The sequence below is a fragment of the Pinus tabuliformis genome, chromosome 2_2 (assembly GCF_031772625.1).
Source record: "Pinus tabuliformis cultivar Carrire ecotype Pingquan chromosome 2_2, CPIR1, whole genome shotgun sequence".
Taxonomy (NCBI): Eukaryota; Viridiplantae; Streptophyta; class Pinopsida; order Pinales; family Pinaceae; genus Pinus; species Pinus tabuliformis.
Window position 1 is genome coordinate 391,684,695 of NC_142300.1, and position 72,089 is coordinate 391,756,783.

Genomic DNA, 72,089 nt, shown 5'->3' on the forward strand with positions numbered 1-72,089 from the left:
GGTGGGCCATTATGCAACAAATTGTCCACAGAAGAAATCCAAGAAGGGATCCTCGAAAGGATCAGATGGTGAGGCACTGGCCTCACAGTTCGAATTGGATTTTACCCTCATCACATGCATGGTTTCATCGATGGTGGGTTTTGTTTGGTACCTGGATAGTGGAGCCTCATTCCACATGACCGACGACAAGAGTTTATTCAGTACCTTGGAGAAGAAGGACCTCTAGATGCGCATAGAGATGGGCAATGATGGAAAGTACCGTGTTTCAGGTGAAGGCACAGTTGTGTTTCAGAGGGAGCATGGAGCTCCTCTCACCCTGACTGATGTAAAGTATGTGCCTGGACTAAAGAAGAACCTGGTATCCATCGCAATGTTGGAAGACAAAGGCTATGATGTAGTCTTCAGTAAAGGAAAGGCGTTCCTGAGACACATCGCCACGGGTCAAACCAAGAGGATTGGGATTCGAGTGAATAATCTCTACAAGCTGGAGGTAGATGATTGTGTTGCATTGAGTTCCAAAGCAGAGTTGGTGCGAAGCCAATATATTGGTGAGTTATGGCATAGAAGTTGGGCCACTTACATCATGGGGCCTTGAAGATCATGCAGCAAATCTCTACCAGACTTCCCAAAGGTAAACTTGAGCAAATAGATACATGCAAAGGTTGTACCTTGGGTAAGTACGCAAAATCTTCCTTTCATGATCGAGATAGTCAAGCTGAAGCAATCTTGGAGTGAGTTCATACAGATGTGTGTGGACCATTCTCAACAGCCTCCACCGCTAAACAAAGGTACTATGTTATTTTCATTGATGATTTTTCTCGTAGATGTTGAATCTTATTTCATGTAGAAGAAGGATCAAACCTTCTCAAGGTTTTGTGAGTTCAAAGCCTTGGTTGAGAAAGAATCAGGAAAGAAGATCAGGCCCTGCAAAGTGACAATGGTGGAGAGTATGTCTCTCAAGAGTTTAAGGAATTCTGTGCAGTAGAAGGAATTAAACGAGAGTTGACGGCACCCTATAACCCACAGCAGAATGGGGTGGTTGAGAGGAAGAACAGAACGATTGTGGGAGCAGCTCAGGCAATGCTGCATGACCAAGGCCTACCACTTCACTTGTGGGCTGAGGCATGCAATACAGCAGTATACTTGCAGAATAGAATCCCGCATCGCATACTTGGGATGAAGACACCAGAGGAATCTTTCTCCGGTAAGAGACCAGATGTGAGTCACTTCAGGATCTTTGGCTCATCAGTTTATTGCCATGTGACCAAGGATGCCTGGAAGAAGCTAGAGCCAACAGCAGAGTTGGGGATACTTGTGGGGTACATTGATACTCCCCACAACTATCGGGTGTATTTGCCTACCAGTCAGAGGACAGTGGTTCGCAGAGATCTTAAGTTCGATGAGTTGAAGGCCATGCGAGTTTCCCTTGAGAGGGAGCTCAAGATGCATGCAGAGGAGGAAATTTTGGTTCCTAATGAGGAGGAGACTCAAACTAATGTGGAGCAGCCGCATGCAGAAGTTCTAGGAGTGGAGACATCCACTCATGCAGAGTCTTCTAGAGAGGGGCGGAAATGCACAAGGGAAGCTGACTGTTGATGGATGTGAAAGAAAATGTGGGAGAGCCATCTTCTCAGTGCAGATAGAGGAGGTCACCTGATCGTACACTGGGTACATGGCCCTTGTTGGGGAGTGTGTATATACCAAACCATCTTCCTTTGAGGAAGCAGTGCAACAGCTAATTTGGGTTGATGTTATGGTGGAGGAGTATGACTCCATAGTTCGGAACAGTGTTTGGGATGTGGTTCCAAGATGGAGAACAAGTCAGTTGTGAGTTCTCGTTGGCTTTACAAGGTAAAGCAAGCTGCTGATGGTAGTGTGGAGAAACATAAGGCAAGATTTGTCATCCGCGTTTTCTCACAGGTCGAGGAGATCAACTATGATGAGGCTTTTGCTCCAGTAGCAAGATACTCATCTATCATATTGATGTTGGCACTATCAGCACAGATGGGTTGGAAGATCCATCAGATGGATGTGAAGACTGCATTCCTCAATGGCAAGATTGAGGAAGAGGTGTACATAGAGCAGCCGGAAGGATTTGAGACCTTTGATCGTGAGTCGCATGTGTGCCGACTCAAGAGAGCTTTGTACGGGCTAAAGCAAGCACCTCGTGCTTGGTACACCAGGATCGACAGCTATTTCACCGGGTTAGGCTTCACAAAGAGTGAAGAGGATGCGAACCTGTACCACATCATGGTAGAAAGTAAGCCATTGATCATTGTTCTTTATGTTGATGATCTAATATTAACAGGTGATGATCAGTTGATCAAGTCTTGCAAGGAGGATCTTGCAAGAGAGTTTGAGATGAAAAACATGGGTCTCATGCACTACTTTCTAGGCATGGAAGTGTGGCAGAATGATGGGGAAGTGTTTGTGTCTCAAGGAAAGTATGCCAATGAGATACTCAGGAGATTCCACATGGAGAAGTGCAAGCCCATGCAGACTCCTCTAGTAGGTAACTGGAGGAAGGAGGATGCTACTTCAGGTGAAGTAGTAGTCGCTACTGTGTATCGGCAGCTTGCGCATTCATTGATGTATTTAGTGAACACACGACGAGATTTGTGCTTTGCGGTGAACCAGCTGAGTCAAGCTATGGTTCAGCCTACCAAGCTATTTTGGAAGGAAGCTAAGCATGTGCTGAGATACCTCAGAGGCACATCTCAGTATGGATTATGGTACAGACAGATAGAGGGAGTGAAGCTTCAGGGCTTCACAGATGCGGATTGGGCAGGGATTCCATCAGATCGGAAGAGCACTTCAGGAGAAATTTTAAACCTTGGTTCAGTTGCAATTTCTTGGTACAATAGGAAATAGAGGTCAGTTGCACTTAGCTCAACAGAGGCTGAATACATGGCTGCAAGCCAGGCAGCATGTGAGGCCATTTGGATGCGGAAAATTCTAGTTGGGTTGTTTGATCAGAGGATGGATCCAACTGTGATCTATTGCGATAATCAGAGTTGTATCAAACTCTCTGAGAATCTAGTATTTCAAGACAGGTCCAAGCACATCGATATCCAGTAACATCATCTTCGAGACAATGTGGTGAAGAGGATCATGTTGTTGCAGTATGTTTCGACTGAGGAGCAGGATGCACACATTTTCACTAAGGCATTGTCAAAATGAAAATTCAAGTTCCACAGAGACAGGATCGAGGTGACAGATAATCCCTTTCTTGTTGAGAAGGAGTGTTGAAAATAGCAACAAGAAATGCTAAAAATAGCATTGCTATAGATAGCATTTCAGGATACATTCAACTTTTAATTAGTCCTTAAATTAAAATTGAGAATTAAAATTCGAATTTGATTTCAGCAGTTGTTTTTAAAATAATTAATTAATTCATCTTGAGTTAATTAGTTGGAGAAAATCAAACATGAAGTCTATGTGAAGACACACAACAGTTATCCCTTTGATTGAGGAAGTTATCGCTTAATTGAGGAGATCAGGATGAGTTGTGCTTTGAGTTGTAATTAGTTAGCTCAGTTAACTGAGTTAAGTCCAGTTAGATTAGTTCCAACAGTTTGTGGAATTGATTGTGAGTTCAGTTAGTCAATGCATGCATGCATGAAACTAGTGTACTTCAGATAACTGAATATTCTCTCATAAATAACTCATGCATGTCAGTTCAGACAAAGACCCAGTTGAGATCAAAGGATGGGACAGTGTATTATCAGTTGCAAGAATATTCCCATGAGGATATCTCTTGCATTCAGAAGGAATTCTTTTCTTGAGGATTGCACAGTTATTTCAGAGGTTAGTGAGCAGTGTGTGAGGTAATTAAACATAGGTGGCAGCTTGAGGACCCAGGAGAAACTGCGCAAGGAAATAGCAGGCTTGGAGGACTGAAGGAAGGCATATGTGTTGTCTATTTTGTCTATGAGTAGCAGTGAGGGATTGTACTGAGAGCTGGATAGCTTGTGAGCTAAAGCTTTGTGTAATCCTGAGATATTTCCACTTGTATGATAATATAGAGATCGAGGTTTTTAGCTGAGGCTTTCCCCAGAGTATTCTTCTGTGTTCATGTGTGATTGATTTCTTCTTCATATGTTATATGTGTTCTAATTGATCTTGCTCAAAATCGATTAAGCTTCCGCAAGTTTGTTTGTAGAAGTAGATCAAGTATTTTGCTTTAGTTACATTGCATTATTAGGTGATCTACAGTGAGAATTTCTACACAGCGAGATCCAAAAGTTTATCATCATCTTCTTCAGATAACTCCTTAATGTGAGGTATATGCAGTGTGATCATGTACTTCTTTATCTCTTTGCTTGAGATGCATTGTGTTGTATAGATAATTGTTTGATGTTTGATGTGGGATCTTTTTTTGTTCTTGATGTGAGATGTACTTATTGTCATGTTTAGATTGAGATCCATTTGTCATCATGTCGACGAAATACTCATGTGTTTCCATGTATGTTTCAATTAATATCCCTTTGATGCCATGTTGGCGGGATGCTCATTATTCACATACATGAAATTATGTCATGCTGATAGGAGTCCTTTTTTTGAATGAGAGTTCTTGCAACGGAACATCTCTTGGAGCCACTCCTGCATGAGGGCATATTCCTTGTATGATAGAGAAAACACATGCATGTACATCATTACTCTTTCCATCACTTAATGCAGCGTCCTACACCATCTTGACACCAAGGCCCGGAGACGTAGTCCCTCCTAGACGAACTCCGTTTTCAACGTCTTGTGTTTTATGTTGTTGATTCTTGTCATGTTCCTTCTTCTTTACAGCATGCATTTATGTTCCCTTATGCTATTTTAAATGCAATTCTAATCACATCACGAAAGCAAAAGATCTTGGTTAAATCCGGGAGTTGAGTCAACTCGAATCAAGTTTGGTATCAGTGCGGTCTTTGTGTGGATGTGAATTGCGAGCATGAACAATGGAATGTGCAACGATGGAGGATGACAAAACGATGTACGAGACTATGCTCAGAATTTCCCAAAAGGTGGAAATAATTTATGAAGCTCTACAAAAAGAGACAGAGGAAAAGTAGCGAGTGCAGCTTCATTTGTGAGCCACGAAAAAGGCCCTGGAAGAACTGAAGCACAACAACCAAAGTCTTCAAGAAGATAATGATGAATTGAAGATGCTCCTACAAGAAGAGAAAAAGGAGAAACAAAGTTTTCTACGACAACTGCAAGCTAAGGACGAGGCCTTGGAAAAGCTGCAGCGTGACCCTGAGGTAAAAATAAATTCTCCAAGTTCATGTATGTTTCTTGACGATGATTTCCCTATTTTTGAAAATCATACCACAGGATATGGCTCCAAACTGTTGAATAAAATGGGGTATGAAGGAAAAGTCTTGGGCATTAATGGCCAAGGCATTATCAACCCCATCAAAGTAGAGGAATTACCCCGTCAGGTAGGACTTGGGTATGTCAGAAAGGAAGTTGGGGAATGTGCCGAGACAGCCAACGAACCACCAACAACAGATGATGAGAGGTCGTCATCAGTTCTTTCCAACTCAACAGTGGAGGTACAAGATGTTGATTTCCTTTCAGTTTCTTCTTCACATAGTATGATTTCTGATGGAGCTTTGGAGATCCCAATTATAGGGACAAACATGAGGCTCCTTACTAGGATGAGGTACAAGGAGGAAGAACTTGGTGTTAATAACCAAGGCATAACTCAACCATTGGAGGTTGTGTAGAGACCTCGATTTGCAGCTTGGGATACACAGAAGGAGAACTCTCGAAGGTGTCAAATTCTTTCGAGACATCGTCAAAATCGTCGAGGAAAGAGAATGATGGGAACACATCCCCATCATCCCATGGCAGTTTCCATTGCAAGGAAAGAGTTGAGACAAGCTCTTATCGCCATAATGACACCAGAGATGGCAAGGAAAGTTATAACCAGTCTGGATATTCGAATGTTCATTTCGATTATAATCATGTTGTTAATGATGAACGTACCTTTTGTGGATTACATAACCATACATTTTCTAAGTTTTGGAAAAGAATAGCAGCACAAAAAAGGAGGAGGCATGAAATACCCTCTCAACAGCAGGTAAAGAAACATGTTAAGCAGATCTGGAGGAAGAAGATGTATTGCAGTCATTGCGACAGAGGTGTCCATCAAAGAGCCACTTGTTGGAGGCTCCATCCAAAGCAATGCCTTAAAGACAAAGCATCAGTGCATGAACGAGATGAAAATGTTGTTCGACCAGCGAACGCGCCACAAGGAGGCGACCCATTCACCTTGATGAGTGAAAAATGTCTTCTAAATATGTTAGCTTGTCATGGTTGTGCTTTTGTAAATCATTTGTTGCATTTTAAAATGTAAAAATGATGATGTGTTTTCCATCACTTGTTAGGCAACAATGATGTCTGGTCTTATTTTGAGTTGCATGATAAACTGTGAAAGTGATGTCGTGTTTCCATCACTTGTCAAAGAAAAAATAGTGTTTGGCCTTATTTTTGTAAATCATGTGTTGCAGTGATGATGTGTTTTCCATCACTTGTTGAAGCAACAATGATATGTTGGCCTTGTTTTCATAGCTAGGGCATTGATTCCATTTTGATGTAATCTTGACCAGCGAGTATGTGTTATAAACTCATGGAAAGTATGGAATGCTTGGGTCATTAGTCGGTCATGTAAGTTAAGCATGTAATTTGCAGAATTGTACAACAGGTTTGCAGAGGGTGGCAGGTGTCGGCTCATCGCTTATGGCTCCGAAGGACAAAGGTGAAGGAGAAGGAAGGGTGACTTATCAGACATTTGTAAGTGCAAACAAGGTACAAACAAGTGGCAGATTAGCTTCTTGCTTTTGGAGGACCAAAAGCTCCTCAGTGGGGAGGATTGATCCAAGTGGCTCCAGACACATGCAGAAATCCCATAGGGCTCAGAAAGGGGAAAAATTCAAAGTGGTTATATTTCTCCCAAACCAGCACCAGATCGAAGTGCTCGTCACCCTGATTCTAACAGTTTGAACGGGAACTCAAATCCGAGCTCGTATGAGGGAGAAAGAGCCAGTCAAAGTTTTGGTCAAAGTTGGGCAGTAGGCCAGGTTTAAGTGTTCTACAATTTGACCGACCCCGGGGCATGAAACCTAGCTCCCGAGAGAGGGCGAATTTGTTGGATACTTAATTGGTCTAATAACCCTTATATTAGACAAATTCAAAAAAATGTGGTTATTGTTATAAAAAAAAAAAAAAAAATTATGAAACAAGTGGCAGGCCATGACCCCCGCCACCCCCACTGAAACCGCATACATTATGAAACAAAATTTTTATTAAAAAAGTGGCCGATGGGCCATGACCCCCGTCGTCCCCCCCAACCAACCACCATATTACATTAACCAACATCAAAAAATGGAACGTGGTGGGTGGGCCACCTCCAGTGGACCCCGCCCACACCCCAACGATTATGTATCACATTAAACATACAGAGCCAGCGGGAATTGAACCCACCCGACCCACGTGGGCTGGCCTCCACCGAGCAGCCCCATGTACCAACACTCTGCCATTTAATGCACCCCACCAACACCGCATGCCACCATTACCAAACCGCACTCCAAACTTAACGCACCTTTCCAAAACAAAAAATGTAACTGTTGTAAAACGCGCCAAACGTTATCACACTATTTTGGAGGGGCGGGGGTTTGAAACCGCAACCTACGCCCTCCTAAATGCCTCCACCACTGTTGGACCACGTGGCTCAACTTTGATAGCTCCACCCAGATTTAATACATAAGCCCTCAATTCATTTGCACAAGAGAGGCGGATTTGAGAACGAAGGTGTGGAACGGAGAACGGAACCATGACGCAGTTCCAGGAGGTAGAATGTGGCATGGAAATTGAGACAAAATTTTTTAATTAATTTTTGCAGGTGGAACCATGATCCTGGAAAAGAGCAGGCGGAACCTTAATTGAGCCAAATTTTCAGGAGAGCGAAATTTTTCCAATGTCCAAATTGGACAAACTTTATGTCTATCCTACACCTCTCAGCGACACAAACCTAATGGCGTAGACAGAAGTTTGATCTGAGTAGCAGATCTTCAGATGACCCAGAGGAGGGAATCCTTAAGGAATCTAGGGGGAATCTAAAAGATTCCTATAGCCCCAGATTTTCACTTTGTGAGAATTCAGAAATTTGACAGACAATTTTACACTATTCGATGCCATGAATCTGATGGTGCAATCATATTTTCCATTTGATCATTCCATTTTTCAGCCCCTTTTAAAAGTGGAGTGCAGATGTCAACATTCAACATGCGAACAGTCATTTCCATGAGATTCGACGCCGCGATATTGATGGTGCAGCCAGATCTAGAAGTTTATCATCCTCTTCTTCAAATAACTCTTTGATGTGAGGTATATGCAGTGTGATCATGTAATTCTTTATCTCTTTTCTTGAGATGCATTATGTTTTATAGATCCCTGTTTGATGTTTGATGTGGGATCTTGTTTTGTTCTTGATCTGAGATGTACTTATTGTCATGTTTAGATTGAGATCCCTTTGTCATCATGTCTATGGGATACTCATGTATCACCATGTATGTTTGAATTGAGATCCCTTTCATTCCATGTTGGCAAGATGCTCATTATTCACATACATGAAATTATGTCATGCTGATAGGAGTCCTTTTTTTGAATGAGAGTTCCTGCAGTGGAACATCTCTTGGAGCCACTCCCGTGTAAGGGCATATTCCTTGTATGATAGAGAAAACACATGCATGTACATCATCACTCTTTCCAGCACTTAATGCATCAGCCTACACCAACTTGACACCGGGGCTCGGAGACGTAATCCCTCCTGGACGACCTCCCTTATCAATGTCTTGTGTTTTATTTTGTTGATTCATGTCATGTTCCTTCTTCTTTACAACATGTATTTATGTTCCTTTATGCTATTTTAAATGCAATTCTAATCACATTTGGAAAGCAAAAGATCTTGGTTAAATGTGAGAGTTGAGTCAACTCGGATCATGGATGGTATTGCATGTGGTTCTTTTTTGTCATGGCATCGTATTTTCCAGGTGTGACAATGTTTTCAGCCTAGCCTTTCCATTTCTGGATAGCCTTGATGAGATGGGTTCTCATACTTCGATCGAGCCAGATTGTCGGATGGATTTGAAGCCGAGTGAGGTGGATCTCTGAAATGACAAACACATTACCTACTGGTCCTTGAACTAGAATGTGGATCACAGTAAAGTCACTAGTCTAGTAACCCCTGAGCCAGACTGTGAGTTGCGGTAAATCTAGGATCGTGTGCATTGGTGGGCCTAGGAATCCTTTCTGGTGAATGGCGAGATATACGGTAAAGCCAAGAGGTGGATTTCTCTCTGTTGGATCTAGTAGTCCCGAGATGGGATGTACAGTAATTCCTATAGAATGGGTCTTGGTCTAGGGCCTATTGATCCCTGGATCAGACTCTGGATTATGGTAAATCCTGAGAGACTAGGAGGCACTAAAATTCCTCACGATGAAGGTGGAGAACTTCAGTAGCATCTATGCTTGCTTGGTTCTTTTTGGTTGGTTATGAATCCCACATTCATGCTTGGAATATGGCATGGGGGTGATTAGCTGAAGAGATATTTGGCTCAGCCAATCTATGGTCGGGTGGAATGCGGTAGTCCCATCCCTTGTTGGGTTTGCATTCATTAATGAGAAATTTATTCCCTTGGTTTTTCATGTGTAAATGTACTGCCTTATATGTGGATTATATGGCTAATGTATTCATGGTATTTCTGTTTTTATTATGCTGGTTATGTATATGTTTTATGACAACAGTTATGTATGGATCTCATCATGTTTTTACTTGTAAATGAATGAAAAATGTTTCTATGACTTAATAGATGATTATGTAGAAAATGATATAAGGAAACAATGCTTCATAGTGATTCTCAGATAAGTATGAGACCCCTACGCTTAAATATGTTGTTTACACCTATAAATTACATATTTGCGATATGTTTGACGAAATGTCTTTCATGGCTAGTAGATGTTTGGTTAAGGGCGTGTTCAAGTGTGTGCATTTGCATCATTGTTTTCTTGTTATCTTTTTGTTCTGAAGGTGTCATCCAATTCTAAACAGTGACCTAGGCTTTGGGCCATAAAAAGTGGCTCAAATCTTGGGGACACTAGCAAAGAACTGAGAAAAATAGTCCTTGGATGCTGGCATGCCTTGTCATGAGAGCGCCCAAAGCCTCCTAGACGTTGTCAAGCCCATAGCATGGGAGCGTCCAGAGGTCAAGTGACCTAAAACCTTAGTGGGACCCAAGGTTTGGTTACCAAAAGTGTTGGGATGGTTCTTAGGGGGTCCTGTAGCTGATGTGGAAGGTATATATGATGTGTTTTCATCGATTCTATTTCCTTAAGGTTACATAGGAGGTTGAATCCAATTGTAGTAGCCTCTTGTCACATGTTTACCCCGGTTAGTGTGAAAATTCTATCACTGCAGCAATTGATTTACTTTTCCTACTTATTCCACAATAAGTTATTTATGAAATTACTTCAATAAACATTAAAATAAATATTGCTGCGGATATCACACCGTAATACAGAAACAAACATATGAACAAGCATCAACACATTGACACAGTTATTTTGGACAACAGTCCCCAGAAAAACACAATGTGGGAAAACCGGTGTAGCAAGGGAGGTTTTATTATTCAGCAATTCTTCAGTACAACAGGGTGCCAAACTGGATTACCCACAGAGAGAAAAAAATTCTCCAACACTTCTCCCAATCTCAACGTCAGCCCGACTGACCTCTGCATAGCTCTCGTACCCTCTGCGTCAGCCCCTTCTTGACTGCGTCAGCCCTGGGCCTCTCTGCGTCACCCATGTAGGCCTAGTTAGTGACTGCGCAGTCTCATGTTGCCTCTGCATCTGCCTCTCCTACCTCAGTGTTGATCTCTAGTGGTTGATCTCGTCTCTCTATTTCGTACTTGCTGCCTCCTGACTGCTCACCAGACCACTAGTTCAATTTCTCAGCTAACCCCACTCCAAAAATTGAACTGACTGATCTCCCTTAGTGTGTTCTCCAAGTGACCCTCAAGCCTCCTCTTATACTTTTCTCGTTGACAAATCAATGGCTGAGATTAAGTCCCTAATCAATGTCTAAGATTAGATTTGGCTTGATCCATGACTTTTGGACCATTCTAACACAGTTTTATATTAATTCACATTAATATTTTATTTTCCCTAAGTTTAGACTTAGGGACTTCATTAAAAATATTAATTATTTTAATATCTACCAAACTGTTTAGAATCTGCCCAAACCCTTTCTGGGTATTGGAGATCTCATGTGTCTTAGCCTCTCCACCAATTTTCGTGGATAGAGCACATCCGTTGCTACCTCAAATCAGCACTCCCTCTTAGCGAGGATTGTGCTCTAGCAATACTCCTCACTGAGCATCACCTTGATCATCCGGCATCGGTCCCTGTGTTGATGCTAGGCCTGTTGCCCTTATCCTCTTCACTACTACATCCTGTATTGTTTCCCATGGCTCTGCCACTACTGCATTTGTACGACAACTCCCTCTGCATCTGTGTTGTTGCTGGTCCTTTCTCCCAACACTGCATCCACACTACAACTCCCTCTGCATCCATGCTGCTATCACTCCCATTTCTACTTCTGAAACGAGTTCTTCACCATCCCCATCTTTTCCCTGAAGTAGTCAAACTTTTTCCTTCCAAGGGCCTTGGTGAGGATGTGTGCCACCTGTTCTCCTGTAGCAATGTAGCTCAATTGTACAACTCCTCGTTGGACACAGTCTCTGACAAAGTGACACCGAATATCAATATGCTTCGACCTATCATGAAATATTGGATTCTCAGAGAGCTTGATGCAACTCTGATTGTCGCACATGATCCTACTCACCTCCATATTATTTCTGAATAGGTTCACCAATAGTTTTCTAAGCCATATGGCCTCACACGAAGTTGTGCTTGCTTCCATATATTCTGCCTCAGATGAGCTCAGAGCCACAAACTTTTGTTTCCTACTGCAATAGGATGTTATTCCTGATCCAATGTTGAAACAGTACCCAGAGGTACTTTTCCAATCCACTGAACTTCCTGCCCAATCTGCATTAGTAAATCCACTCAACCTGATATCCTTACCTTTAGTGTACAAGAGCCCATAATCGAATGTTCCCTGTAAATACATGAGAACGTGTTTGGCTGCTGCCCAGTGTGCCCTCTTTGGTTCCACCATGAACTGACTAAGGTTGTTTACAGTGTAGCAAATGTCTGGCCTAGTATTGACTGTAGAAATTTTGAATAATTTAACACATATTCAATGGAGATTATCCTGATCATGTACTATTGCGGAAAACATACACAATACATAAGCTCCTCTACGTTGATCATCAATATAGCAGCATCAATAACAATAAAACATCAAGAGCATTCACACATTAACACAGTATGTATCCCGGGGAAAGCATCTCGCTAAAAACCCCAACTATCTGTATATTAATGATTGAGTCATGTAACATTACACAACATAATACTTCTCACAAGTATCTCCACCTCTGTTACACACAATACAGCTCAGATCTGATCTCCAAATCTCTTCCACTGCTTGCCTGCCTCCACTGCTCAATACCTGCTCAAGGACTGATGAGAATGGCTCACCAAACTCGTTTTTCACCTGCAAAATAGTCACTCACTCTTTGTTGGACGTGAGCACAAGCTATAATGTGGGCAAATACGTGAGCAAACTCATTGGCATACTCAATGCCTTGATTGTGCAAGATCTGATGCACAACTATAGTCACAACTGATAGCAATCTGATTCTCTACCACCTGTCCCTGTTGAACTAAACATGCACTGACATGCAACTGAGTTAACTGATGTATTCATTAGTTGTATTATGAGTTAATAACTTGTGAATTAATTAATAACTAATTCACCCAACTCATCTCTAGTCTATTTGCCAGTTAGACTAAATACAACCAGTTTAACAAAGCTAAACTGAACACAACTCCATCAACTCCACAATCAACTCCACCAAACTCAACTGATTGAGTTCTAACTGAAGTCATGCATGCAACAACTCAACTGACTCATAAGAAAAGCGTATTTCCTTCTGACAGCTGCATGTTCCACCTCTGTAGCTCAAACTGAAGTGCTCCAAGAGAATAAGATTAAGTTTATAGTCCAAATATTATTGTGAGATAATAATATTTGACTTTTCTATTTTTGACAGCCAGTCTAAAAATAGACTTTGATCACTCACACTGTGATCACTCACACTTTCATCAAAAATAGAAGTCCATCTATTTTTTCCCAACTTGATCAATCATCTATAAACAGCAACCTGCAATCCATAGACATGATCCATATGTCTAAAAATAGACAGTCTAAAAATAGACTTGCGCCAAAAATAGCCTATGGGCCCACTTAGTGAAGGCGACTCTTTTCACTAAGCTCCATCATCTTGTTGCAATCTCAACACTCCCTCTCGACAAGATATGGATTATCAGCAACCCCTATCCTGCCTCGGTGGTACTCGAATTTGCTCCTGGTGAGAGCCTTCGTCAGAATATCAGCATCCTGATCCTCCGTTGGAATGTACGAAAGTAACATGATCCTCCGCTGCACACAATCTCTGATATGATGGTACCTGATGTCAATATGTTTAGATCTATCATGAAATACAGGATTAGCCGAGAGTTTAATGCAACTCTGGTTATCACAGTAAATCATAGTAGGATCCAAATGAGAACCGAACAAACCAACTAGGATCTTCCTCATCCATATAGCCTCGCATGCAGCCAAACTTGTTGCCATATACTCGGCCTCCGCTGAACTGAGTGCCACGGATCTCTGCTTCCTGTTGTACCAAGAAACTGCTGTCGATCCGATACTGAAGACCCCTCCTGATGTGCTCTTTCTGTCCGTTGGGCTCCCTGCCCAATCTGCATCCGTGAAGCCACATAGCTTCACCTCATCCTCCTGTCTGTACCACAAACCATATCCCGATGTGCCTCTCAAGTAGCGCAATACATGCTTGCCCGCCTTCCAGAAGAGCTTGGTAGGCTTAACCATAGCTTGTGAAAGCTGGTTAACTGCATAGCATATATCAGGTCGTGTATTGACCAAATACATCAGCGACCCCACCAACTGTCGATAAACAGTGGCATCCACTTCTTCTCCCGAAGTGGCATCCTCCTTCCTCCAACCTCCAGGAAGAGTAGTATCAACAGGCTTGCAGCCATGCATGTTGAACTTCTCCAGTATCTCCCGAGCATACTTGCCTTGAGAAACAAACAGTCCACCACTACGCTGCCATATTTCCAATCCTAGGAAATAGTGAAGGAGGCCCAAGTCCTTCATCTCAAACTCTGTAGCAAGATCCTTCTTGCATGACAGTATCAACAGCTCGTCACCCGTTAGAATCAAATCATCAACATACAGTACAATGATAAGAAACTTATCCTCCACCACAATCTGGTATAGGTTAGGATCCGCCTCGCTCTTGGAGAATCCAAGTCCTGTGAAATAGTTGTTTATCCGTGTGTACCAAGCACGTGGTGCTTGCTTCAACCCATACAGCGCTCTCTTGAGCCTGCACACATGCGACTCGCTGCTGAAGACTTCAAAGCCTTCGGGTTGCTCAATGTACACCTCCTCCTCAATGACTCCGTTGAGGAACGCAGTCTTCACATCCATCTGATGAATGTGCCATCCCATCTGCGCTGAGAGAGCAAGAATCGTCCGTATGGAAGAATACCTTGCGACAGGTGCAAAGGTCTCCTCATAATCGATCCCCTCAATCTGTGAAAAGCCTCGGGCAACAAATCTTGCCTTGTACTTCTCCACACTCCCGTCAGCTGCCTGCTTAACTTTGTAGATCCATCTCGAACCCACCACTGATTTCCCTTCCGGTCTAGGAACAATCTCCCATGCACTGTTTCTGACAATAGAATCTAACTCTTCCACCATGGCGTCTACCCATGCGGGATCCTCCACAGCTTCCTCGAAAGAGGATGGCTCAGTCACAACACACTTGCTCATAAGAGCCATGTATCCAGTGTACCGATCAGGTGACTGTCTCTGCCTGCGTTGGGCTGTAGGTGGTCCTACAACTTTCTCTGCATCTTGAGCCAGTCGCTCTGTCAAGCGCTTTCGCCCTCTGATGGTTGGCGCTGCATGAGTGGTCTCTTCCACTCCATGAACCTCGTCCTGTGGCTGATCCACGTCCTGAAGCTCATCCTTAGGAACTAATAGCTCCTCATCTGCATGCAAGTGTAGCTCCCTCTCAAGCGAACACTTCATGGCTTTCTCCTCCTGAAATTTTATATCCCGTCGCACAACAGTTTTACCACTGTCTGGCAAATACACACGATAGTTGTGGGGCGTATCAGTGTACCCCACAAATATCCCAACCTCTGCGGTCGGCTCCAACTTCTTCCTGGCATCCTTCGTCACATGCATGTAAACGTTAGCACCAAAAATCCTCAAATGAGAAAGATCAGGCTTCTTACCAGAATAAGCCTCCTCGGGTGTACTCATGCCAAGTATCCTATGAGGACAACGGTTCTGCACATAAACTGTTGTATTGCATGCTTCCGCCCACAAGTGAAGGGGTAGGCCCTGATCATGCAACATTGCCCATGCAGCACCCACAATCGTTCTGTTCTTCCGCTCAGCTACCCCGTTCTGCTGTGGGTTATGGGGAGCTATGAGCTCTCTACGAATCCCTTCTGCCTTGCAGAAATCCTTGAACTCGTCCGAGATGTATTCACCACCATTATCGCTCCTAAGAGCCTTCACCTTCTTCCCCGACTCCTTCTCGACCAGTGCTTTGAATTCACAGAACTTTGAATATGTCTCGCTCTTCTTCTGCATGAAGAAGATCCAGCACTTACGAGAGAAATCATCAACAAAAATCACATAATACCTGTGTTTTGCTGTCGAAGCAACTGAGAAAGGTCCACACACGTCTGTGTGAATTCTCTCAAGGATCGTCGTGGCGCGACTATCCTTCTCGTGAAAGGTGGCTTTCACAAACTTCCCCAAAGTACACCCCTTGCACTGATCTGACTGCGCAAGTGTGCCTTTAGGAAGCCCTGTAGTGATCTGCTGCAGTATCTTCAAGGCTCCATGGTGAAGGTGACCCAATCTCCTGTGCCACAACTCGCCATCATCCCGGCTCACCAATCCTTCTGCCTTGCCCGCCATTGCTGCACATCCATCTACATGCAACTGATAAAGGTTTCTCACTCGAACCCCTATCTTCCGGGTCTCACCAGTTGTCTTGCTGCGCAGGAAGGCCTTTCCCTTGCTGAAAACAACATCATACCCCTTGTCTTCTAACATCGCCACTGAGATGAGATTCTTCTTCAATCCTGGAACATGCATGACTTCCTTCAATACAAAGGGTTTACCAGACTCCCTCTCAAAGGAAATGGTACCGATACCGGTCGCACTGTATCTACCATCATCGCCCATCTCGATGTGCACTCCAAGATCTTTGTCCTCCAGATCAGAGAACAAATCTCTATCTCCCGTCATGTGAAAAGACGCACCACTGTCCAAGAACCACACTGATCCCATCACACTTGAAACCAAGCATGCGATCAATGAAAAATCAAGCTCAAACTGAGAAGCTAAGGCCTCTCCCCCTGCAGATCCAGCAGCTTGCTTGTTCTTCTTCTTCTGCGGACAATTTGTGGCATAGTGTCCGTGCTGGTGACAGTGAAAACACTTCACCATGGACATATCCTGCTTCTTGCCTTTCGCACCAGACTGAGAAGCTTTCTTGCTCTTCCCTTTCTTTGCTTTGGCAGCCAAAGCGCAATTCTCTTCATCAGATACCTTTGATGAAGATCCATTCTCATCCTTATTGTTTCTGAGTTTATATTTGAGCGCCAGGTCGCTCTTGCTTTGGAATAACATTTGCAATCCGTTGAAAGACATTTTCAACAACACTGTTGCAAAATTCGAATTCCACCAGCACCAACTCAACTGCTTCCAATCTAAGATTCGTGAGAACACAATATTTCTCGTACAGAGATCGACTGTATGGGCATTCACCGGATATCTCACCTTCCAAAGGAAGAATGAATCCAGAGGCTACCTGGCCTGATTACAGACTCTGCCTAAAGAAATAGAATGTAAACACTTCCTGAATAGTAGATCTGATGATCAATCCTCGCTTGATATCCTGTAAAAATCTCTTCTACAAATCAAGCAGCTCTGATACCATGTAGAAATTTTGAATAATTTAACACATATTCAATGGAGATTATCCTGATCATGTACTATTGCGGAAAACATACACAATACATAAGCTCCTCTACGTTGATCATCAATATAGCAGCATCAATAACAATAAAACATCAAGAGCATTCACACATTAACACAGTATGTATCCCGGGGAAAGCATCTCGCTAAAAACCCCAACTATCTGTATATTAATGATTGAGTCATGTAACATTACATAGCATAATACTTCTCACAAGTATCTCCACCTCTGTTACACACAATACAGCTCAGATCTGATCTCCAAATCTCTTCCACTGCTTGTTGCCTCCACTGCTCAATACCTACTCAAGGACTGATGAGAATGGCACACCAAACTCGTTTTTCACCTGCAAAATAGTCACTCACTCTTTGTTGGACGTGAGCACAAGCTATAATGTGGGAAAATACGTGAGCAAACTCATTGGCATACTCAATCCCTTGATTGTGCAAGATCTGGTGCACAACTATAGTCACAACTGATAGCAATCTGATTCTCTACCACCTGTCCCTGTTGAACTGAACATGCACTGACATGCAACTGAGTTAACTGATGTATTCATTAGTTGTATTATGAGTTAATAACTTGTGAATTAATTAATAACTAATTCACCCAACTCATCTCTAGTCTATTTGCCAGTTAGACTAAATACAACCAGTTTAACAAAGCTAAACTGAACACAACTCCATCAACTCCACAATCAACTCCACCAAACTCACCTGATTGAGTTCTAACTGAAGTCATGCATGCAACAACTCAACTGACTCATAAGAAAAGCATATTTCCTTCTGACAGCTGCATGTGCCACCTCTGTAGCTCAAACTGAAGTGCTCCAAGAGAATAAGATTAAGTTTATAGTCCAAATATTATTGTGAGATAATAATATTTGACTTTTCTATTTTTGACAACCAGTCTAAAAATAGACTTTGATCACTCACACTGTGATCACTCACACTTTCATCAAAAATAGAAGTCCATCTATTTTTTCCCAACTTGATCAATCATCTATAAACAGCAACCTGCAATCCATAGACATGATCCATATGTCTAAAAATAGACTTGCGCCAAAAATAGCCTGCGGGCCCACTTAGTGAAGGCGACTCTTTTCACTAAGCTCCATCATCTTGTTGCAATCTCAACATTGACCAGATACATCAGGGACCCTATGAGTTTCCTGTATAGGGTGGGATCGACATCCTTGTCTTTTGATGCATCAATCTTCTTCCAGTTGGTGATCATTGGCATAGCCATAGGTCTACAGTCCTCCATCCCGAATATTTTTAGGATTTATGTAGCACACCTCCCTTTCGCAAGGAATATTTCTCTCTTCTGCTGCCAAACTTCCAACCCTAGGAAGTAGTGTATTCATCCCAAATCCTTCATATCAAATTATGTGGCTAGATTCTTCTTGCAGTCCCCAATGAGTCTTGATGATCATGTCAGAAAAAATCATCCACATACAATACTAAGATTAGCGGCTCGTTCTCTACAACCAGATAGTAGAGATTCAGATCCACATCACTCTTGACAAATCCCATCTTCTGCAAGTAGCCATCTATTCGACCATACCATGCTCTCGGTGCCTGTTTCATCCCATACAAGGCTTTCTTCAATCTGCATACATGAGACTTCTTCTCATGAGTTTCAAAGCCCTCTGGTTGTTCAATGTATACCTCCTCTTCTATTACCCCATTCAGAAATTTCGTTTTGACATCCATCTAATGGATCTCCCATCCCATTTGGGCTGTAAGAGATATCATAGTCCTAATAGATGTATAGCTGGCTACCGGGGCGAAGGTCTCATCATAGTCGATCCCTTCCTTTTGAGAATACCCCTTAGCCACAAACCTGGCCTTGTATTTCTCAACACTTCCATCTGCAACATATTTGATCTTGTAAATCCATCTTGAACCTACCACTGATATGTCTTGAGGCCTTGGCACCACCTCCCAGGCATCATTTAGCATTATGGAGTTGTATTCCTCTACCATCGTATCTAGCCAAACCTAATGTTGAGTTGCCTCCTTGAAACTGGTAGGCTCTCCATCCTGAGCTACTAATGTCTGATATCTATCTGGTTGTTTTCGCTCCCTATTATTGTTTCTTAGCACACTGATGAAGTCCTCTACATCTTGCAGAATCTGACAAAGTTCCCTGCTAGTTCTTCCTCTGTCAGCAGGTGCTTCTATTCTCTCCTCCTCCTCATCCTAAGAATCTTCCTGTCCTAGGAAGAATTCTTTACTTCTGTTGGTTGAAGAGGCTTAACCAATGGCTCCTCTTTCGACTGCTCCTCGGAAAGCATCTCGCGAGATCTTTTGAAAGCCCTGTCCTTCGTGAACTTTACATCTCGTCGTACTACTACCTTCCTGCTCCCTGGAAGATATATTCTGTATGCCTTAGCATTCTCGCTATATCCCACTAGATATCCATTTTCTGCAATTTGATCCAGCTTCTTCCTCTTTTCTTCAGGTATGCGGAAATATTCTAAACTCCCAAATATCCTGAAATGACTGACTTCAAGTGTCTTCCCTGTGAAGACTTTCTCTGGAGAAATCTTGCCCAATGCCCGATGAGGAGTCATGTTCTGAACATAGACTATTATGTTGCAGGCTTCTGCCCACAGGAATTTTGACATATCCTGATCATACATCATGGCCCTAGCTGCTTCTACAATAGTCTTGTTCTTTATTTCTGCTACCCCATTCCGCTCCAGATTGTGTGGAGTTGTCCACTCTCTTCTGATTCCCTCCTTAGCGCAAAAGTCAGTGAAGTCCTTATCGACATATTCTCCACCATTATCTGAGCGCAAAACTTTTATTTTCTTCCTAGTCAGATTCTCCACTAGAGCCTTGAACTCCTTGAATCGACAGAAAACCTCATCCTTGGTTTTCAGAAAATAAATCCAATTTTTCCTTGAGTAGTCATCAATGAAGGTAAGGAAATACTCGGCACCATTGAGAGCTTTAACGGACATAGGTCCATAGATATCAGAGTGTATCAATCCTAGTACACTCTTGGCCCTATGTTTGCTCCTAGGAAATGTTGGCTTGGCATACTTTCCTAGAGCACATCCCCTGCATACATCATCTCATGCCGTACTCAAATCCAGAACTCCTGTTACAGTGCTCCTGAGAATTCTTAGAGCTCAATGGTGCAAGTGACCCATTCTTCTATTCCATAGTTCATTCAAGTCCTTGTCTCCATGACTGCCTATTAGTGCCATTGGTGATCCTAGTTGTAATCTATACAATCAATTACTTTTGATCCCGATATGCACTTTCTTTTTCCAACTCGGGTGTTTGACGTATACCTTCTCCTTGATGAAGTATATGTCATAGATTTTGCCTTGTAGTTGCGGCAGAGAAAGTAAGTTCATCCCCAATCCTGGTACATGCAGCACATTTGTAGCACGGAACCATTCTCCCTATTCTGTCTGAAAGACTATGGTACCCTTTCCTACTGGAGTACACTTTGCCTTTTTCCCCATGGTGATCTAAAATTTCGTCTTCTCTTCTCGATATTCTGAGAAACACTCCCTGATTCCCGTCATATGCCACGAGGCTCCACTATCTATATACCATACTTCTAATGATGTAGCACTAGTCATACACACCACTTCTTCTTCTAGTCTAGAAGCTAACATAAAGAAATCGAAATCTCTTTCTCTTGTGCAATCTTCTGAAAATCTATGTGATTTCGCTGACGTGGATGCCTCTACATCATGGTCTCGACCCATAATTGATTTCCCTTCTTGTCTCTGATTACTCGCTTTGGTACAATGTGAAAATTCTATCACTGCAGCAACTGATTTACTTTTCCTACTTATTCCACAATAAGCTATTTATGAAATTACTTCAATAAAAATTAAAATAAATATTGTAGTAGATATCACACCGTAATACAGAAACAAACATATGCACAAGCATCAACACATTGACATAGTTATTTTGGACAACAGTCCCCGGAAAAACCCAATGTGGGAAAACCGGTGCAACAAGGGAGGTTTTTATTATTCAGCAATTCTTTAGTACAATAGGGTACCAAACTAGCTTACCCACAGAGAGAAAAAGAAATCTCCAGCACTTCTCCCAATCCCAGTGTCAGCCCGGCTGACCTCTGCGTGGCTCTCAGACCCTCTGCGTCAACCCTGGGCCTATCTGCGTCACCCACGCAGGCCCAATTAGTGACTGCGCAGCCTCCTATTGCCTCTGTGTCTACCTCTCCTGCCTCAACGCTGATCTCTAGTGGTTGATCCCGTCTCTCTGTTCCATACTTGTTTCCTCCTGACTGCTCACCAGACCACTAGTTCAATTTCAAAACTAACCCCGCTCCAGAAATTGAATTGACTGCTCTCCCTTAGTGTGTTCTCCAAGTGACCCTCAAGCCTCCTCTTATACTTTTCTCGTTGATAAATCAATGTGGGAGGAGGGTGTTACACAATATACTTCGATTCAATCCATGATTCTAAAACTTGGATGTATATGTGCTTAGAGAATTGTGGTACCATGAAAAATCTCTCACAATAGAAAAATAATCATATTTAGCTGATTTTGATAGCTAGGAGAAAATTCAGGTATAGGCGTAGGTGTAGGTGTATGAATAGGCACATAAGCAGTAAAACTTAGACCAAAGCATAACTACTTATTTGACCCTTTACTATAGCCAAGGACCAAATAATCTAGAGAAAGTTTATATATTGGTGTGAAATGTGGCATTGCAATCATTTTTTGGAAGAAATTCTTAAGGAAGGAATTTGGGAACAATTTCACAATTCAAGCAATTGCAATGTTATTGTCCCTACCAAGGTTAGTGAAATCAGGGAAATGTTATTGTCCCTACCAAGGTTCGATTCCTCTAACAAACCTGTCATTTTTGTTAAGTTGGGTCAATAGTTTAAACAATATCCCCAAATCTTCATATTTGGTATATGCTCATCATGAAGCATCCTCGGAAAAAAAATTAGATCATGGAACGAGGAGTTAGTTCTGATCTCCAACTTGGAACTGACAACCCAAAAAAATCTTGTGAGAAAAATTGTAGACCACTAAATTGTCAATTTAACAAGGTAAACATATGCAGAAAACTAGTTTACTAATCCTCATAAACATCTTAACAATCCAAGAGCAATAGCTTCATCACATGATCTGAGTAAATAATAAAAGTATGATTTTATGAGGTCGCAGAGGCCAAGAGTGGTGGGAAATTCTACTATGTAGAACCTGTTGTGGCATGTGAAGGCAACAAGGTCTAGTAGTGGTGCTAAGAATTATGAAAAAATTGAGTTGTGATGTAGCTAAGAGAATATTGTAGAGTTGATCAAGGCTGAAATCCGAACGCAATGATGTTGCAAGCAGATCATAAATAAAAAATCAAGGTTGTGGAGAGGCATAATCTACCAATCCAAGCGCAACCCCGAGATGCACACAAGATGAAGTTGCGAGAGCAGATGAAGATGTTTAACCCCGATTTGTAGAAAGATAATTCCATTAACCCAAAAGGCCCACAATCCAACATTGAAAGGACATAAAAACTACAATACATTCAGAAACTAGAATTTTGCAACAAAAGGAAGGTTTCAAAATAGTGTTGCAGAATATGAAAACAACAAAATAACCATGACAATTTGTAGGAAAAAAGGAACCATTTTTTTTATCTTTCGTTGATTTACAATCATTGATTTCATTTTATGAATATGAAAAGGATATGGGATTTACACAATTTTGTATGGAAAAGTTGATACATAGCTACAAACTTTGTGCAGTGCATCCTGACGTGAATGTTGTACAATGTTGGTTGGAAACAAATATCCTAATTACTAGATACTGTGTTCATCTACTAGCTACAACACTTCAAATTATTAGATCAATTAATAAGAAACAACTCATGATTTCCTATAATTAGTTTAAAGAGTTGAAATTGTTGTGGACTAAAAAGGTTCATTGAACAAAAAAAAATTCCTTGGGTCCAACAATGAGCCAAATTATGTAGATCACCTTAATAACATATTTGAATACAAGGAGGCAATTGACATTCTTACTGGGATCATTTTTCATTACAAATCTAACAAAATATAATTTTGAGCTCTGGAGTATGAAAGTTGGATTTTTCTCATGTGGCCTGCCTTGGGTGGAATTATTCTTACAATCCAAAAGAGAAATTTCATTGTACATAGTGAATTGTAATTAGTTATTAATATCATTGATAATCATGAAGATGATTAAATGCCTAGGTGCACCCTCTTCACACTAAATGCATGTATTTCTTAGGAAGGGTAAGGCTGAGAGATGCTTCATGAAATTCGGTGGGAAAATCATTTTGAATACAATGTTGTTGCCAAGCTTTGTATCTCCTTGTGCATCATAGTATTTTCGGAAATACTAATGTGAAGAGTGAAATAAGGAGAAATCCAAATTTGTAAGTGTATGTATCTCTATGTTTTATGCTTCCAATGTGTTGTACCTTAAGAAACCAATTCCCTGGCTGTAGAGAAATTGTGCTTGAGACATTAATAAATATTATTTACTGTCACTTATTTGTCACTTAGATATATATTGTATTCTCGAATGAAGGACCCGGAGACTTGGTTTTTTACTCTCAATACTTAGGTGACAAGGAAATATCAGAATGCCATTTGATTAGCTGAATATGAATGACAAATGAAGAAAAGCTTGGAGAAGTTAAAAATAGTATGTTGCCTTACACAGAAACTACTATCTGTAACTTAGAAGAATTATGAAGGTGAGAACTGAATCATGGACAATATGCTGTTTAATACAGAACCTACTATCTATGACTCTTGAAGAAGTTAAAGATAATATGCTACCTTGCACAGAAACTACTATTTGTAACTTAGAAAGAAAGGTGAAAACCTCAAGTACAGGAGCGCTCTTTTAAGGAACTTTAACTTTATCTACCTAAGCAAATAAAGGCCTACAACTTCATTACCATACTTGAAGGAAGAAAACATAAGATGGCACATAACAGAGAAGTCACAAAATCATACCCAACAAATGCATGGAAACTTCTAATTCTTCATTAATCAACAATTATATCATGAATACAATGGCCTTGTCTCCTGGTTCTCCAAAATTCGAACAACCCCTTCTTTGTAAATTTTCCTCCTTTTATACATTTGTGAAACAGTTGTTGATCTCTGAAACTGTCAAACTACTAAACTGTTTCCCTAACTATCTGAATTAAAAACTATTACATGATTTTACAGAGGGTAAAAGACACCTCAAAGAACATGAAATAACAGGAACATAACTGAATTTAGAAGAGGATGATAACTACTGGCTTGCTCTGTTAATCCGCTTTCGAGTTCCTTTGTATATGCCTAAATAATGATTAATCCATTTTAGTCATGATAAACTGTGTTAGTCGTGCGTAAATTTGGGCTTATGCATGTATCGGGCGCATTTCAATTGGCCAAAACACCAAGAAACTCGACCAACTGCCTTTTCTTCAAATTTGGCTTTAACACTGATTTTTTCCTTTACACGGAAAAATTAACTCAAAGCTCGCAAAAGCGGAACTGAAAAAGAATTAGCCTGGTTTAATAACTTCATCAGATCCGCCCGAGTTATTAAACATAATACATAACAATATCGGGTCCGGCCCATCACATATCGCAATCGGCATAGCCATATACACATATATAAAGTGTTATGCGATATCACGGATCCGTCGGGGCTTTAAAACATAATATATATGTGTTTTGGGTCCGCCTATCGCAAATTGCAATTGGCGGAACCAATACCCTTTTCTCTGCGGACCCGCCGAAGTATGAAACACGCTATATATATCTTTCGGGCTCGGCCATTGCAATCGCGATCAGAGGAACCAACATCTATAGCCCTGCGGTGTGGTGGACCCGGCGGGACTTTAAAAAAAATATATATATATATATATATATATTAGGTCCGGATCTTTAACACTTTTAACACTTGTTTCTTTTGCAATTCCGATATATTACTTTGTTTCTTTCTTGTTAAGTGCCATTGTGATTTATATAACTACCGCCGCGATTTGCGATTGCAATTTAATCGCATCGCTAACACATATATATATATATATATATATATATCTTGATTATGGCTTCATATAACTATTTATATTGCGATTTAACTTAATCGCATGGGCCAATTCTTTTATACTTGTTTCTTTTGTGTTTTGATTCCGATATGTAATTTATTACATTTCCCTCTTGCCTTATCTTTTTTTAAGATATTTTCAAGTGATTCTTGAATGAAACATGAATATTAAAGGTAACAAAAAATGCATGTTACAACATCTAGCTCCACCTGGGGATAGTGCTTTTGCCACAGAAGCACTAAGAACCGTAGATCAGTGCCTTATCCATTGGGCATGGAGTCATATATTGCTTCACCAAACTTAACTATGTGAAAATTTTGTACAGTGAACCCACGCCGATATCTGTAGTAATAGGATGCTTATGCTTTGATAGAAAAATATTGAGAATCATAGATTAGTAGCCTTAGTTGGGCATGGAGTCCAAAACTGTGAAAACCCTGAAATTTGACAACTAGAACCTGACAATCTTGAAGTATGACACCTCTACAAACTAGTTTCCAACTGGGAAAGTCACCCTTATTCATCAACTAATGATTAAACTGAAGAACTGCAACTGGAAACCAAATTCTCAACACCTGAGCTTATTTATGTACAAGTTCCTACATATGTACATGATTGATCTCCATCAAGTGAAGTCAATCTTCCAATGGTGCCAGGTTAGCATTTGGGTGCTTAATCTAGAACCATTCTGCCAGTGAATCTTGAAAATGCAATTCATCTTGAACAAAAAATAAATTATGCATAAAAGCAGCTCACAACAAAAATTAGGAGTATATCCACAAAATGATATGTGTAGACTGCTGATAAATTCTTCCATGTAATCTGCCACAGGATCTTCAAAAGTATAAGAAAAAATATGGTCTTGATTAGCTCCCAAAAAGAAATTCTCTATGTATGAAGGTTTCTGCTCGATTAAGCCTTCTATTGGGATAATATGTTCAACAGAACAATCAAAAACATCTTTAAGAAAATGATCTATGTCACTTTCATGTCTCCACTTTTCATTTCTAAGCTTTGATTGAAAATAATTTGTAATTCTAACTTCAGGAAGAAAAAGAAATTTTTTCACATCACTATATGACATATGATCAACTTCAAATAGATTGTTTACCTCTAATTCATGAGCATCATTTTGTTCTTCAATGCAATAATATACAATCTCTTTATCAACTTTCTTTTTACATGAGATAGCCTCCTTTGCTATGATAGATGGCTCAATATATTGTTGTCCAACATATCCCATTTGCTGATCTCTCCGTGTATGTTCAACACCTAACTGATGCACTTGAAGAGCTTCTTCATGTTCCCCATTTAAACCATTTTCATTATAGATAGGAGGATCATCAAATTTAACAAAATAGGAACTCTGGGGATTTATTTGCAACTTAATTATTTCCTCCTCTTCTCGATTGCTGAGCAGAAATTCTTGATGCATGTTTGAATTTTCCTCCATATGAATACTCTATTGATTTCCTTTATTCACTTGTTTTGTAGGTTGAGATTCTTGTGGAGTCGCCTTTGGTGAGGAAGTTGAAACTTGCTGCTCACTTTCATTTTCTTGACTTCTTGATCTTTTCCTCGATCTCAAGTCATACTTCTTATGTAGTTCAGTCTGCATAAAATCATAGAATTGCTCCCAATATTCATCAATTTTATTTTCATCATTAATGGCATCTATTTCATCATATTCATACTCTTCTCCTTCGATACCAATTTCATCTTCATCTACTTCATATAATGTAGATATATGAAAATTCTTATTTTCTAACTCTAACTTATTCAACCTATCTGACAAAGTTTTAATTATATTACACATATCCTCCAATGTTTGACTTTGAGAGGATTCCATCTTTGCCTTTCCCTTGTCTTGGATAGGCTGTGTCTCTGGTGCTTTTCCTGCAACCACCAGATTTGCCTCTATCTCTAATGCGTTTGTTTGGATCTGATTAATCTGGCTATAACCTCTCTGAATGCTTGATATATTATCAACAAAATCATTAGTTTCATCAACAAGATTATCTTGAGCCTTTAAAGTTTCTTTAGCATCATAATATTCACAACAACCTTCAAAAAGAAACTTGTGAGGATAATAAGTTCTACAATAAGAATTGAATACTGAATGGAAATCTTTCAAAGATGAAATGCTTGAACGAGGCAGAGACCTGAACCAAACCCTAGCTTCTAGGTCCAAAGAAAACAAAAACAACTTCATCTTCACATCTTCATGAATGATGCCCTGCTGCTCCATGCATTCATGAAACTCTTGGAGGTGCTAAGCTGGATCTTCATATTCCTTTCTACTGAATTTTGGAAGATACTCATTCCAGACATAAAATGCAGGCATATCATGAGGATAGCTGGTGATCCTAGTAAAATCAAATGGATCAAATTTATGGACTAAGAATGCAGGGAGAGCCATTAAAACCCAGAAAAGAAAAATTCAAAGTACAGTGGAGTCGCCAATCAATGTTGTAAGTGAAAATCACAGGTGTGAATGTACAACCAACTACTAAAACTTGTCATTCTCAAGAATCAGCTTCAAACTTAATAAACTCAAGGAAAAGTGCTCTTATTCAATTATTTTGCAGGTTGTGGTCTCTGTTATTATGGAGTCGCCTTTTATTGCTTTTATTCGAAACAGCCAAGTATTTCCTCCTCACTGAACAACCAGAGGAAAATATTGAAAACCCAGGGAAAAGTGTTCTTGTCTTCTCTCCCCGGCAACGGCGCCAATTAATGTTGTACCTTAAGAAACCAATTTCCTGGCTGTAGAGAAATTGTGCTTAAGACATTAATAAATATTATTTACTGTCACTTATTTGTCACTTAGATATATATTGTGTTCTTGAATGAAGGACCTGGAGACTTGGTTTTTTACTCTCAATACTTAGGTGACAAGGAAATATCAGAATGCCATTTGATTAGCTGAATATGAATGACAAATGAAGAAAAGCTTGAAGAAGTTAAAAATAGTATGCTGCCTTACGCAGAAACTACTATCTGTAACTTAGAAGAATTATGAAGGTGAGAACTGAATCATGGACAATATGTTGTTTAATACATAACCTACTATCTATGACTCTTGAAGAAGTTAAAGATAATATGCTGCCTTGCACATAAACTACTATCTGTAACTCAGAAAGAAAGGTGAAAATCTCAAGTACAGGAGCGCTCTTTTAAGGAACTTTAACTTTATCTACCTAAGAAAATAAAGACCTGCAACTTCATTACCATACTTGAAGGAAGAAAACATATGATGGCACATAATAGAGAAGTCACAAAATCATACCCAAAAAATGCATGGAAACTTCTGATTCTTCATTAATCAACAATTATATCATGAATACAATGGCCTTGCCTCCCGGTTCTCCAAAATTCAAACAACCCCTTCTTTGTAAATTTTCATCCTTTTATACATTTTTGAAACAGTTGCTGATCTCTGAAACTGTCAAACTACTAAACTGTTTCCCTAACTATCTGAATTAAAAACTATTACAGGATTTTACAGAGGGTAAAAGACACCTCGAAGAACATGAAATAACAGAAGCATAACTGAATTTAGAAGAGGATGATAACTGCTAGCTTGCTCTGTTAATCCGCTGCCGAGTTCCTCTGTATATGCCTAAATAATGATTAATCCATTTTAGTCGTGATAAACTGTGTTAACCATGCGTAAATCTAGGCTTACGCATGTATCGAGCGCATTTCAATTGGCCAAAACACCAAGAAACTCGAACAACTGCCTTTTCTTCAAATTTGGCTTTAACACTGATTTTTTCCTTTACACGGCAAAATTAACGCAAAGCGCGCAAAAGTGGAACTGAAAAAGAATTAACCCGGTTTAATATTAGTTTCTGGCTCATTCTTATAGATTTGATATTGGGTGTTGAGTGTCATAATTGGATGAATCTGGTGTTGTGGTATATCTGTCCGTCATCGGTGATTATCTTGAGCTTCAGTGAGTGCTCATATATATATGGTTCTTTGGCCTTTCCGAAGTATATAATCGTAATAACTCCATCGGATCCGCCCGAGTTATTAAATGTAATACATAACAATATCGGGTCCGGCCCATCACATATCGCAATCGACATAGCCATATACACATATATAAAGTGTTATGCGATATCACGGACCCGTCGGGGCTTTAAAACATATATATATATGTGTTTCGGGTCCGCTTATCGCAAATCGCAATCATCGGAACCAACGCCCATTGCTCTATAGACCCGCTGAAGTATAAAACACGCTATATATATCTTTCGGGTCCGGCCATCGCAATCGCAATCGGCGGAACCAACATCTATAGCCATGCGGTGTGGCGGTCCCGCCGGGACTTTAAAAAATATCATATATATATATATATATATATATATATATATATATATATATATATATATATATATATATATATATATATATTTCAAGCCCAGATCTTTAACACTTTTAACACTTGTTTCCTTTGTGATTCCGATATATTACTTTGTTTCTTTCTTGTTAAGTGCCGCTGTGATTCATATAACTGCCATCGCGATTTGCGATTGCGATTTAATTGCATCGCTAACTAACTATATATATATATATATATATATATATATATGTATATATATATGTATTATGGCTTCATATAACTATTTATATTGCAATTTAACTTAATCGCATGGGCCAATTCTTTTATACTTGTTTCTTTTGTGTTTTGGTTCCGATATGTAATTTATTACATTTCCCTCTTGCCTTATCTTTTTTAAAGATATTTTCAAATATTCTTGAATGAAACATGAATATTAAAGGTAACAAAAAATGCATGTTACAACACAATGAATCTGTGTTGGGGTTACATACTCTTCTTTTATGGGTGTGATTTTCACTTCTCACTAACTATGTAAATTCACTTAAATGGTAAAGAAAACTCCAAGCCTTGGTTGGTTGGTAAAAGTGGTGACATCTTGGATTTAAAGCTAACATTGTACTATTCTCACAAAATCAAATGTATAACAAAAAATCACGTACAACTGTGTGAGTTGGAGTCTACTTGAGTTTTGGAGAGGATTGTTAACCCTCCTCTACCATTGGATTGATATTGATGTAAGGACTTAGCAAGACCATAACAATTGGAAGGAATGGCATGCTTTAATTTGGTTCCACGAGCCCTCTCTCACCATCCATTCCTCCCATTTTCTAGTAAACCTTGGATAAGTGGGGCACAGGAATATTTTGATTTATAACACTGCAATCGTTTGAAAATGGTGGTCATACTACCCGAGAAAAAACTTAGTGTCCCTCAATTTTTGTTAGCTTCTCTTATGGAGATGAGTTTGAAATTCTAGACTGGAAAAACAGAGGCATTAAGACTTAGACCTATACTAGAACTCATACCTCAGAAACAAAACAAAACCAGCACAAAATTCAAGGTTGGAGGTAGATATTTAGAAAAAAAATATTGTGTTCCGTCTATACCAAAGAGAGTCCTAAGAGAACTTATCTCGTATTATTGCTAGTATATAGAGCTAGCTTCTGTTATGCGATAGATAATTTATGTCATGTTGAGAGTTTATAGTCGTTTATTTGATGGTTGTAATAGGTTATCTAGTTAGAGGTCAACCAGATCTTCTTAAAACCTTGTTCAAATATGTAGTTACAACAAAGAATAGTACAATATAAGAACACCCAAAGGACAAATTTTTAGTACTTGATTTGTTAAGGTCTACAACTTCCATATGACTACAACCTTGTAGCACTTTCTAAAATCACTGTATTGGTCATTGCAACCATAGTGGTGCAATATTTAAGAGATGTTGTTCTTTACTCCAAGATAAGAAGTTTATTCTCCATTGCAACTCCAATTGTCTAATCTTGAAGATACATTTTGGTATGCTCGAATACAAGGAGTCCAATGAATCTCTACATCCCCTGAAACTCTATCCTTTGAAAATGGTTGAATCGAGAACATGTAAATAAGTCTTTTGTGCACTAGCTAATCAAAATCAATGGATATCGGAAGAAAGTAACCCTGCTATGTGGTTGAATGGGTGAAATTATAGTCATAATGGCCACAATATGGTACAACCCAATAATCAAGCAATGTCATAGAAGAAAAATCATTTCCTATGTTCCTTAAAATTACAACCTCCAACAGGATTTCGGAATAGGTGACTTTTCAAGTATAATGTTATGTAAATGCAAATTAAAATAGCTATTTAATAAAAGATGAGCATGATCAATTTGTTATATCGTGTTCATCACCTTAATGATAGAATGTACAAGAAAAATTAGAGGCATATAAGCCTCAAAGCCTATATCCATACATAACATAATCTAATAAATCCACGTGTAGTCATAATTGCAAATGTTCATATGGACCATTAATCTCTGGCATAGTAATAAACCCATGCTTTCTATCTCATTAACAACTATTATATATCGGCCTTCCATCAAGTTACGATTTCAATTCGACATAGGAATCTAGAAGATATTTTTGAGAGCTAAGATATAAAGAAGATATGTTGGGAGCATTGTTTGTATCTGAATCAAATGTCCCAACAAATAGTTTAACAATAATATCAATGACTTTGACAATAATAACAACATGCAAATTGAATTTCACAACGGAGAAACAAAATATGAACACACTTTATAGTTGATACTATATAGTATCTGAGTTGATGTGGATACAAGTTATAGTGACTTAAGAAGTCAATCCAGAATTTGAAGACAAGGAGCGAAATATCATTTTTGTGCAAATCTAGTCCACTTCAATCCAATGTTAGGTAAGCTCTTTGTGGAAACATATGAGGAAGTGCTAGATGGAGGTATCTTGGACCAGTTGTATAATATAATAATTTAGAACTAGGAGGACTACACAAATACAATGACTAATGGAGACTTAAGTTGGCAACTTTAAGGGCAACTTTGTGTGCTAATTCTTCCTGAAGTTATACACATATTTTGATTGCAGAAAAAACCCACAAAGATTCTATCCAAAAGTAATTGTGTTAAACCATAAATATGTGATAGACAGATATCCACGATCACACATATGAGCATATAGATAATCAGAGTTCCTTATATTAGGATAACATGACAATTTGACAATAAAATTCTTTTCTTGTCAAAAGCCTAGATAAATAACTAAAAGAATGAAACGTTTCTGCACATCCTTAGCTTCACAAATTTGCACTTGATTTGGACTCAAATGACAATTTTTCATATAGGTTGTACTATTAAGAATTTAACTAATACAATTTTTTTCACTTTCTAAGACAAATAAAAATGCATCCTTAAGCAAAAAATAACTTTGTTTCCTAGGTAATATACGATCTAGACTCTAGAATAAAAGTGCATAATCAAGTTGCAACTAGTGCAATAAAAACATATATGGATAATATTTTGTTCTGCTTCAAGATTTGTATGGAACATTTCTAGATCAATTCAAGATTTGTATCGGACATTTCCAAGTGTTCGATATATATATATATATATGAGTAGCATAGCATCCACTATGCATGCTACTGGAGTGGCTTCTATCACTTTGATAATTGAACTGAAGGAAAAAGACCCCATACTATTCTCTAAACGATTTGTATAGCTCAACACTTCCTTCAAGGTTGCCCAATTTAGAAATCCATTAGAAATGAACAAAGAATTATTATCAGTCAAATCTTAAGCCATTCAATTAAAGAAATAAGATAGTAGAATCCAAACGTCCTTCTTCAAATTTTCCATGAAATTTTGAATAAAGGCTTTGTCATTTCAATTCTAAGAAGAGGTCATATGGACAAAGTAGCAGTCAAAAGGCATTAAAACATAAACATGGTTGTACAAAGGATGAGGGAAACAATCAAGCTCTACATTTCGTTGTTATTACTTTGTAATCAAAGCTCATAGGCCTGAGATAATGGATTAATACTTGTGCATCTTCCATTTTTATTTTATGAGAACAACTAACTTGCTACAACCATTAGAACCTTATAAACCTAAAACCATGCCATTTTTATTTTATGAGAACAACTAATTGTGCTACTACCATTAGAAACCTTATAAACCTATATCATTATTTTGTCAGTGGTGTACTTTTCTAAAGTTCTTGAATCTCTTATAATCACAACTACTTTCTTTTTCTAAGTTGTAGATTTTAGGTTTCCAAGAGCATTTTTATCATTTCTTTGGCTGCATGTGGGGATTTTATTCTAGTGTAGACTTTGAGTGCTGAACTTTCCTTTACTTGAGTTGGTTGGAGCAGGTACTATGGGCAGGGTTTGACAAGTTAGAACTTGGGGAAGGCAATCTTCAATGTGTTCTCTTGCTTGGCTATGTTAGATATTGAAGAAGCAAACAATGTACAGGAGATGGTGTCAAAGAGGGATAGTGCAATGGAATTTTTTCCAATAGAACTAATGCCATTTACTTCAAAGGCATCCAAGTGGCAATTTTAAACTCAAGCAATAATTCATACCAGCCCTGCCTTACACCTTTTCTTTATTTCTTGATCCACAACTTGCCCTGCACTGCCTAACTCACTAACAACCCTCTCAAATCTCTTAACATGCCTCACTTCTAATTCTCACGATGCGATATTTGTTCCAATATATATGATGCAGATGAAAAGAAAGATCCAGAGCTTGTTCCATATGCAGCTACGAAGCTCCCAGTTCATGTGATTGTTGTATGTTTGTATGTCGATCAACAACTTGCCTTTACATATGCTCCTTGGTTAATCATCTAGGCTAGATGGTGGTACATAAGTTGGGACTGTTATCAAAATTCATTTCTTCCTGCTGTCTCTGCTCCCTCTCAATTTGAATCATTTACTAGGAACCTTTTTACAGGAGATATTGAGCAATTGATGTCTCTTTATAGTTGGTATTTATGATCCTTCATAGATTTATTATTCCAACGAAGAGTGAAGACCATACTGAATAGAGAAAACCATCATCCTTGTTAATACAAGTTAAAGTACTCATTATCGCTAATACATGTTCTCCCATGCTAACCAGTGCTTATATGTTCATACCAATTCTTATCTGTATGTGCCATAAGTTGCTACTCCTTGTTTAAGTACTCATTCCAAATAGGGATATATTTATTAGGTAGTTAAGTCGTCAACATATGGCATCTAGCATGGAGGTAACTCGATCTGTGGTCGATCACAGTGGAATTCCTTCCCTGATTGAAATATGCTAGGTCGGTTCACCTATAACATAGATGGAAATGACGGGGGATTTGACAAACCTATCAGTGGTGCCAGAAGTTAAACAACATTTGGTAGAAGAAGGCAATATTTCCATCACGAAGCAAACATTTCATGCCAAGGAACTAATGCCAGCATTAGTTTGTAGTCTACATATGAATGAATATTATCCATGGTTATGGCCTCCCCGCCTCAGGAAGAGGAAAAATAAGCCGATGAAAATGTCTATTCATCCTCAGAAACTAATACTACATAACTATTGGTCCTCAAAATTTTAGCGCATAAAAATTTTGGTTCGTTGTGATAGGAACTAATGATACAGGAGACATTTGATTAGTATAGTCCCATGCCTAATGGAAGGGACTAATAAGAAAGTAACTCGATAAAATTACTAACATAATTTTATCTGAAATATTCTCGGTAAAATTACTATGGAAACTTGCATGTAAAACTAATATCATATCGTATCAATGTGTAGTAGTATTATAGTAAAGCATACTAGTAACATAAATACTTTAAAAAATGCACAAGAATATTTCCTCTCATTGAATAGGAGGAGAGAAATTTCCATTTCTCAAAGCAATATTAAAGCATTGGTTGTTAATGAATGACTGAAAAAAAGGGACAACATTCTCCAACAAGCATCAATAATGGCGCAAGAGTGCACAATACCAAGGTGTGGCCTCTATTCTCATTATTGAACAAGTAGAAGGATCACCCATCTCATTTCCAATATCACCAAACATCTCGATTTGATGGGTTGGGGATGGGCTGTGAAAGCTTGTTAGAGGGACTTGGGAAGATTAAAGAAAGTGACAAAGCCTTGGCCTTTGCCTCTACCATATGGGTCGTATGGACTCTTTGAAGGTTCTATATTTGAGTCAGACATCCCTCCTAATCATTGCCTGACAGTGTGATCTGTTTAAAGCAATTAGTATGCTTGAGGTTACTAAACATTCCCATCAAAATGTTACTGAATTCCCTTACAAAAATTACAGGTCTCCCAAGTATTGGTGAGTGCTCCTAATTATGCCAAGTATCCTAAGTGGATACTTTCCATGCTCATCAGTAGTTTTCCCAGCATTAAAATGATTTTTTCTTGTAATTTTTATACTGCTGAAGATGTTGAGTATGTAGAGTCACCTGCCTTGACAAATACAAGTTGAATAACTATGTTCAAAAAGCTACCCATCGGGATGTGGTTGATATGGGGATGGGGACTTGACACACTAATGACTGAGGTTCAAACTCTGATGGTATAAAGAGCCTGATTATGAGTTGGATGAGTTTGATGGGATTCATATGAACATTAATTGAAAAAATGTTCCAAAAATCTTACCATACCTTGACATTCAATACAAGATTAAGAGGATGATTAAATTTTTATTATTATAAAATTCTAAAAAGCATACAATACCTTTGTGACAACAATTGCAACACAATTTTTGGGCATATGATACAAGCTTAAGAGGATGATTATCTTTATTACTATAAAAGGATTCAGATGCAGACAATTATAGAGGTGGGTGGAACTAGTGTTTAAGGTTGTGGCCATAGGAATCCAGGGTCTCTAAAGAAGGACAAAACACAGATTCCAAGTATCTAGGGTTTCAATGTTTCTGTATGGAAAATACTAGTACTTTCTCAACAAATTTTCTGAAGTACAAGTCTATCGTGGGTCGTTTTTCCAATAGATCACCCTAAAATTAATCGCTAAAGTGATAGTGTGGATTTAAAACATCACAACCATCTTGAGAAGTTATGTTTCAATCTCATGCTACCCTAGCATCCTTTCATGATGGATAGCTTTTGCTCCTCAAATCCGTGATCTCCCTTCTTTTCTTCAGATCATGTTGCACTAGTGGTGGGTGTATTCCTTTTGAAACACTTGGCATGCCCCAAAAAGCATATCAACTAGGTTAATAAGTGGAAAAATTTAGGTGTATATATTTTTCACACATTAAATTACGTAGAAATCATGGGAACAATTCTACCGAATTCGTCATCTACAAAATCTTCCATATTTGAAGTTTTTTATGCCCCACCTTGATAGAAGGTCGTTTATACATATGTTTATGTCACGGATTGGGTGTATATCCCCACAAGTTGGGAAACCATATTGCCTAGACCATTGGTTAGCATCTTATGGTCAAAGTAAGGCAGGGTTTGAGAGATCAACGAAGATATTCGTCTTATGGACGATTTTATAGACTAGTCCTTACTTGTAATGAAAATTTTTCTAATTACCCCAATATTGCTATGTTGGTGGAAAGGCTCTCTAGGGCCTTGAGGGTAGTGAGGTCAATCCAGTACAAAATCCAAATTCAAGATAAGTGGTTCAATTTGACATTTTGGCAGGATTTACTATGGTTTTAGAGTGTGATGCCTTTTTGCAGGCCTTTTGTTATGAGTTAGACGGTCCTTTGGATGACGATTAGAAAATTTCTTTGCAATGAGAGGATCGTTCTATTGTGAAGATTAAAAATATCTATAGTGTATGGAAAACATATCATCTTTAGCCTTTGTTTTGGGAAATCTATATGTCCACGATGTCTTTACTTTGACACTCAATAACATTATTTCTTAAATCAAGCCACTCTGAACAACCTTCCTTGTACCATCAATTATTACAGTTTCGTTGTTCTCAATGGATGTGTCTTGATAAAACACTGCATCACTAACCATTTTATTTACTTGTCAAATATTTTAAGAGTTATTATTCTTGCACTAATATTTCTTTTCTTGCTCATTATAATAGATTTTTTTAGAATGACACAAGGCATATTGTGTTGATTGCAGAACAACTCTATCACTCCAAGTATCAATAATATCCATATTTACTTCACAATATTGTTTTTACACAATTTTGTAGAAAATATGATTCTATGTACAAAACCTTCGGCAAAAATATGCAATAATCAAAAAAATTATTATTATTTGTATAGCTTAAATAACATGTTACTATAACTTGACTACTTCTTTTTGCTTATACATAATTTGTTTTGTTAATGAAATCTTCGCTTGATTTTAATAGCCGAGAAGTTTAGACTTTTGTGATACAATGAACTTAAGAACCTATGTGAAAACAACTGCTTTCTCTATGTGCTACTTTTGTGGAAGAAATTTACTTTACTTTTGAACTTAGTCATAAAACTTTGATTTGTCAAACTCTTATGGAAAAACCAAACTATTTGAAAATTAAATGAGCTAAGTTCAGTTTATCCATGGATATGTTTCACTTTATGAATAAAGCCATTATATGTAAGTATAATCCAAAGTGTTAATTTGGTGCCATTTGTTAAAGAAAACGAATCAATGTGTCTAAAAGTTTAAAATGGAAAGAAGTTAAATCAACTCCTATGACGAAACCAAACTATTTGAAAATTAAATGAGCTGAGTTCAGTTTATCCATGGATATGTTGCACTTTATGAATAAATCTATTATATGTAAGTAGAAACCAAAGCGTTAATTTGATTCCATTTGTTAAAGAAAAAGAATCAATGTTTCTAAAAGTTTAAAATGGAAAGAAGTTGAAACAAGTTACTTGCAATAAACATGTATATTAATTTGAAAAAAATTGATGCTCATGTATCTAGGTTGTTGTTTTTCATGGTTGTTTGCAACTTGGAACTTGAAATTTTAACATCAACTACATGTAGCTTGGTCTCATCGATCCTCAGTGTTTATTTTTAATGAGTTCTTAACCTCTTATTTGTGCATCTATTTTTAGTCTATCTAAAAAATGGTCATAGTAAATTCTAGGATTCAGTGATCTTATAAAATATATTTTCTGGGTTGTTGTTTTATGCAGCCAAATATTTCAATATAAACCAAACTATTAATTTAATTTTGCATCATAGTTTTAACGAGTTCTTGTCAATTTTTTTCAATATGAAAACAAATTGTTGCTTTGTTTTAATGCAACGTAGCATTGTATGATTTTGAATATGTGAATAACATATGTATCATTTACTTGTTGATATATAATACAGTTTCAAGCAATTGTAAGTAATTGTTTTCTCGAAATTACATTTAGTATAATAAATAAATAAAAATCCATGAAAAAATGGTGTTTTTAGATTTTAAAAGTAATTTTAAAATACAAATATCAAAATTACTAAGTAAACTAACGCAGGTGTTTTACTTGTCAATCTGGGTTTGTAGACTTAGAAACACGTCCAAAGTATATGGATTTCAGGTAAAGTCAATTTCAGAAGGAAAGGCTCAAAGGTTAAGGGAAATGCATATTAAAAATAATTTCTAAGTTTAAAGAAACTAAAAAGTCTTTGATTCAAGATGCAGTAAGCGAAGGAAGAGGCTCCTAACTTAGGAGGTCTTGGTTTTCCTTCCCCACAGTATTGTCCTCAAGAAGAGAAACTAAAGAGTAGTAATTTGTGATGTGTATAAAGCAAGAGAAGAGGCTCCTAAATTAGGAGGTCTTGGTTGTCCTTCCTCATAGTTCTACTCCAACAACATTACCATTGCATCAAATCATAAACTAGAATTCAAGAAACAATTCAAGAAATGCAAAAGGATGATTTTTAGTTGTGATTCATAATTTGATAGAAAGATAATTTAACTTAAATCCTTGGTTGTCCTTTCATATGAAAATTAGATTTTAAACCAAAATCATCCAAAAATCATAACACATTTAAGTAACTGAATCATAAAACTAAAACAAGAAATATTGAATCAAAACTATGCTAATTTATACAAAATTTAACCAAAGTGTACTTAGCTTGGTATGGGGGCCCTCCAACCTTGCCTTGTACACCTGAAGAACTCTTCAGCTACAGCTAACTTAATAAAGCATCCATAGCATGAACAGTAGAAATGATTCTTCAAATTATCGCAAAAGTCTCCAATAATCTTAATACAAAATTGCACTCCTTTGAATGGTCCATAAAATCTGTTTAAATAAGAATCATAAACAAACTTTGCTATAATGGCTCTAACAGCCTTATCAATCCTAATCCATCCATACAAGTCGAAATCATCAAGTCTGGATCACAAAATCAAGAAAAATCCCACAAAATAATAAATCTACTCCTTTTTACTAGGAATTCATGAATGACAGGTCAAGTTTGACCAGCATTGACTTGACATGTTTTTTCTCAATTTGACTGAACCAATAGGTGTTTCTTCATATGTGGTTCCCAATATTTCCAAATATGTGCTTAGATCTCACACAGGTGTCCTGCACATATGACTTCCATGAAGTTATTACGAGAAATTTTAATGCAATCCAAATTTATTCTTAAAACCCAATTTTTACAAAAATTTCCAAAAATTGAAAAACTTAAGTTAGTTACCTGAATATGCAAAATAGGACTAAAATGAGGCATATATAGGTGAAATAGGATGGAATATGGTGGTAAATAAATGGATTTAGGATAGGCAAAGATGACCAAAATTGAGGGCCAACAATAACATATGTATCATTTATTTGTTGATATATAATACAGTTTCAAGCATTTGGAAGTAACTGCTTTCTCAAAATTACAGTCAGTATAATAAATAAATAAAAATCCATGAAAAAATGGTGTTTTTAGATTTTAAAAGTAATTTTGAAATACAAATATCTTAGACCACTCGCACATGGACATGAATACCATATAAATTCAACTAAACAAACTATAACTACATGCAAAAAATACATCTATACATATTTTCTATACAAAAAAGGAGGGACATTGCCACCATATGTCTCTTGTTGGGAAATTATAAAAGTGATCCACAACGTAAATATTCTATTTTATTTGATACATAAAAAAATGTTAACACCTATACAAATGTATTCGATAATTATAAAAATTATCCACAACAAAATGTTTTTTTGTTTCTTATCCATTCACTTTTTTCAATAATAATTCAATGTTTCCCTTATTACACTCTTTCATTTTTTCTTTTCTTTTTTAATTCCAACACTTCTAATTTTTTTTTCCACTACCGGATACCCAGGTCGTCAATCCAAATCACAGTTTCATTTACCCTCTTTCATTATTACTCTTTCCTCTGACGTATCCCTGCCAGATTGAATGTCAAGTCAAGTCATGTCATGTGCCTTTGGTTTACTGTTGTTCTAAGGATTTTATCAAACAAGAAAGAAATGAAATAAAAAACTGAATGGGAAACTAAAAAACACACAAGTAAACACAAATAGTTTTACGTGGTAAAACCTTGACATTGTGTCAAGGAAACATCCACGGGACAAGGGATTGGAAATATTTATTAATCAATATTGATTCTCGATGATACATATTCTCGAGCATTCACCAATTTCATATGAGCCTCTCCTCCGTCACATAAATGCTATTCGTTATGAACTACCTTACAAAAACTAATTGGCAGTAAATAATAATGATTTTACTCATAATTACATTTTTTGTCAAATTTCAACAAACTCACCTTGGCAATAACTTTCCTAATCCCTTTCCCATGCCCATTCATCATCTCTTATGCAATCCAAGAGAAGCCAAACACCATCATAGCTTCTCTACTGTGACTGGCTTCGTGAATATGTCTACACAATTCTCCTGTGTATAGATCTTCTTGAGAGCTACTTTTCTGCCATCGATCACATGTCTCAGAAAATTATACCTTACATCAATGTGCTTGGTCTTGCTATGATAAGATGGATTTGTATCCAATTGATTATCACTCTGACTATCACAGAATACATTCACTCTCTCCTGTGTCCTTCCAATCTCATCAAGTAGACCCTTTAACTAGATTGTTTCTTTACTAGCATCTGAAGTAGCTATTTATTTTGCTTCGGTAGTGGACAAAGCAATTGTTTTTTGAAGCTTTGACATCCAGCTAATTGCTCCACCTGCAAGAGTAAAGACATAACCTGTAGTAGATCTCCTTTTGTCCAATCAGCGTCCACATATCTGCAGACTGATCCTTCACTACCATTAAAGATGATGCAATGGTCACTTATGCCTCTTAAATACCAAAGAACCCATTTCACTACTCGCCAATGTTCTTCACCTGGATTTTCCATGAACTTGTTGACAACTCCAACTGCATGTGAAATGTCAAGTCTTGTAGAAACCATCACATACATTAAGTTGCCTACAACATTAGCATATAGTACACGAGACATATACTGCTTTTCTTCATCAGTTCTAGGACTCAAAACCAAAGAAACCTTAAAATGGGAAGCTAATGGAACATTAACAGGTTTCACATTGTTCATACCGAACTTTTCAAGTATTCGTTCCACACACTTTTGTTGTGATAACCAAATCTTACCATTTTTCTTGTCTCTATGTATCTCCATTCCCAATATATGTTTTTTTCCTTAAAGATCCTTCATATCAAATGTCCTAGAGAGCTGAGCCTTTAACCTATTGACCTCTTCCATTCTTTTTCTTGCAATAAGAATATCGTCAAAATACAAAACTAAGATAATGAATATGCCACTGAAACTCTTGAAGTATACACAATGATCATACTCACTTCTAATAAAGTTCTAGCTCACCATGAAGGAGTCAAACTTCTTAAACCATTGCCTAGGAGACTACCTCAGGCCATACAATGATTTCCTGAGCTTGCAAACTAATGTTATGTTGCGATCTTGTACAAAACCTTCTGGTTGTTCCATATATATCTCTTCATCCAAATCACCATGTAGAAAAATTGTTTTAACATCTAACTATTCTAACTCAAGGTTAAGTAATGTAATCAGTGCCAAAATAGTACGAATAGAAACAAGTTTTATAACAAGTGAAAAGATCTCATGAAAGTCAATACCTTCAACCTGATAATACCCTTTTTCTACTAGCCTCGCCTTGTACCTTTCGATACTTCCATCAACTTTCCGTTTCAATTTGAAGACACATTTGCATCCAACAACACTTCTCCCTTCAGGAAGTTCTATAAGATCCCAGGTATTGTTCTTGGCTAAGGAATCCATTTCTTCTTCCATTGTCATTTTCCATTTTTCGCTATCTGTATCATCCACTGATTCTAGAAAACAAGAAGGTTCCCCATCTTCAGTAATCAAAGTAAAAGATGAAGCAGAATCTTCATACCTTTTGGGATTTTTTCTTTCCCTTGTAGACCTTCTTAGAGTGACTGGTTGTTGAACTGGTTTTGAAACTTCAATAGTTTCCTTTGCATCTTCTTCACCTTTTCCTCCAGAAGTCTCTCATTCCTTTTGACTTTCAGGAAAAGTTCTAGCCTCCAATTGAATTTGTTGATTTGGAAATACATGTTCATGTTCAATTATTTCAACATCTGATTTTGAAAGAGAAGATTCATCAAATGTTAAATCTCTACTAATTACTATCTTCCGTGAAGTAGGATCTCACAACATGTATCCTTTCACCGCATAGTCATACCCAACAAAGACATAAAATTTCGATTTTGGATGTAATTTTGAACATTGATTTTTAGGAATAAGAGCATAGGCATCACAACCAAATATCCTTAAATGTGAATAATCACAAGACTAACCTCACCAAACTTCTTAAGGAATTTTACAATTAATTGCTATTGAAGGTGATTTGTTAACTAAATAACAAGCAGTGGATATTGCTTCTACCCACAAGTCCTTTTGCAGGTTAGCATTGCTGATCATGCTTCTGGCTCTTTCCATAAGAGTCTGATTCATACATTCAGCAACACCATTTTGTTGAGGAGTATAAACAAGAATTTTATGTCTATCAATTCCTTTATCCTTACAATATTGTTCAAATTCTAGAGAAGTAAATTCACCACCATTTTCAGTTCTCAAACATTTAATTGATTTGCCTGTTTTTTTTTCTACCATTGCTTTAAATTGTTTAAACACATTGAATACATCAGATTTCTTTTTTAACATAAATACCCAAACATTCCGGGAGAAATAATCAATAAACATTAAGAAATATAAAGCACCTCCATACGATACAATAGGTGATGGTCCCCACAGATCAGAATGAATATAGTCTAAAATTTCTTTACTATTATGACTTCCAGTTTTAAACCTCTGCTTACATTGTTTTCCATATACACAATGTTTACAAAAATCCAACTTCAAGGATTTCAAATCAGGGAGTAATTTACGATTCATCAGTACCTGAATACCTTTCTCACTCATGTGACCTAATCGCTAATGCCATAGGCAAGTACCTTCTTCTTCTTTCTCTGACACAATTGTTGCTTCATTGACCTAAATACTTCCTTTGAGTCTGTAAAGATTTCTGACCTTTTCTGCCTTCATAACAACTAGGGCGCTTTTTGAGACTTTCAGCACTCCATTCTGACCTGAAAACATATAACCATCTGAGTCCAACACTCCCAAAGAAATGATTTTTTTCTTCAATTCAGGTACATGTCTAACATTAATTAATGTTCTAACTGTGTTATCATACATTTTAAACCTGATATTTCCCATCCCAACATTCTGATATGATACATTATTACCCATAAACATAGAACTACCATTTACAACTTCATATGAAGTAAACCAATTTCTGGGCGGACTCATGTGATGAGAAGCACCAAAGTATAACAACCAATTTTCAAAATTATGAGAGACATTACATACAGGAAAGGTTTCATCTACCATACCTAATTCTTCAGCAGATAAAACTTCATCTATCATACCTGAATCAACTTGATTTGCTTCCTTCTTTGGGTTTTTTAGACTCTCTCTGTTTCCAACAGTCTTTCTTGAGGTGTCTAATTTTATTGCAGTACCAGCATTTCGCCTTACACTTCTTGCCCTTTGATTTTGATCTGGAAGAACCCCTTGTTTTCTCCCCTCTTTCTTTTAACCGTCCTCTGGCTACCATGGCTTTTGATGCAGAGGTTTCAACATTGGACTTCTTCCTTACTTCTTCAGCTAACAAAGCTCCCACAACTGAATCAAATTCCAAGGACTCAGTTGTGCTCAAAATGATAGAGGTAACAAAGTGGTCCCATGACTCAGGCAGGGAACACAACAAGGTGATAACTTTGTCTTCTTCCTGAAATTTAACTTCCATATCCAACAATTGGAAAATAAGTGTATTAAAAACATTTAGATGTTCTGCAATTTTTGTACCCTCCTTCATCTGAACACTGTACAATTGTCTTTTTAAATAAATTATGTTGGTTAACGATTTGGTCATATATAATGTTTCCAGTTTTCCCCACAAACCTGTTGTTGAAGTTTCTTCAACTATATTGAAGAGAACTTCATCTGCCAAGCATAACCTGATGGTACTGAGAGCTCGGGCATCCAAGTCCTCCCAGTCTAAATCTGTCATGCTAGCAGGTTTCTTCTTCACCCCGTCTAATGCTTTGTGCAACCCTTGTTGCACAAGCAAATCCCTAACTTTCAGTTTCCATAAAGCAAAGTTGTTCTTGCCAGTGAATTTCTCCACCTCGAACTTTGCATTTGTCATTTTAGCCATTTCTTTCTATAACTTTAATAAAAATTTGCTTCTAGGGTTTATTTCTGAATTTGAATTTCTCCACAATCTGCTTTCAACTAGGGTTTCTTTCTGATTTTGATTTTCTATACAACAAATCTGATATGTATTATGTTCCCTTTTAATAAATTTTCAGAACTTCCATAAACAACTTCAAACCCTATTCCATTTTTCTATATCCTTTTTAGTTCAGAATTTCAGAGAAATTTTTCTTCTTCCCCCTTTTTTAATAAACCATATTCTTCAAAAATAATAATAATAATAATAATAAATAAATAAACAAATTACACGGATTTTCTCAAAAAACAACAACTCAACTTCAGACAAGGGGCTTTCTACTTCTGCTGTGACAGGGGACTCTCTGTGGCTTTTTTCTTTTATGCTACCGATGCTACCCGGACTGAGATTGGCACTCCAATGGATTTTGCTTCCGGTGATTTCCCCTTGTTCGCAGCAATCAAACAAAAAGAAATGCCTGGACTTCTTAAATAATCGACCCTCACAGCGTATAGAAATGACGTTGGTTGGGCTCTGGCCTTCCTCTTCATCCACGATGGCAGAATGCCTCCTCGTGGGTTTCAAGCCTTCCTCTTCATCCACAACGACGGAATGCTTCCTCATGGGTTTGGCTCTGGCCTTCTTTTTCATCCACGATGGCGGAATGCTTCCTCGTGGGTTTGGCTTTGGCCTTCCTCTTCATCCACGATGACGGAATGCAACAAATTTTCTAGTGGGTTTCCTTTTTTCTTTTCTTTTGCAACAACAAATTTAAAAATGATTGTCTTTCTCCTCTGCGGCCTCAAACACTTCTCTTTGACGGCGGCAGCATCTCTCTTTGGTAGGATCCTTTGGGTTTCCTTTTTCTTTTCGTTTGCAGCAGTAAATTTAAAATGGTTGTCTTGCTCCTCTACGGCCTCAAACACTACTCTTCGACAACGGAAACATATCTCTTCAGAAAATTTGTCTCATGGCTCTGACACCATTTGTTAGTCTGAGCAGTTTATCAAACAAGAAACAAATGAAAGAAAAAACTGAATGGGAAACCTAAATACACACAAGTAAACACAAATAGTTTTATGTGGTAAAACCTTGACAGTGTGTCAAGGAAACCTCCATGGGACAAGGGATTGGAAATATTTATTAATCAAGATTGATTCTTCATGATACATCTTCTCGAGCATTCACCAATTTCATATGATCCTCTCCTTCATTACATAACTGCTATTCGTTATGAACTAACTTACAAAAACTAACTGGCAGTAAATAATAAAGATTTTACTCATAATTACATTTGTTGTCAAATTTCAGCATTGACTACTTCAATGGTATTAGTTCCCCTTAAAAGGATAACGGATAAGAGTCCAGGCCTTTAGTTAGTAATGATGAAACTTCCTCTGGTATTTTTATTTATTTTTTAACCTTACTATTGATAATAACATGAGCAACTAAAGTATTTGCATAATCATCATTATTCAAACAAAAATAGTTTTATATTTAATAAATTACCAGCACATATTCATTTTAAGTATGGATTTAATATGAGCCGAGATGGATCAAATGTTTTCATGTGTAAAAAATTTTAAAGTGCAAAATACAATGTGTTATTTTTTATTGTTTAAATTATATTTTTGAATGCTAAATAGACTCTAGAGTATATATAGGACCAAATAAAAATTTCAACCATAAAAACTTAATTTTTTTTCTCTATATATAGATATAATACAAGTTGATATCAACATAAATTAGTTAACATAGATCTTCAAATAGTTTATTTAAATCTCTTGTTAAAATATTTTTGAAAAGTATAAGATTTGAATATCTTATTCACACATTTTTTTTTACTTCGAATTACTTTACAGTATATATTTTTTTTTAATTATAACCGACATTAAAAAGGCACAAACAAATGAACAAACTTACACATCCTTCATATTATAATAAAGTTATTTTTTAATTCAATATTATTTAAAAATAATATTTTTAATGATCAAATTTGATAAAAGAAAAGGCATAAGAGAGAAATAAAAAGAAAGTATAAAAGGGAAAAAATCAAATCCGTGCCAATAAGAATATTAAAGTTAGGTAATGGATAATTGTCCCCTGATATTGTCTTCTTTTTTTTTTTTTGCCAAAAATGGATCGAAACTCCTTAAAAATGTCATTTTGGAAAGTACCATGAAAAATCATTATCAAGTTTTTAAAGTGGAACTTACATTAATCTAACATAAACTAGAAATTTAATGATTTAAATAATTTTCTTCATTACATTTTCTCATATTTAAAAGGTGGTTATCAACTTTCTCAAGGACTCATGAACTACTCAAGAGTGCAAAAACCACTAATATCTTGCTTAGATCTACTCACGCAAGCTTGAAGAAGAATATATATATATATATATATATATATATATATATATATATATAATATAAGTAACTATATTTTCTTATTAGATGGATAGAGAGTGTTATATATATGATAAAATGTAGGTCAATATTGAATTAAAAAACAATGTTTATTAGTAGAGTTCATTTAAATGTTGATTGGAAGAAAGATATGCTTATTAGTAAGATGTTATTATAATAATTATATAAGATTTAATTGAACCATAATGATTTTTGGAATAGTTTATTTCTCTACAAGTGACTCCAACTTTCCCATGAGGTTTGAACCTGATGAATATCGATTTTAAGGTCTGTCAATTTTGATCCCCAAAACGACTTTAACTCTAGAAGCCTGTGGTTTATGGACCCATGATCTTGGTTCTTCCTTTCATAACTCGCAACAAAAAAAATCATAAATCCTTTGTGTAGCTCGAGAGTTCTTAAACCACATCTCCATCTAATCCCCAAATCCCAGCATTTAGTCTTCAACCCTCCTTGCATACCAGCCCAAAAAAAACATTGAAACTTTGTGCCCGAACTCATGGGCCAACCTAAGGTAGGGGTTGGGACCATTTCCTTTGCATTCTACTCTCCTCATGCCCAACTGCTACGAGGCCCAATTTAACTTGAGGTGACCAGGCCGACTTGGGCCCACCCCAAGCTAGGGTTGACAAGTCGACTTGTTCCCAGCGTTTGCTTTTGTGTTGTTGTCTGACCATTCAGGTCCCGACTCCTTTGTTCTCTTCAACCCTAACCGTCGACTTCCTCTCCATTACGCCCTTTCACCCAGAGTTGGCTCGTCGTATGTTGGGTACTCTCGTTCTTCTCATTCAATGTCGCATGTGGCCTCTTTTGGGTATGGCCCCGTTGACCTCCATTCTGGCCCAAAATGTAACCCAAAATTTGATGTGCTTCCCATACCGTCCAAACGCATGCTCACATTCCAGACTCCACTCCTAAGCTCCCCTCTATACAAACATCTTTCACGGTGTTTCACACCCAAAACACCATAAATTGACAGGGAACAGTTCTTGGGCTCCCGAACAAAACACAACAAGATCAAATTATGATAACAAGATGGTAGTAATATACCAAAACAGTGAAAATTTTACCTCGATAAAGAACACACACACTAACACTATATATTTGTGTGTGTGTGTGTGTAAACAAAATTAAAAACAGCCTCTCAGGCTTGAGGTCTGATCTAAACTCAACATAATATCACGTTAATTGTCCACTCTTTCGACATGATATTACATCCACTGGCGTTCATTTTCTAAAACTTACAGGCGACTTATATAAAAAAAAACAAATCCTAAAAAAATCTAGCAAAAGGAATTTGTCCCTACTAGCTAATCGCCTTCTAGAGGATTATGATTTTATTTTCATTTTACATAAAAATTTAGAAAATGTGTGTCCTCTTCAATGGCTGCCACGATGCCTTTTCTGGAAACATCCTGAACCCAATTTCATTTTGGTGTGGGTCAATGCTCCTACATCAAACTCTTGTGCTTAAATATTTCACAATCTCCTAATCATGTGCCTCATCGTTGAATCTTGTTTTATTCATCTCTTCGACCTTCTTCGTCTCATGTATCTCTAAGCCTCTTCTTTCACTTAGCAGTGAGTTGTAACCATAACCTCCACTAACACCTCACCAACTCTTCTCTTCTGGCTCAGAATTTTCTCATATTGGTTCACCTCCTCTAGAACCTCTCAATCTTCCTCTACTCGCTTGGTTTTTGCACGCTTGCTCACCTTTCTTGAACAATTCTACCCATAACCGCAGTTGTGGAATTGTCAAGGTAACTTCTATCTAATCGCAGCTACAATTTGTTGTTCTGCAAGAAATATTCCCTCCAACCTAGCTCTAACACCACTTGATGAATATCAATTCTGGGGTCTATCAATTTTATCCCCCAAATGGCTTCAACTTCGGAATCGTGTGGGTTATGGGGATATGATATTTGTTCTTCCTTCATAAATTCCAGCAAAATATTCATAAATCCTTTGTATGGCACAGGATTTATTCAACAACATAACGATCTAATCCCCAAATCCTATTGTTTTGTCTTCGACCCTCCTCACATATTGACCCAAAACAAACACCAAAGCTTCATGCCTGAACTCACAGGCCCACCTGAGGTCAGGAGTCGAGACCATTTCCTTTGTGTTCTACTCTCCTTAGACCCAACTGCTATGAAGCATGACTTAACTTGAGGCAACTAGACCAACTTGGGTCTGCCTTGAGTCGAGGGAAATTGTTCAGCTTCTTCCCATCATTTCCTTTTGCATTGTAGCTCGACCATTCAGGTCCCAACTCTTTCATTTTCTTCAACCCTGACCTCCCTTTCACTCAAATTCGGCTTGTTGCATGTTGGGTACTCTCATTTTTCTCCTTCAATGCTGTGCATAGCCTCTTTTAGGTATGGGCCCATTGACCTCCAATCCGGCCAAAACATAACCCAAAATTTGATGCACTTCCTGTATCGCCCATTCGCATGCTCACATTCTAGACTCCACTCCTCAGTTCTTCCTCAATCATTTCGTTCATTACAGAGCTCACCTCTATACAAACATATCTCATGATGTTTCACGCATAAAACACATTAATTGACAGGGAACAGTGCTTGGGTTCTCGAATAAAACACAACAAACTCAGATTATAATAACAAGATGGTAGTAATATACCAAAATAGTGAAAGACTTACCTCAATAAAACACACACACACACACACACACTATATATATATATATATATATATATAATTACAAACAGCCTCTCAGGCCTGAGGCCTGAACTAAACTTGGCTTGATATTACATTAACTGCCCACTCTTTCCCCCTAATATTACATTGACTAGCCGTCATTCTTTAACACTCACAAGTGACTTATATAAATAAAAACAAATCCTAAGAAACTCTAACAAAAGGAATCTTGTCCCAGCCAGCTAATCGCTTTCTAGAGGCTTACGATTTTATTTGAATTTTACATCAATTTCATAAAATTTGTGTCCTCTTCAACAACTACCATGATGCCCTTCTGGAAACATCCTGAAACCAATTTTAGTTTGGGGTGGGTCGATGATCCTACATCAAACTCCTGCGCTTGAAAATTTCATGGTCTTCTGATGATGTGCGTCATTGTTGCATCTCATTTTCTTCATCTCTTTGGTCTTCTTCTCCACATGTATCTTTGATCTTCTTCTTTCACTCAATAGTGAGCTTCCACCATAGCCTCCACTGACACCTCACCATCTCTTCTCCTCTGGATCAGACTTTTGGCATGTTGGTTCGCCTCCTCTAGAACCTCTCGAGTTTCCTCTACTCGCTTGGTTGTTGCACGTTTTCTCACCTCTCCTCGACAATTCTACCCACAACCACATTTGTGGAATTGTCACAGAAACTTCTACCCAACCGCAGTCAGAAGTTTCTCTTCTGCAAGAAATATTCCCTTCATCTTAACCCTAATACAACTTGATGAAAACCAATTCTGGGTTCTGTCAATTTCGATCCCCTAGACAGCTTCAACTTTGGAATATTGTTGGTTACGGGCCCACGATCTTGGTTCTTCCTTCATAAATTTCAGCAACAAATTCATAAATCCTTTGTGCAGCACAAGAGTCCTTAAACTGCATCTCCATATAATCCCCAAATCCCAACATTTTGTCTTTGACCCTCCTCACATATTGGCCCATAAAAAACACAGAAACTTCATGCCCAAACTCATGGGCCCACCTGAGGTCAGGGGTCGGGACCATTTCCTTCGTGTTCTACTCTCCTTAGGCCTAACTCAACTTGAGGCAACCAAACCAACTAGGTCCCACCCCGAGTTAGGGTTGATTGGTTGGATTCTTCCCAAAAATTTCTTTTCTAGTTGCGGCCCAACCATTCAAGTCTTTACTCCTTCATTATTTTCAACCCTGACTGTTGACACCCTCTCCATTTCACCCTTTCACCCACCTTCTTGTCTCATGTTGGGTACTCTCATTTTTTGTTGGGTTGTGTTATATTCTTTCCACAACTAGCCCACATAGTTAACTGGGGGATTAGAGGGGGGGCAGAGCCCCCCTTCATTGCGCCGATTGTGTAGTGGGGGGGGTCACAGGGGGTTTGAGGTGTACCCGTAACCCCACTTTATGGGGTTCGGGGCAGCGCCCCAGAAAATTTTGGTTTTGGACCCTATGTTAGGTTGGGCGGACCCACCTATGGTTTTGTGCATGATTTTCGCACATGTTTTTTGGACGCGATGGTTTTCAGTCCATGGTATTGGATGCTTCGGCATGTATAAATATGTATTATAACATTGAAAGGAACATAATGAAAAATCAAGCTGGTAGTCCCGGTTTTGGGATCCAAGGGAAATCTCTGTGTATATGTGTTTTATGTGTTATGCTCTCGCATTGTTTATTTTCTGTGTTTTAGAATTCGTATGCAAGTAATTTCTGTACGGGGTTAAAACCTACATTTGATATCAGAGCAGTTTTGGCTTCAAGGGGATGCCTTTGTTGCTGAGGGGTTTCGCTCGGGCCTGTGGTAGACCCTGTTCAGTGGGAGATCTACGAGATCGATTCTGGTGGTGAAAGAAGATGGCGAGCAGTGGAAAGATAGAGATCGAGAAATTTAATGGTCAAAGTTTTGAGTTGTGGAAACTCAAGATGGAGGATCTGTTGGTGGATAAAGATCAGTGGATCGCGGTAGATCCGGGTACTAAACCAACGGGAGTGTCCGATGAAGAATGGAAGAAGTTGGATCGGAAGGCAAAGAGCACAATACGATTGTGTGTCTCAGATTCAGTATTGTTGAATGTATCAGGGGAAGCTACGGCGAAGGATTTGTGGGACAAGTTAGGGACTTTGTACCAATCTAAGTCTCTGGTGAATAAACTGTTCCTGCGGAAAAATCTATATAACCTGAGGATGAAAGATGGAGACTCGGTGACAGAGCATCTGAACGCATTTAATACTGTGGTAAGTCAATTAGCATCTGTTGATATTAAAATTTCAGATGAAGATAAGTGCATCAGTTTGTTGTGTTCTCTACCAGATTCGTGGGATAGGCTGGTTATTGCAATAGGTAGCAATGCAACTGCCTTGCAGTTTGATGAAATAGTCTCATCCCTGCTGACGGAGGAGATGAGACGGAAAAATATGGAGAGCCAGAATGGTTATGCCTTGTCTGTATGAGGACGGTCCTAGAATAGAAACAAAAATAAGTCATCGAGTGGGAGATCTAAATCTAGAGTGAGATCTAAATCTCCAGGAAAACCTGTAAAGGTGGTGTGCTAGAAATGCGGAAAGGAAGGGCACTACAAAAGGGACTGTAAATCTAAAGCTCTGATAAAGGAAAGGGATCTGATGATGCTCCTTCTACAGAGGCGAAAACCACCTCAGATGAAGGTGGGGATGTGTACTTGGCTTCTTCAAGTACACATGTAGATCATGAGGCATGGTTGATTGACTCAGGTGCATCCTTTCACTTCACTCCCCATAGAGAGTGGTTCTGCGAGTATGAGAAATACGATGGTGGTGATGTCTTCTTAGGGGATGATAGGAAGGCTAGAATCATTGGTCACGAAAAAGTAAAGTTGAAGTTGCAAGGTGGAAGGGTTAGAACACTTCCGAGTGTTCTGCATATTCCTACATTGGCCAGAAATCTGATTTCTGTAAGCAAGCTGGATGATGCAGGTGTAAAAACAGTGTTCGAGAAGGATACCTGCAAAATGGTTCAGGGAGCACTAGTATTGATGTGGGGAGTTCAAATTGGAACTCTGTACAAGCTGCAAGGTAGCACTATTATTGATGGGTGCAACAGTTCTGTGGTTCCTGAAAGTGGAGCAGAAAATCTAGTGGTCTCTGGAGAGAATACCATGTTGTGGCATCAAAGGCTTGGACATATTGGAGAGAAGGGCCTTCGAATACTTCATGGTAAAGGTATGGTAGAAGGTATGAGTAATAGCTCTCTGGATTTTGATTTCTGTGAAAATTATGTATATGGGAAGCAGAATCGGGTGAGTTTCCCCTCTAGTAGTAAGAGGGCGAAACAGATATTAGAACTTGTGCACAGTGATGTGTTTGGACCTGTGAAGGTTCCATCACTGGGTAAGTCTGTGTACTATGTATCATTTATAGATGACTTATCAAGGAATACATGGATATATTTCCTTAAGAAGAAATTTGAAGCCTTTGACAGGTTTAAAGAATTTAAGGCTCTCGTGGAAAATCAGACAGAGAAGAAGATAAAGGTGCTGAGGACAGATAATGGCGGTGAGTTTTGTAGCAAGGAATTTGAAGAATTCTATAAGAAGTGTGGTATAGCACGACAGAAGACTACTCCATATACACCTCAGCAAAATGGAGTTGCAGAAAGAATGAATAAGACGTTGATGGAAAGGGAAAGAAGCATGCTCAGTGGTGTCGGGTTAGGATGGGAATTCTGGGCAGAGGTGGTGGATACTGCATGTTACCTGGTCAACAGGTCACCTTCATCAGCATTGGAGGATAAGACTCCACAAGAGGTATGGATTGGTAAGAAACCCTCTCTTTCACATCTGAGGGTATTTGGATGTGATGCATATGTACATGTTCCAAAGGAGAAACGAACCAAGTTGGATAGTAAATCTGAAAAGTGCATCTTTATTGGGTATAAGGATGGTTTAAAGGGTTATAAGATTTGGAACCCAGTCACACGAAAGGTTGTGTATAGCCGAGATGTGGTGTTCAGAGAGGTAAAAGATGTTATTAAACATGAAGTCCAACCAAAGGAACCTGAGAAGATAGAGTTTGAGCTTAAGGAGGAAGAATCAGACTCTACAGCAGAGGAGGAATCAGAAGATGAAGAGCCACAAACTCCGGGTGTGAGAAGATCAGTTCGAGAAAGAAGGCAGCCAGAAAGGTATAGTCCATCTGCTTTCTGTTCAAATTTTGCTTTAACTATTACTGACGATGATCCGGAACTGTGAAGGAAGCAGTGGATTCAGAGGATGGCAAACTCTGGAAAGAGGCCATGGTTGATGAAATGGCATCTTTGCACAAAAATGAGGCTTGGGATCTGGTGGAGTTACCGGCTGGAAGGAAACCCATTGGCAGCAAATGGGTGTTCAAGAAGAAGACAAATGCAGAAGGAAAGGTGGAGAAATACAAAGCTCAGTTGGTAGCAAAAGGTTATTCCCAGGTGTCGAGAATTGATTTTGGTGATATTTTTTCTCCTGTTGCCAAGGTAACTTCTATTAGATTACTTTTATCTGTTGTTGCTGCTTTTGATTTTGAGGTAGAACAGATGGATGTGAAGACAGCATTTCTTCACGGGGATCTGGAAGAGGAAATATACATGAAGCAACCTGAAGGCTTTGCGGTGAAGGGTAAGAAAGAACTGGTATGCAAGTTAAAGAAGTCTATGTATGGGTTAAAACAATCACCAAGGATGTGGTATCAGAAATTTGATACATTTATACGGGGACTTGGCTTCACCAAAAGCAAAGCAGATCACTGTGTTTATTTTAAATTAATAGGTGATTGTGTTATTTATCTAGTCTTATATGTGGATGATATGTTGCTAGTTGGAAATGACAAAGAAATTATCCAAGATTTGAAGACCCAATTGTCCTCCAAATTCGACATGAAAGATCTTGGTGCTGCAAACTATATTTTGGGCATGGAAATTAAAATAAATCGGGCAAAGAGGAAGCTCTGGTTAAACCAGAGGAAGTATGTTGAGACAATACTGCAGAGGTTTAATATGCAGGATAGTAAACCGATGAAGGTTCCTATTCCTATAGGTGTGAGGTTATCTGCTGAACAGTGTCCCAAGACACAAGAAGAGGAAGAGGACATGTCCCGTGTTCCATATGCATGTGTAGTCGGTAGCTTGATGTATGCAATGGTCTGTACTAGACCAGACATTGCACATGTAGTGGGAGTATTGAGTAGGTTTATGTCAAAACCAGGGAAGGAGCACTGGACAGCAGTGAAGCGAGTTTTCAGGTATTTGCGTGGCACTAGTGATTATGGTTTGTGCTACCACGAAAGATCAAGATTGGACATAATGTTGGATATTCGTGGCTTTGTTGAGGCAGATTGGGTTGGAGATCTGGATCAGAGAAGATCTACAAGTGGGTATGTGTTTAACCTATTTGGAGGTGCAATCAGTTGGATGAGTAAGAAACAATATGTACTGGCACTATCAACTATAGAGGCAAAATACATGGCAGCCACTCATGCAAGCAAGGAAGCAGTTTGGTTGCAGAGATTGTGTTCAAGTATGGGGTTAGTACAGGGAGCTATAAGGATAGACTGTGATAGCCAAAGTGCAATTTTCTTGGCAAAGAACCCCGCATATCATTCAAAGACAAAGCACATTAATGTTCAGTATCACTTTGTGAGGGATATGATAGAAGACAAAAAGGTGTTGCTGGTAAAGGTGGACACTTTGAAGAATACTGCAGATGCATTGACAAAATCTGTGAGCTCTGAGAAGTTCTCTTGGTGTAGAGAGATAATGGGCATTTCAGGGCTGGAAAAATGGCTAAGCTCTCTTGTGCCCCCCTGTGGAAAGAAAACAACAAGTGGGAGAATGTTGGGTTGTGTTATATTCTTTCCACAACTAGCCCACGTAGTTAACCAGGGGGTTAGAGGGGGGCGGAGCCCCCCTTCGTTGCATCGATTGTGTAGCAGGGGGGGGGGGGGGTCACAGGGGGTTTGAGGTGTACCTATAACCCCACTTTATGGGGTCCGAGGCAGCGCCCCGGAAAATTTTGGTTTTGGACCCTATGTTAGGTTGGGCAAACCCACCTATGGTTTTGTGCATGATTTTTGCACATGTTTTTTGGACGCAATGGTTTTCGGTCCATGGTATTGGATGCTTCGGCATGTATAAATCTGTATTATAACATTGAAAGGAACATAATGAAAAATCAAGCTGGTAGTCCCGGTTTTGGGATCCGGGGGAAATCTCTGTGTATATGTGTTTTATGTGTTATGCTCTCGCATTGTTTATTTTCTGTGTTTTAGAATTCGTATGCAGGTAATTTCTGTATGGGGTTAAAACCTACATTTTTCTCCTTCAAAGTCATGTTTGGCCTTTTTTGTGTATGGGCCCATTGACATTTGGTCTGGACCAAAACGTAACACAAAATTTGATGTGCTTCCCCTATCACCCAGTTGCACACTCACATGTGAAGCTTATGTGATGGTAGGAAGGACATAGTCCTATGTTTCTTGATCCCACATAGAAGGTTCATATAATTTCAAGTTTTCCACATTCATTACAAAATAAATGTGCTTTTATCAATGTAGACTAAGTTTGTAAGCATTATCATCCACCTTTTCAATACTTCAAAAGAGTCATACCACAAAGCCTTGAACTTTTTACCAAGACCCTATAACCTTTCTTTTCTTCAGATGCAACCAAACTCAGTCTCCCAACTTGAATGTTTTCTCAAATTTTTGTTGTAATTTTTTTATGAATTCTTTAATCTCTTTTGTTCTTAGAAATGGATCTTTGCGATATTTTTATCTTTTTCTGCTTTCAATGTATATTTTGATGTCTTTCATCACTTCTCTTGGGTGTCCATATACAACATCTAGGGAAATGGTGGAAAATACAAAAAACAAGTTCAATGGGGTTTATCAATAGAAGTGTGGACTAATTTATTATAAGAGTCTGTAATATAAATCAAATTTATTCCTAAGTATTTCAATGCTTCATATTGAAACCCCTCAAAATTTGAACCAATGTCCTATTGATAAATTTTGTCTTACCCGTATTTTTATGGATGGAAAGATGTAGAACTATTCAACTTGGTGTCCATATTTTCCTATAGTGTACTCCAAAAAGCACTGAGAAATTTGCTATCCCTATATGAGATGATGCTCCTTGGTATCCCAAAGTGCACCCATGCCTATTCAAAGAAAATGTTTTATCTTTCTTTTCCTTTGATGGTATTTTTACGAGGCATAAGAACGCATATCTTGTAAATCTATCAAAATTAGAAACAAACTGTCATATTTGTTCTCGGTTGTTGACAAACCACCCACAAAATCCATGGAAATGTTATCCCAAGGGATAGTGTGTAAAGGGAAGGGATGGTATATCTATTTCTTTCTGTTACTAATCGTTTTGGTATAATAAACTATACATCCTCTAATAAACTAAACTACATCTTCTTGCATTCTAGTCAAATATACATACCTATATAAGTTGGAAATTTTCTTCGCAACACCAAAATGTCATGCAATGTTGAAGGTGTGAGCCATTCCAGTAAGCTACAATTTTTCATCTTTAGAAACACGGAGCTTGTTTATCTTATAGACAAACCCATTTATTTGATGATAGGCAACCTTACTATCACCTTCTTCTCCATGAATTTGGCCCTATAGCTACTAAAACATCTCTTTAGAGTCCCCATCTTCCATGTATGCCTCTTTGCATGCATCATGGGTAAAATGTTCCATGTGCATATGAGTTCTCAAAGTTGTAATATTGGATGTGGATGACATTGAAAGCATTTTTACCAACTTATTACTGCTCTATCTCTTAATTTTGACTGTTAAATGATTTTTTTACGAAACCTCATCCACATATATTGTCTAGTTTGTTGAATCTTACTTTAGGCATACAAATACTACAATGGCTAGAATTTAGTCTGATAATGGTTTCCTTTACCATCAAATAGTTCTTCCACTTCTTAATAAAATAAACTAAGGCATATAGTTCCTTATCATATATTGGGTAATTCAAGACTCCAGCATGAAACATTTCAAAATGATAACATGCTCCTAGCATCAAAATTGTTCCCATAACATATCCACTTGTAGTCATTTCCACTTCAAAACACTTGATCAAGTGAGGAAATGCAACAACTAGTGCTTGGCTAATGATCCATTTCAGCTAATTGAAGGCTTTCAAATGATTCTTTCTCCACTAGGAAATTTTACGATTAACTATTAGGCATGAAGTGATGAAACTATATTTAAATAATATGTTATAAAATTCCTTAGGTACTAGTCTATGCTACCAAATCTCCTTTCTTCAATTACATTAGTGGGAACTAACCACTTTATAATAGCATCCATCTTCATGGATCTATCTTGAGTTCCCCTCCAACAATCACATACCCAAGATTAACCAATGATTGATGAACAAACTCACATTTCTTAAGGTTAGATAGTAGAAAATACTTGTTCAAGTCTTTAACACATGCATGAGATGTGAGATATAATATTCCCAAGTAAAGATTTAAACCAATATATCATCTAAGTACATTATCACGAATGAATTTAGGAAGGGACACAATAGTTTATTCATCAAATGCATAAACGTAGTTAATGCGTCAACTTAACAAAAAGGCATTACCAGCCATTCACATAAAACTTACCTTGTCCTGAAGGTAATCTTCCAGCTATCTTCTTCTTGAACCTATACTTGGTGGTATCTCAATTTGAGATCCAACTTGGTGAAGTACTTGGCATGTGGAAATTGATCTAACAAATGATCGATCATACACAAACAACATTGATTATTTAGTTTGATCATATTCAAAGTTCTATAGTCAATACACATTCACCAATTCCCACAATTCTTAGGTACTATGGTGATAGTTGACATTAAATGTATGGTGCTTGGTTGAAATGCTTTCTTCTCTAGTAGTTGTTGTAATTGTTTCTTCACACATATGCTTTGAAGATGGATTATTTTTCCAACCCAATATTTGGCAATGGAGAGTAGGGAACAAATGTATCTCATGCTCCACTTCCCTCTTCGGTGGTATCCCTTTAGGTTCCTAAAAAACGTATCTATATGCCTTAAAATATCCAACTGATGTTTCTACGTTGTATTGCCCCCTCCAAAGATGTCTTTACTTTATAGACTCATCACCTAGTTTATTCTCTCTTAAGAAATGCAATACAAAGTTCCTACTAGAAGTGATCAAATTCTTATCTTGGTTGGAAACTATCAAACAGATCTTGGATTTACCTTTATGTGCACTAATGATGAGAGACATCCCATCCTTGACCAAAAAGTACTTGTTTTTTCTTCTCATGAATATTTCATCTCCCATATACATGTAGGGGATTCAAAACATTATGCCACACACATCAAGTGGTACTACATCTACCTCCAATTCACGAATCTAGTTATCACTTGTAGTAAATTTGATCTTAAACTATTTAGTGACCTTGAGATTTGCATACTTGTTTACCTACTCCAATGAATATGGATTAGGGTGATCATGGACTTCCAATCCAAGCTTGTTGACCAAGTCTTTTTCTACGAGGTTGGCATGTGAGTTAGAATGAAATAGAACGTCCACTGTTGTCTTCTTGACTTGTATTTTAATATGGAAAATATCTTGTGATGAAGGCTTGAGGTTCACCTCCTTCTACACTATAGTGCAAACAATATTTTCCTCCAAATCATATTTTCTCTCTACCAAATTGCATGGATCCATGACCAAGAGTTCTTGTTTTTAGCATTCTCTCATGATTCTTTGGATTCACCTATGGATGTATCTTCTCATAATTATCTTCAATGTGACCATCAATATTACAATGGTTGTAGTGGTTATTTGGATCCTTTCATTAACATGCAATGACCATTGTCTTCTTGTCTTCATTTCCACTTTTTTCTTCCCCTCCATGGAAGCATTTTCTAGTCTTTTTGTTTGGAACCACTTAGCTTTCTTTTTTAATTTCCTATATTCTATGGGCATTATTCTTACACATTGGCCTCATTAAGCGTCTTGGGTTTAAAGGGCATCACTTGTTTTTGTAAATTACTATGTAAACCCCTCATATACATGAGGAGTGCATGATCTAGGTTTTAAGAGATATTACCAACAAAATCTCCATTTTCATAAACTCACTGGTGTACTCTTGCACCCTCTACCATTACCCATGCCTAAAGTGATGATAATGAACCCATTGGTCCTCTACATACCCAATAGGGTAGAACTAAGCTTTGATGAGGATTTTAAATTCCCCCCACATAGTCATTCAGGGATCGTACTCTATCATAAGTGCCTCCATATTGTTTTCCCACTAAGTTAGTGCATGGTCCTCTAATTTCATTCCAACAAATTAACACTTTTTATGTTCTTCTATGTTATGTACACTAAAATAAACTTCTAATGTTTGTAACCAATAGTTTGACTTAACAATGTAAATCTCACCTTGTTAGGATTTGATGTCCACTTTCACTTCCATTTTAAACAAAGCTTGTGAAGAAAAGATGACACTAGAGCTCGGTCGTTCTTTCTTTGGTTCTTTTTTGTGCCTTCTTTTTTGGGTGTTTTTTATTTATTTTTTTCATTTATAATCCAACTTTTGAGGTAGAGCCACCAACCTTCTCAAAGGTTCCAAACTTGTTCACTATAGCCATAATGTGGAGGAACATGTTAATAGAGATATCAGTGACTTGTTCTTACAAATTCAAAAACTTTTCGTCTACCTCATCTATAGGGTTTCTATATCTGGACTAATTCATAATGGATAGGGTTTTGAGACTTCCTTCTGAATCCAATTCTTAGATCCTACAACTTTCCTCAAAACCCCATAGAAATTTCCCAAATACCAATATGACCACTAAACTACCATGGACATTCCATTGAATCATTTCATTACAAAAAATATTACAATACTTTGAAATATTTTATTAGCCACTTTACCACCTTAGATATTAGATTTAATATCACTAGTATAACACTCAAAATTATGGAAATGATTAAAACTAAAATAAAAGAAACAAGAAATTGAACACACCATCCACACAAATGAACATAGAGTGTGACTTGGGAAGCCTTATATGGGAAAATCCCTAGCTAGAAGGTGAGTTCTATGCCTTCCCCTCTTTTTCTTAGTTAAGAAATGCAAATACAAATAAAGTGACACTCACTATGGAGTTGTCATGGACATCGTGGACTGAATTAGTACTACAAAATCCTCTACTTCTTCCATTATGGTATAATATCCCACTCCTAGATGCTCTGCTCAATTATGGAGCACTAGTAATACTAAAATATAGATCCCCTTATCTTCCTAGAAACTTAGTATTTAACATAGATTGATAACTTTCTAGACTTAGGTTTATGGTTTTTTCATGGCTCAACTACTAATTAGTGTTATGGTTTTTTACCATCTAAAGTATACTTTGAAATTCACATGTGGCTAGTGCCATATGTGTGATAATGGAGCTTGCATGGAATCCACTTGATATCATGGTGGTCAACAAGGTAGGTTAACTTGTGGGAGGCTTAACTTCCACTAATGGACTCCAATTAAGGTGATTTTTTGCATTATTACATTTTTTTAGTGTGTAGAAAATAATCAAGGGGCTAGCTATGTTCATAATGTTTTGACACCAAAATATGTCATTTGATACCTCAAACTAGCTCTAGAAGGTTATGAACCCCAAATGGCCAAAATTATTCTAGCCCCTAAATTGGACCCTACAAGCCAATTCCTCCATTTTTTCCACCCAAAAATTATCAAGATAGATGAAAAATTATATAATGATCCATTCCATATCGAAAGGTGATATAGAAAGATAGAGATTGATGAAAACAATGTTATAAACTTGAAAAATATGATATTTTCAAACCATCAATGCAATGCAACTTTAATACTTATAGTTCAAACTAAGGTAACGAATTATGTTTTATTTTCATGAGTGCATGATAATGAAAGAAATATAATATTTTCCTTTAAATGCAACCACTCCTAACATTCATGAAACTACTTAAGAGATTCCCCGAGAAACCAAAAGAAAATATTTTGTATTTTTCAATATTCAAATTTTAGTTTTTCATAATAAAAAACAATGAGAAACATCTAAACAATAGAACAAATGTAAGAAATGTCAAATCCCAAAATTTGAGACCCTAAACTTTCAATTTTGTAGAAAGACTCAAAACCTGATAATTAAATTCTTAACTTGTAACAATTATTTGCAATCTACAAGAGATGTTTTTGGATTTATTTACAACAACAACCTACATGTCCCACACGTTTTCTAAAGGAAAGTGTTTCCGGGAAAACTAGTGTCTTTTCGATCTGCTAGCCCTCTAGGATTGGAAGCTATCCTAGAAACAAACAATCAAAGCAATTTGGGATTTCCTCTATGTATGATAGATAAGAGAGAGGCAAAGGAACCAACCTGGATCTTCCACTTAACTCCTTGCTTGATCTCTCTCTCCCTTGACAGAGCTTGCAACTCCTCTCCTACTTATCCCGCTTAGAGAATACCTATAGAAACAAAGTAACAAAACACCATCAAAGCATCTTGATCTATTATATCATAAGCATTGCAGAATCAGAAATACAATGAACATACAATGGCATTCACAAATAACAACATTCACAAATACACAATTGTATGGAGGAAAACTCAAAGAACTTTATTAAATATGAAGGGAGAATTACAACCCAGCTGTCTGATCCAGCATCATCCTCCCAGCATCAAAGCCCTCTTCACCTCATGAAAAGCAAGATCACCCAACAATACAATGCTCTCTCTCAAAGACAAACTATCAGCACTTCCTTGCAAATTACAAAATTCCAGCCTCCAGATCTCTCAGATGAGGGATCCATTTATAGATGTGTGCAAGGGTGTGAGTCATCTCTGGGTTTTTGATTAGTGTCATTCCACTTGTTGTTCTTGGTTCCACTTGGAGATTTCTTGGATCTCTTACTCATCCCTGGGCGAATTCAGAGAGGCAAGTGTCATAGGAGAAGTTTCTAGAAGATTCCATGAGCATCCACTTAGAAAACTATCTCAGACATTTGTCCATTCTCGCTCATCGCACCCCACAGAAGGCCTCTTCAGTATGCATTGCACCTGGCTAGTGTAGGAGTCAGTATGCATCGCACCCTGACAGTGGAGCAGTCAGTATGGTCCAGTTTTGGCCAGTTCTGAGTGGTTTTTCAGGTGGAACTTCTGGGGAATGATGTAATCAGTTGACCATGATCCTTTAGGGTATGAAACAACACTTTTAGGGGTTAAAGAGCCCTAGTTTATCGACATATAAGATTTGGGTTGAAGTGCCCAAATATTTCTATAACAGTTGCCCCCTAAAGCATGAAGTCGTAAATATTTAATGTCGGGTGAAATGCTTTATCATGAGGATCTGAGGTATTCGAACTGGAAGATGACCTATATAAGATACAATACAATACATCATCGTCATATAATTTTCATGATCTAGCTGAGGTGGGCATTCCCATGCTCAGCTTTATAAATTCATTCTCATGTACATAGAACAAATAATCGTCTGCAGTTGCAGACTGGTGATTCTTCATATGTAGGGTCATCATCCCTGGCTTGGATGAGCATCTGTGTAGCTTTTGTGTACATTTGATGTCTTTATATCCCTGAATATATCGCAGCCTAGATGGATGAAACTAGATCCAGGGTCTTCAATCTCGTTCAATCTTCGCCTGATGTACAAGTCAATCCATGTGAAGAAATGTTCTGGAGTCGAACATGGAAGACATCGCCTGATTACCAGCCAATAATGTGAGTTATTAACAGATGCGAGAGGAATCACTGATAATGATAATGACCCTCAAGGTACTACAGTACAATTCACGTGGTGTGAATATATGATCCGATGTTGAACACTACGTAAAATCTTTCGATCGAAGGCCATTGATGTCAACCTGTCGCCGGAAGTGAGAAACTTGCCATTGAGGCATGCAAGCTTCAAAGTACTGAAAGGGTTGTTTCTAAGTCAACTTCTTGGATAATGAGCTGATGTCGACAAGAAGTGACCTGTCATAGGAGGGCCTTAATGTATCCCACATCTACGACACGAAACAAAGCAAATGTTTTTCTAGAGGTGAAAACGATCTGACGACACAAGGTTCAAGAATGGCGGTCATGAAAACGGAGGGTGAAGGTATTGCAGTGGATGAGGCATTAACTGGATGGCGAATTCTCAACTGAATGACTTCTCTTGAACATATTGGCAACACTGAGATGGATTGGTAGCGTTAACCCCAAAAGATGGATGGTGTGGAAGACCAATGGTGAAATGACCGGTGAACAGAAAAAACCCAACCCGACTCAATCATGGTGATGGAGTGAAAGTGTCATGTTCAAGAGCGACCTGCTACCATAAAATTCTTCAAGTTTTCTTCCCTTTTTCCCCAGTCATTGTTGACCAGCACCTCTTTATTGTTGTCAAGCTTGAGGAGGATAACATATGCTTGTTCTATAATTTTCCCTTCGGGCAAACCTGTCGCTATGTTTTAACGAGCCTAGCGACAGTGAAACTCGTTCTTGTCTAGGGGACAAGTTTGTCGCTATTGTTTTAACGAGTTTAACGACAAGGATAACTCTGTACTTTTCATGTTTAGAGAGTTTGAAAAGGGACGAAAAGGAAACTCCAGCAGTTCTTTTTCGTAGCATAATCCCTTAAGTTTGAAAAAGGATAAAATAATACAAAGGGGATGACTTTTCGATCACTTTAGCGAGCTGAAAAGACAAACGCTCGAACTTTTTCGTGAGATAATCCCTCAGGTCCGAAAAAGATTTAAAATATACAGGAGGGATGGCACTTCCCCTTACTTTAATGAGCTGGAAAGGCCAATAGCTCGACAATCTTTTCATATTTAACGAGTCTGAAAAGAGTTTAACAGAGACTTGTTTTTGAGGAATGAGTGGTGTTTAGGGTAGCAACTGGTTCCGGGTAAGCTTGGAACTTCTCAAAACATGGTTATGTGAAGAGGGTGGCTAACAGGACGACTCGTCGCAACTGTTCCTCAAAAAGGTAAATAATCAAGTGGAAGCGTATGATCAGCCAAAAGAATGGAGGTGATGGCAGGAACACAACCAAGGCTCAAAAGGATGAAATTATGGCAATCACAAAGGTTATTTACCGAAGGTGGGTTCATTTTTTAACGAGCTTGAACCATGGGGAACCATGCTCAGTGGTAGGGCCTCACTCTTGGTATTTAGGATGTCAGGACCGATGAGTTACCTTTGAGGTTACAACGTTATACTACTGGCGTGCTGAGTCATTAGACTAGGCTCCTGCGTATGATCGCACAGGCAGTGACATGTTATCACCAGCATCATTAGTCTAGGATGCTTTTCTGCATTCATTTTTGAGTTTCTGGGTCATGTGACCGATTTCTTCTTGGACACAAAAACATTTTGTAAAAACTATAAACAGTTATATATTTTTTATTTTCGAAGTTTTATTTTGGTTAAGTTATGAAATCCTGATGCAAATGTTAATGTGAAATGATTTCTTTACAAATGCTGCAAATGTCTATCTAACACATAGTTTGCTAATGAATCAGTCAATGTGTTTAAGTTTCTGGAAATGTGTTGATATTGAATGGAATCAAACTGTCTTTCCAAAATCCTGACTCTTAGGAACATGCGATAAATAGCTGGGTTCCGAACGGAATAAACACCAGTAAGCTGTAGAATGACGAGTTGCGAATCTAGCCTGACAACGAGTCGGCGTATGCCATGCGAAATGGCATCAGAGAGAAGCTCAATCAACGCACTATACTCAGCGATGTTATTCATCGATCGGCCAATACATATCCCCCTGAAACTCACTAACTCGCCGCTTGGAGCGAAAATGGCCCAGGCCGCAGAAGATAGGTTCCACGTACTACGACTAGCTCCGTCGGCATACCCAACAAAAGGTTCCAAAAATTCTGACATCTGCAACAAATTCAAAGTGAATTACCTAACCAAAATGACAACTCTAAAAGAAAACAAAATGTAACAAAATCATATATACAAAGAGATTACTACACTTAATTAAGCATAGTAACGCTTAAGGTACAACCCGTTTCGGGGTTGCAACAGTGGAATCCCATCATAATCGACCAGCTCGTAAGCTCCTTTTGTCAATACCCGTTTAACAATGTAGGGGCCCATCCATAATGGTTCAAACTTACCTGCTCCCAATTTGTCAGAGTCCTGATCGTAGAGCAAGACCAGGTCACCTTCTGAGAAGACACGAGGCTTGACATTTTTGTCAAATTGCGCCTTGACACATTTCTTATGTGCTTCGTTAGCCAGCGCGGCGTCACGACGGGTTTCATCCAAGTGGATTAGTTCCAAGAAACGAGCCTCTTCTTCCGAAGTTTCGGGAAGCAGATCAATTGTGAGCTTGAGAGACGAAATTTTGCACTGAATTGGTAAGACAGCTTCCAGACCATACACCAACTGAAAGGGCATAAATTCGGTCACATTTCTCACCGAAGTCCTATATGCCCACAGAGCTGAGTACAGGATTAAATGCCAATTCTGTTTGTGGACTCCAATCATTCTCTGCAACATGCGCTTAAGGACTTTGTTGATTGCCTCAACCTATCCATTAGCCTATGAATAATATGGAGTAGAACTATCGTGGGACAGTCCTAATTTGGCAGTCAATTCAACCATCATGTGATTGCGAAAATGCGATCCATGATCTGTGACTATAGCCTGTGGAACACCAAATCTAGAGACTACATGATTAAAAAAGAAAAGAGCAGCCATTTCGCCACTATTGTTTAATGTAGGCATCGCCTCGGCCCATTTTGTAAAATAGTTGACAACGACTATAATATACCCATGCCCCCCAGCCGAGGTGGGGTTACATGTCATGAAATCTATGCCCCATTTAGCGAATGGCCCAACAACAACTACTGGATGCAGTGGTGTAGGTGGTAATCTGGTTTTGCGATAAAAAATCTGACAAGCATGGCAACTTCTGACTGCAATTATGCAATCTTTGAATATAGTGGGCTAGAAGTAACTAGCTCGTAATATCTTTTGTGCAGTAGTGTAACCAGATAGATGCCCCCCACACGCACCTGAATGACAGTCATTCAGAACTTTTTCGGCCTCCTCATGCGTGAGGCACCTTCGCAGAACTGTATCGACACCACGATGGTAAAGTGTATCGCCAATGATCAGGTAGTCTTTGGCTTGGTATCGAGTACATCGTTGTTCAGAGCGAGAGGTATTAGGCCTAAAAGTTTGGGTTTGGAGATAGACTAGTATATCTCTGTACCACGGATCGCTTGACGATATCAGAAACAGAGTCTCATCCACGATCGATGCTTTAGATGTAAAATAGTTGGATGATGATGGAAGGTCACAAAGTAACAAGAGACTTCTTTGATTTGGATTTGGTGAATTCCAGATCAAACTCCTGCAAAATGGCTATCCATTTGGAATATTTGCCCCCTAGTAATTGACACGATAGAATGTAGGTCATAGGGTTGCAATCTGACACAACAGTAGTTTTGCGAAAGAGAATATAGTGTCGAAATCTCTGTACTGCTTGAACAGCTACTAAAGCCAGCTTTTCAACATAAGAGTACTTACTTTTTGTATCATTAAGGTTGCAACTTAAATAATATATAGGATGTTCTATTCCATTATCTTCTTGTACTAAAACCATGGCGATGGTTGTATCTGTGGCGGCAAGATACAGGTTAAAGTCTTTTTGATAGTCAGGAGCATACATTAATGATGCTTTTATCAGGGAACCTTTTAAAGCATCAAAGGAAGCTTGCGCAACCTGATCCCAGTGGAAGGGTACTTCTTTTTTCAAAAGACGCGTATAACCTTTAGCGAGTTCAGCATAATGTGGAATGAACCTCCTTAGAAAGTTAGCTTTCCCTTGGAGTTTCTGAATCTGAAGCAAATTTGAAGGTGGAGGCATGTCAAGGATTGCCTGAACCTTAAATGGGTCGAGTCGAATTCTGTCCTTAGAAACTACGAAACCAAGTAATCGACCAGAACCAACACAAAACACACACTTGTGCGGATTGAGTCGTATCTTGTAGTGTCGGCAACATAGAAATATGGCTCTCAAATGCTGCGGATGATCAGTCTGCTTTCGCGAATGAGTTGGTAGATCGTCGAGATATGGTTGAACGATGTTCTTGATGTCATGGAAGGCGTAGTTCATCGCCCTCTGAAAAGTTGCCCCTACGTTCTTCAAACCGAAAGGTAGTTTACGGTACGCGAATGTGCCCCACGGACATATAAATGCAGTCTTCGACTGGTCCTGTGGGCAGATATTGATTTGGTTGTACCCGAAAAATCCATCCATGAATGAAAAGATTTCGCATCCGGCACATTCATCAATTATCTGGTCGATGAAGGGTGTAGGGTAGTTGTCCTTTGGACATGCTTGATTTACATCCCTATAATCGACGCACACTCTAATTGTTCCTTTCTTTTTCATCACAAGAACAATGTTCGATACCCAATCAGTTAGAGGAACAGGGTAAATGAAACCAGCATGCAAAAGTTTTTCAACTTCTGCCTTAATGGCAGCGGCTTTCTTCGGGTGAACAGGTCGAAGCCATTGTCGTACTAGTTTGACATTTGGATACATCTTGATTTCATGTTCAATGATTCTCGAGTCGATGCCTAGCATTTCTTCATATGACCATGCAAATACATCTCTGAATTCGCGAAAGAGAGCGCAGTATATTTCCAGTTCTGATGGAGAACAAGATTTGCCAACATGAATATTCTCTACAACATTAGGTTTGGTCGAGATATTAATGGCGATAGTTTCTTCAATATTGGACAGATTTCACTTGGAATCCACTGTATTTACAGTATTTGATAGAAAATCAAAAACTGAAGGATGATTAAGGTCGCTTGAATAATCTTCATTGTTATCTTGAAGGTGGGAACGATGGTGGTAATCTTCCCACGGTGTCTCTCCTATCATCATCGACTGGATGATTCCTTCGTCTGTAGAATGTATACGAGACCAAGGATCGGAAGAGGTACCATACTCTAGAGACCTATCTATCCAAACACTCGTTGAGTGTTGATTTGGGTTTGCCGCCCAGGCCTAGAAAATTGATTGCTACAAAGATTCTATGGGGCTTGGGGGCAATACCTCGTGGTGATCCGGACTATCAAAATGGTCGGAGTACTTCTTAATCTTAGAGGATGTAGAAGATATCATATCACAGGTTTCCACCGTGGCCACTTCCGCAAGTCCAGTTGGAGGCGGGAGGGCAAAATTACCCATTAAGGAAGGGCCTTTTAGGAGACCTACTCAGACATTTTTAAGTGATTGAGAACTTCCATGGATCAGTGGAATGCTTCTAGTAGCTTGTGAACTGTTTGGAAAAATGGCTAGTTGGTCAACGATTGTAATTCCGCCTTGGAAGGGAAATGCAATCTTTCTAAAATATGTAGACACAACGGCAGCCATAGCATAAATCCAGGGCCTTCCCAGTAAGATATTGTAGTCAAGGTTTCCATCAATGACCTCGACTTCAATTTCTACTGTCTTGCCCCCCAGTTCAACTTGCAAGTTACTTAAAATCCCATACGGCGTGTATGTTCTTCCATCGAATGCTTTTAATGTCGTTGATGATCGTGACAAGGGTGGTGAACCTAAATTTTTCCAGCAACTCATTGACATAATACAGGTAGATGCCCCCTCATCAATTATTGTTCGATGAACAGTTTTATTGAGGGCTTTTACCTGTATAAGGAAAGCGAGTTGGGCCGGTAACTGAGGTGCGTATCCTTTATGATTAAAGGCCACAAGATTGGAATTTGTTGGATCAGTCCCACCTATTGTTGATAACAAAGCCTGCTTTCGGGAGGGGCAATTTTGTAGTACTTCAAGTGTCGACATAGCGAATGGCAACTGAGCTAGATCCTCCACTATATTATAATTTTGTGCTGCTCGAGCACAAGGATTAAATGTCAATTTATGTACTACTCCCTTTGGCGGCTTTATATTTAATTCAGGAATGATGGGCGGAACAACTTTTGGTGAAGTTGTTGTCGAACTACTGGGTTGGTCTGTAGCCTTGTTGTTTGATGACGGTGGATTCCCATAATCTTTATTCCTTGTCGATATCAAAGCATAATTTTTCTATTTTGAGATGGATAGCATAAGCACCTGTGATGTGGAAGCAGGATCGATAGCAACCAGATTAGTTTCTGGGTTCGGAAATGGATTAGTCAACACTGCTGAGGTATTTGAAGTCTTTAACAATTTCGTAACCTCAGCTCGATGTGGAAAATCTCTCGTGTAATGGTCCTCATTACAAATGTAACATGGATCACGAGGTTTCTTTTGCCCAGTAGGGTTCTCAGAAGATTTTTCAAGAGTTGAATTCTCCTGTTTCTTCTTATTATTTTTCCCTTTCTTCTTGCCCCCTGGTTGCTTTGGATTCTTTCCCTTGTCAGATGACACGGCATTAATCTCTGAGGCAAGAGGTTTGTCATTTTCTTTTTGATTAGAAATTGCAAGGGCTTTACCAGATGGAGCCTTTGTGGTTTGCATGCTTGAGGTACCAATCACGCCGTCACCGGCGTGAGAGTCCCTGTTCGATTTAGGAGGGGGAGGAACGAAAAATTCTGGTCTAGGAGCGTCAGGAATTTTGTCGTAGAGTGTGCCAGACTGAGTATAGATCAAGTCTAAATATTGGGCATGAGCAATGAATTTCTCTTCAGTGACAACTCCTCCTTTTGCCACGTCCTCAGTTATATATGGCAATAACGACTTAATAAACCACTCAGCTAAAAGCTGATCAGGAACATATGTCTTTACCATTCGACGACGACGTCGCCACTCATGAATATGATCAGATATGTGAGTGGCTGTTATCTGTTTAAAGTTGGTAAGGAGTTCTGTCCCCGTTTCATACCTTATGGGTAACTGAAAGTGGGTTAGAAAAGTAGTGGCAAGGGTGCTGAAGTTATCAAACGAAGCTCTAGGAAATTCAATATACCATTTTGTTGCCGGACCAGTGAACGTTCTCTGAAAAAGGTAAAGCCTAATCGAATCATCATTGAGGGTGTTAGATGAGCACCACAAATGAAAAGTCATTACGTGATTCGATGGATCTTCACCTGGATTTCCATTGAATTTAGGAATATCGGAGGGAATTTTATGAGGAATCGCTAGCCACCAAGGGGCGTATGCAATTGGATCATTTGTCAATAGGTTCAAATCTGGTAATTCCAGAGTTGCTACAAAAGGCAATTGCTGATTCGGGTTAGGTGAAGCATACCCAGGATAAGATGGAATCGCCTGAGCAGTAGGTCTTTGCATACCAGCATAATGTATCTGATGTTGGTAACTCTGATAAGGTTGTTGGACATAAACATTATAGTGTGGTTTTTGATAACCGTTTCGAAAATGCGGTTATCCATTACCTACAAAGCCTTGTTGCTCAGGTCCTCGGTAGGTTTGCTGGAATTGCGGTTGTTGGTATTGTACCAGCCATGGTTATTGGACCATTTGTTGTTGCCCAATATTGAAAGATTGACCAAGATGTGGAGTGATAATACCCGTTTGAGCCTGAGTCGTTCCAGGTAAGGAAGCACTAACTTGAGGTTGTGATTGAGCCGTAGAGACAAGAGGCTGTTGTATTGCAACCTGAGAGACTTGAGGTTGACACACAACAGGCAGTGCTTGTACTTGCGACACAGTCATAATAGCAGGTGTAGTGGGAATATTCGACACAGGTTGGATCGGTTGCATTGAATATACAACCCTTGGTTGTTGAGGTAGTATTGGTACCCAACCGCTGGATGTAATTCCAGTTTGACCTGAATTTTGTTGTAAACTCTCATATGGTTGTTCTCCAGGAGGGAACAATGAAAAAGCATACTGCCCTCCATATGGCGGCAGTCCAGTGTTCAAAGGATATATCGGTCTTTGAAGACTAGTCTGCCCAAATTGATACTGGCATGCAAGATCAATTTGTTGAGTTTCAACATAAGAAATACTAGATGGGACTCCGGA